The sequence below is a fragment of the Pinus tabuliformis genome, chromosome 5_2 (genome assembly GCF_031772625.1).
Source record: "Pinus tabuliformis cultivar Carrire ecotype Pingquan chromosome 5_2, CPIR1, whole genome shotgun sequence".
Classification (NCBI taxonomy): Eukaryota; Viridiplantae; Streptophyta; class Pinopsida; order Pinales; family Pinaceae; genus Pinus; species Pinus tabuliformis.
This window is the reverse complement of record NC_142306.1, coordinates 131,084,627-131,156,715: the sequence shown is the minus strand read 5'-3', so window position 1 is coordinate 131,156,715 and position 72,089 is coordinate 131,084,627. Positions and strand designations below refer to the sequence as shown.

Sequence of the window (72,089 nt, the reverse complement as noted above, 5' to 3'; positions counted from 1 at the left end):
TTAGTACCTTAAGTGGAAAAAAGAGCTCACCTTTGAGGCCAGAGTAAGAAATCAAACTCGATAAAACTCCAACACCACACTAGAATTCATGTGGCCAGAAGAAGTTGTAGTAAGGTTTGTAGGGTCGAGGATTAAAGTTAGAATTAACAGACATAGACAATAAGGGTCCAACAACTACCCTTTGGCTATTCGCGAAACTAAATTGAATGAAATTGAGCAATCAATCCAACTCTGTGAAGAAGGGCAAACACACTGACCTGCAGATGAACCCTTTTGCTGGATGGGGTTGCAAAGCCTCCACATCGGCCCAACATAGAAATGATGGAATGAGGCCTGCATACCGAAGGAGGTTACTCCAAAAACCAACTCTCTTTTCTACAGCCATTGGATTGCCAACCACGGGATTAATGGTGAAGAGGCACACAACTGTCCATTCTGCTAGTACATGTCTGGAAGAGTCCCAAAGGTCTGGGGTACAGTTTAATTAATATACGAATTCAAAACGTAGTTAAACCTAACCTCCAACAGGATTACACGCATCTGTCGCAAGTTCAAACAAGATAGAAACATTTAAGGCTACGGGTGTTAAGTTCATTAAGTGGAGAATGAATTGGGAGGGTTAAGGGGTTAGTGCATTAGGAAAGTAAATTACCATATTTATATATAGGTAATTAATTAATTTTTGATATTTTATTTTTGTCATAGGGGGATGTTGCAAGTGGTATTAGAGCCTTCAAGTTGTTGAAAATGCAACAAGATGATGGAGCTTAGTGGAAAGGAGTCGTCTTCACTAAGTGGGCCCGCAAGCTATTTTTGGTGCAAAGTCTATTTTTAGACATATGGATCATGGTCTATGAGTTGCAGGATGCTATTTGTGGATGATTGGTCATGTTGGTAAAAATAGATGGACTTATATTTTTAGAAATATGGGCGGAGTCTATTTTTATACTGCCAGGTAAAAAATAGAACAGTCAAATATTATTAGCTCTTAATAATATTTGGACTATAAACATTATCTTATCCTCTTGGATCACTTCAGTTCGAGCTACGGATGTGGCACATGCAACTGCCAGAAGGAAATACACTTTTCTTATGGGTTAGTTGAGCTATTGCATGATGGACTTCAGTTAGAACTCAAGTGATTGAGTTTGGTGGAGTTGATTGAGGAGTTGATGGAGTTGTGTTCAGTTTGACTTAGTTGAACTAGTTGTATTTATTCTAACTGCAGAATACACTAGCGATGAGTGATGTGAATTAATTATTAATTAATTCACTAATTATTAACTCATAAATCAACTAAAGAATTCATCAGTTAACTCAGTGCATGGAGAGTTCAGTGGAGACAAGTGTTAAAGGTGGAGACTACTATTAGTTGTGACTATAGCTATGCATGAGATTTGCACAATCAGTGATGGAGATTGCCAATGAGGATTGCGCAGTACAAGCCAAGGGAAAACGAGCTTGGAAAGTAATCATTCTCACTTTGGATTGCGCAGTGGAGGCAGGAAAACAGTGGAGGAGATTTGAACCTGTGACTTGATTCAGATCTGAGCTAGTTTGTGTGTAACAGGTGGAGATAGTACTGAGTACTTGTGAGGAGTATTGTACTATGTATTGTTACATGTTATCTATCATTATAATACACAGATAGTGCGGGTTTTTCAGCTGTATGCTTTCCCAATTACATACTGTGTTAATGTACGCATGCGGTTGATGTTTCATTGCTTTTAATTCTGCAAAATTGATGATCAACGAAGAGGAGGTTATGTATTATGCATGTATTCCACAAATAGTGTATAATCAGGATAATCTCTATGAATAAGTGTTATATTATTCAAAATTTCTACATGGTATCAGAGCATAGTTGATCATCAGATCTATTATTCAGAAAGTGATTACATTTTATTTCTTCAGGCAGAGTCTGTAATCGGGCCAGGTAGCCTTTGGATTCATCCTTCTTTTGGAAGGTGATATATCCAGTGAATGCCCATATAGTCAATCTCTGTACGACAAATACTTTGTTCTCACGAATTTTAGATCAGAAGCAGTTGAGTTTTGAGCTGGTGGAATTCGAATTTGCAGCAGTGTTTTCTTGGTGTCAAAGTTGAAATGTCTTTCAACGGATTGAGATTGGAGTATTCCCTTGAAGGCAGCTCGAATTATATTGCATGGAAGGATAGGATGGAGGCGGTGTTAGATGACAATGGGCTGAAGGAGTTCATAGAGGCTGAGGTCCCAAAGCCTATTGATGCTGCTCACGTTGAGGCTTGGAAAAAGAAGACAACAAAGTGTCGAAGGATTCTGTTGGAGGGCGTGAAAGATCACATTGTATCCAACCTGCATGGAAAGGCTTCTCCATACTTGATGTGGAAAGCGTTGACAGATTTATTCCAAAGCAAGAGCGACCAGAGGAAGTTTGCGCTCAAGGATAAACTCAGAAACATTAAGTGTGAGAAAGGAGACAGTATGCCCAAGTATCTCACGAAGTTCACCCAGTGCCGGGATGAGCTGGGAAGTGTGGGGGTGACTTTCGATGATGAGGACTTGGTGAGCTTGGATCTCCTTGGTCTTCCGAAGAGTTGGCATTCCTATCAGGACTCTATTAATGGTCAGGAGAAATTGCCAGGATGGGAGAGACTTTGGTTAGATCTTGTGCAAGAGGAGATAAGGCAGAATACCAGGAATGGATCTTCATCAAAGGCACTTGATGAAGAAAATTGCACTTTGGCTACCAAAGAAAAGAAGGGGAGGAACAAGAAAGCTTCTCATTCCAGTGTGAAAGGCAAGAAGCAGGACATGTCCAAGGTGAAGTGCTTTCACTGTCATCAGCACAGACATTATGCCACAAATTGTCCACAGAAGAAGAAAAATAAGCAAGCTGCTGGATCTGCAGCGAGAGAGACTTTAGCCTCACAGTTTGAGCTGGATTTTTCGTTGATCACATTCTTGGTGTCAAGTGTGATGGGATCGGTATGGTTCTTGGACAGTGGTGTGTTGATCCGGATTTAGACAGGAACGCAATAGATTACAGAGATAACCATAAATACAGAGATGAGATAACCATAAATACTGAGATGCAGCGGAAATAATACTTCATTTCATTACTGTAAAATACTGAAATATGCTTACAAATAGAAATGGAAAGAAACCAGCTAGGGCAATGGTAGCTTATCTCTGAGAAGAGATGTGGCGGCTACATGCCTCTGAACTGTTCCGAACTGTCTTACAATGAGGCTCGTAGGCCTATTTATTGTTGAGAAACAATGGAAAACCCGTCACATTCCAAAACCTAACCCTAGAAGATGAAACGCCAAATTGTGGGCCCCGTTTGGGTAAATTGGTACATCAATTTCCTGGGGTCGTAACTTTGGCATACGATCTCCGTTTGACACGTACGATAGCTCGTTAGAAAGATCTATCCGATTACTACCACTTTGGGAGGCAACATCGGTCCATGGACCCATGTTGCCCCGAATTCCCAAAAAAACGTCGTTTAGGGCCTAAAAATGGCTCCGGAAGTTCAGGACCCGAAAAACAGCTAAAAATAGTAAATTGTGCTACAATTTAGGAAACTGAAAATGCTGAAAGAGACAGTTGTGGGGGTCCAAATGGGATAGGTGGGTGGCCACCAACATCCACCTGGATCATTCCTCCCCCCTTAGGAAGCAATGGCCCCCATTGCGTTGAGTTCCTCCCTGAGATGAGGAAGCTTTTGCTGAGCTGGGTCTCTGGTGAGCTGTTCTGCAATATCTGATGTGTCCAGAAATGGTGGGAAGCATGGTCGACGACGGTCCACATTGAACACTTGGTGCAAGCCAAGGAATGGAGGAGTGCTGTGCTTCAAAGCATTGTTTCCCATAGCCTTGGTACTGGTGTAAGGACCATGTCGGAGTGGTCTGAGTTTCCGATGGGTTCTGGTAAGGTGTTCTCTCTGCAGATGTAACCAAACTTTGTTGCCCACCTGAAACTTGTGTGGTACCCCTCTGGGTGAGGAGAAGTTGTTCCTGTGTTCTGTCATGACCATATCCCTTTGCTGCTGCTGCTGCGTGGAGGAACCCTTTGCGGGGGTCATGGATGTAGCAACAATCTTCCCCTTACTTTGGGGGTGAACCAGACAAATGAATTTCCTGGTCTGTGATATGAGCTTGCTGCCTTTCTTGGTAGTGATCAAAGATGTGGTGGTAGGTGGGGCTACCTCCGGTATCCTGTATAATGAATTATTTAAAGAAATAATGACAGCACGAGGCCTTGACTCATACACAGCATGTCGCCTCCACAAGTATGGTTGGCCTAATAATACATCACAAACATCCAGAGGGGTAACATCACACAATACCTCGTCTGTGAAGGGCTTGATGCTGTAGGGAAGGCGACACTGCTGGCGAACTTTGAGATCTCGTCCTTCATGAAGCCACCCAATACTGTACGGCTGCGGGTGCGGTGTAGTCGGTAGGCCCAACCGCTTCACGACCTCTGCTGAAACGAGGTTCTTTTGGCTGCCACTGTCGACAATGAATTGTAGCGGCGAACCCTTCACCCACATATGTGAGTGGAAAAGATGCTCCCCTTCCTCTGGATTTTCGGGCTCATCTTTCTGGGTCTTGGCGGTGGCAACAGTGGCGCTGGGATCCGCATCAATGATCTGCTTCCCTTTGCCATTCCCCTTGTCAGGTTCTGGCTCAGGGTCGGAACATGCATCTAATTCGGAAGCCTTCAACTCGGCCACCAGCGACTGCTTGGTCCGACACTCACTTGTGTTATGAGTGGGACTCTTGTGGAACTCACACCACTTTCCTGTGTCCTTCTTCGACTTCGTGGTGTTGTTCTTTTCTTGCGGCTTCAACGGGTTGTCTTGGGTCACCCCGCCTTGGCTTTGTCCTTTCGGCTTCGGATTTTGACAGTGTATCGGTATGCTGTGCCAAGTGAGGAGATGTTCAAGAACACCATCTCTTCCTGGATGTACTTGTGCAGGCAGCCACGGTATTTGAGTACCAGATGCAGCTCAGAATCTGTGATACCCAACTGTGTGCAAAGGGTATGAAAAATGTTTGTGAACTCCGGCACATCTTGGTCTCGTCCCTGCCGCAGTGTGGTCCATTTGATGTATTTGTCCTCATAGCTTCCGACAGGGTAGTACTGCTCCTTGATGGCATCCCGGAAGTCATTCCAAGTGGGTGCGGCTGAAAATAGGGAGCCTGTACTTTCATCCTTCTGCTCGCAGTATGTTTCCCACCAGTCCTTGACGTGGGGGGCTGCTTTGAGAAGAGCGAAAACAATATTTTCCCGACTTGAAAATTCATGAACAGAAAAATACCCATCGAGCAGATTTAACCATTTATCTACGGCATCTGCGTCTATTTTACCCTCGAAGATGGGGATTTCAAAATTCACTTGTACCTTAAACGGTGTGGCGTTTCCAGAGTCGCTGTTGGAAGCCGATGCGTCGCCTCTGGGTAGCCGCTGAAGGATCTGCGCAAAGCTATCCATCATCGCGTTCCTTTGCCGCTCGAGCGCTTCTTCAAGCAAGATTTTGATAGGATCTCCTGCTCCCTCGCCTTTCTTCTCATCCGCCATGGGAGGCCGTCGGGATTTGCGAGGCTGGTCTTGCAAAGGTTCGACCAGTTCAAGCCCTAACTCCTTATATCCTGACCTCGTTGGGGACATGCAAAGAAAAACAGAGAAAGAGCTGACCACTCTGATACCATTGATCCTGATTTAGACAGGAACGCAATAGATTACAAAGATAACCATAAATACAGAGATGAGATAACCATAAATACTGAGATGCAGCGAAATAATACTTCATTTCATTACTGTAAAATACTGAAATATGCTTACAAATAGAAATGGAAAGAAACCAGCTAGGGCGATGGTAGCTTATCTCTGAGAAGAGATGTGGCGGCTACATGCCTCTGAACTGTTCCGAACTGTCTTACAATGAGGCTCGAAGGCCTATTTATTGTTGAGAAACAATGGAAAACCCTTCACATTCCAAAACCTAACCCTAGAAGATGAAACGCCAAATTGTGGGCCCCGTTTGGGTAAATTGGTACATCAATTTCCTGGGGTCGTAACTTTGGCATACGATCTCCGTTTGACGCATACGATAGCTCGTTAGAAAGATCTATCCGAGTACTACCACTTTGAGAGGCAATATCAGTCCATGGACCCATGGACCCATGTTGCCCCGAATTTCCAAAAAAACGTCGTTTAAGGCCTCAAAACGGCTCCAGAAGTTCAGGACCCGAAAAACAGCTAAAAATAGTAAATTGTGCTACAATTTCGGAAACTGAAAATGCTGAAAGAGACAGTTGTGGGGGTCCAAATGGGATAGGTGGGTGGCCACCAACATCCACCTGGATCATGTGTCTTTTCACATGACAAGAGATCGAGATTTGTTTTCTGATCTAGATGAGAAAGATCTTGGAGTGCACATCGAGATGGGCAATGATGGTAGATACAGTGCGAGCGGTATTGGTACCATTTCCTTTGAGAGGGAGTATGATAAACCCTTCGTATTGAAGGAAGTGATGCATGTTCCAGGATTGAATAAGAATCTTATCTCTGTGGCGATATTAGAAGACAAGGGATATGATGTTGTTTTCAGCGAGGGAAAGGCTTTCCTGTGCAGTAAGACGACTGGAGAAAACTGGAAGATAAGGGTTTGAGTCAAGAACCTTTATCAATTGCATGTAGGTGATTGCGCAATAATGGCATGCAAGGCATAAGTATTGGTGAGCGGGGATGATGGCGAGCAGTGGCACCGGAGATTGGGCCACCTTCACCATGGAGCGTTGAAGATACTACAGCAGATTTCTACTAGACTTCCTAAAGGCACTCTTGCACAGTCAGATCAGTGCAAGGGGTGTACCTTGGGAAAATTTGTGAAAGCCACCTTTCACGAGAAGGATAGTTGCGCCATGACGATCCTTGAGAGAATTCACACAGATGTGTGTGGACCTTCCTCAGTAGATTCGACAGCAAATCATAAGTACTATGTGATCTTTGTTGATGATTTCTCTCGAAAGTGCAAGATCTTCTTCATGCAGAAGAAGAATGAGACATACTCAAAGTTCTGCGAGTTCAAAGCATTGGTCGAGAAGGAATTGGGGAAGAAGGTGAAGGCTCTTAGGAGCAACAATGGTGGTGAATTCATCTCTGGCGAGTTCAAGGACTTCTGCAGTGCAAAAGGGATTGGAAGAGAGCTCATAGCTCCCCATAACCCATAGCAAAACGGGGTTGCTGAGCAGAAGAATAGAACGATTGTGGGTGTTGCATGGGCGATGTTGCATGATGAGGGAATACCCCTTCACTTGTGGGCGGAGGCATGCAATACTGTAGTATATGTGAAGAACCGTTGTCCTCACAGGATACTTGGCATGAGTACACCCGAGGAGGCTTATTCTGGTAAGAGGCCTAATATTTCCCATTTGAGGATTTTTGGTTCTAACGTTTACATGCATGTGACGAAGGATGCCAGGAAGAAGCTGGAGCCGACCGCAGAGGTTGGGATATTTGTGGGGTACACTGATATGCCCCACAACTATCGTGTGTATTTTCCAGACAGTCGCAAGACTGTTGTGCGACGGGATATCAAATTTCAGGAGGAGAAAGCCATGAAGTGTTCGCTTGAGAGGGAGCCACACTTGCATGCAGATGAGGAGCTATTAGTTCCTAAGGATGAGCTTCAGGACGTGGATCAGCCACAAGATGAAGTTCATGGAGTGGAAGAGACCACTCATGCAGCGCCAACCATCAGAGGGCGAAAGCGCACTACAGAAGCTGAGCGACTGGCTCAAGATGCAGAGAAGGTTGTAGGACCACCTACAGGACTACGTAGACAGAGACAGTCACCTGATCGGTACACCGGATACATGGCTCTTGTGAGCAAATGTGTCGTGGCTAAGCCATCGTCTTTCGAGGAAGCTATGGAGGATCCTGCATGGGCAAATGCCATGGTGGAAGAATATGATTCGATTGTCAGAAACAGTGCATGGGAGATTGTCCCAAGACCGGAAGGGAGATCAGTGGTGGGTTCGAGATGGATCTACAAAGTGAAGCAGGCAGCTGACGGGAGTGTGGAGAAGTACAAGGCAAGATTTGTTTCACGAGGCTTCTCACAGATAGATGGGATCGATTATGAGGAGACCTTTGCACCTGTCACAAGGTATTCTTCCATACGGACGATTCTTGCTCTCTCAGTGCAGATGGGGTGGCACATTCATCATATGGATGTGAAGATTGCGTTCCTCAATGGAGTCATTGAGGAGGAGGTGTACATAGAGCAGCCCGAAGGTTTCGAGATCTTCAGTAGCGAGTCACATGTGTGCAGGCTCAAGAGAGCGCTGTATGGGTTGAAACAAGCACCACGTGCTTGGTACACATGGATAGATAGTTATTTCACCGGACTTGGATTCTCCAAGAGTGAGGCGGATCCTAACCTATACCAGATTGTGGTGGAGGGTAAGTTGCTTATCATTGTACTTTATGTAGATGATTTGATTTTGACAGGTGATGAGCTGGTGATACTTTCATGCAAGGAGGATCTTGCTAGGGAGTTTGAGATGAAGGACTTGGGCCTCCTTCATTATTTCCTGGGATTGGAAATTTGGCAACGCAATGATGAACTATTTGTTTCTCAGGGTAAGTATGCTCGGGAGATACTGGAGAAGTTCAACATGCATGGCTGCAAGCCTGTTGATACTCCTCTTCCTGGGGGTTGGAGGAAGGAGGATGCTACTTCAGCGAAGGTAGTGGATGCCACTTCTTACCGATAGTTGGTGGGGTCGCTCATGTATCTGGTCAATACACGACCCGATATATGCTATGTTGTTAACCAGCTTTAACAAGCTATGGTTAAGCCAACCAAGCTCTTTTGGAAGGCAGGAAAGCATGTATTGCATTATCTCATAGGCACATCGGGATATGGATTGTGGTATAGACAGGAGGATGAGGTGAAGCTATGTCGCTTCACAGATGCAGATTGGGTAGGGAGCCCAACGGACAGAAAGAGCACATCTGGAGGGATCTTCAGTATCGGGTCGACAGTAGTTTCTTGGTACAGTAGGAAGCAGAGATCCGTGGCACTCAGTTCAGCAGAGGTCGAGTATATGGCAGCAAGTTTGGCTGCATGCGAGGCTATATGGATGAGGAAGATCCTGGTCGGGTTGTTCGGTTCACACTTGGAGCCTACAGTTATTTATTGTGATAACCAAACTTGCATTAAACTCTCGGCTAATCTAGTATTTCATGATAGATCCAAGCACATTGACATCAGGTACCACCATATTAGAGATTGTGTGTAGCAGAGAATCATGTTACTTTCATACATTCCAACAGAGGATCAGGATGCTGATATCTTGACGAAGGTGCTCACTAGGAGAAAATTCGAATACCACCGAGGTAGGATAGGGGTTGCAGATAATCCATATCTTGTTGAAAGGGAGTGTTGAAAATGCAACAAGATGATGGAGCTTAGTGGAAAGGAGTCGCCTTCACTAAGTGGGCCCGCAGGCTATTTTTGGCGCAAAGTCTATTTTTAGACTATGTCTATTTTTAGACATATGGATCATGGTCTATGAGTTGTGGGATGCTATTTATGGATGATTGGTCGTGTTGGTAAAAATAGATGGACTTCTATTTTTAGGCATATGGGCGAAGTCTATTTTTCAATTGCCAGGCTAAAAATAGAACAATCGAATATTATTAGCTCTTAATAATATTTGAACTATAAACATTATCTTCCTCTTGGAGCACTTCAGTTCGAGCTACGGATGTGGCACATGCAACTGCCAGAAGGAAATACGCTCTTCTTATGGGTTAGTTGAGCTATTGCATGATGGACTTCAGTTAGAACTCAAGTGATTGAGTTTGGTGGAGTTGATTGAGGAGTTGATGGAGTTGTGTTCAGTTTGACTTAGTTAAACTAGTTGTATTTAGTCTAACTGCAGAATACACTAGTGATGAGTGATGTGAATTAATTATTAATTAATTCACTAATTATTAACTCATAAATCAACTAAAGAATACATCAGTTAACTCACTGCATGGACAGTTCAGTGGAGACAGGTGTTAGAGGTGGAGACTACTATCAGTTGTGAGTATAGTTATGCATGATATTTGCACAACCAGTGGTGGAGATTGCCAATGAGGATTGCACAGTACAAGCCAAGCGAAAACAAGCTTGGAAAGTAATCATTCCCACTTTGGATTACGCAGTGGAGGCAGGCAAACAGTGGAGGAGATTTGAACCTGTGACTTGATTCAGATCTGAGCTAGTTTGTGTGTAACAGGTGGAGACAGTACTGAGTACTTGTGAGGAGTATTGTACTATGTATTGTTACATGTTCTCTATCATTATAATATACAGATAGTGCGGGGTTTTCAGTTGTATGCTTTCCCCATTACATACCGTGTTAATGTGCGCATGCGATTGATGTTTCATTGTTTTTAATTCCGCAAAATTGATGATCAATGTAGAGGAGGTTATGTATTATGCATGTATTCTGCAAATAGTGTATAATCAGGATAATCTCTGTGAATAAGTGTTATATTATTCAAAATTTCTACACAAGTTTCCACGCTGAGACCTCAATGGATGATCATAGTATAATAAAATTAATTGTGATGCACAGAGAAAGAACGCTGATTGTAACACCCCTCCCTTGTGTGTTAAATTATTATAAACCTAAGCTGAGGAGAGCTAGGTGTGACACCCATCCTTTGTGGGTTTAACTATTTTAAACCTGAGCTAAGGAAAGCTAGGTATGATGGGTAATATGAAAAGCAAATATGTTATTAAATAAATTAATAAAATAAAACATTTGGAGGGTGGAGCACCAAGGGAGATGAGATTCTTGCCAAATCCCATTGAGGAATGGGATAAAGATGAATATTTGATGATGAAGCTTCTAGATGTGATTCTAGATAAGCTTAGATGGATGGGAGATAAATATCCATAGAACATAAAAGCTTTGTGGAAGAGTAAGGCAAGATTTTATGAGGAAAAGCCTCGTGGGAGATAACGACGAGCTTTTCCGAAAAAGGCCTAGGCAAATGGAAAAATAAATAAAAGTGGGACGCCACTAATGGAAACTAAAACATGAAAGAGGGTATTAAATACCTAGTGCATTTCTCAATTGAGGACAGTTGATCCTTGACAAGAACCTTAGTTCGGGGGGAATCATAGGTGATTCATGGTTGGGTGGTGGTGTTCCACTCTCCAAGTGATGTTTTAGAGGGATTCTTTTGTGTAAAATGTTCTGTATGATGTTTCTTTCCCTCTCTATCTGAATTTCATTTAGTTTATGAAAGAAATTTCATGAGTTTGCTAGCCATGAATGAATGAAGGAATTGTATATAATCATTACGTATTATTAGATTTGTCTATGTTAATGGCTTTTATGAGATTCCTTATATGGATGCATGCGATAGTATGGCTCATTATTAATTGTGGTTAAGGCTTAGCTGGATAATTAAGGTACATATTATTCAGGTTAAGTGTCTGATGTTGTTCCTTTTCACTACTCATGCATAATCTATATGATAACCCCCTTTCACCTAAAGTGTATATATATAACCCTATTGGAAAAATATATTCAATAAAATAAATAGTAATTAACCAATTAGATTATAATTTTGGTGAAGTTTTGAAAGATTAAAATGTCTTGTTGCAACTATAATATTAAGATTATGTTTAATGTCTAATCAATTTGATATATCCACAATTTGTTTATGTTTTTTAAGCTAACACTAACAATTTTTTTAGATATATGAACAATTTGTTTTATTTTATAAGTTAACACTAGCAAATAAAAATGGAACTAGTAACTTATTGAAAAAAAATCTTTTAATATTACACTGACATCCATTCCATTCATAGTTAATTTTAAACCCTGTAAACTCATATAACAATAATTTAATAAAAAAAAATTATCATTCTGTTCAATTAAAAAAAAAATTAAGATATTATATATATATATATATATTATTTTTATTTCGGTAGAGGATTTTGTACATTGATTCATATTGAATTACTATTTTGTTAACCATATTAAAAAATTATATTAACTTATTCATGAAATATGTAGGCTAAAATATTAAAAAAATTATTTAAAATAAATTTTTTCTTTAATTTTGTATATTTAATTTTCTTTAAAATACATATTTTAATTATTTAATTTATTTAACTTCTTTTTATAAGATTAGTAAGACTACATCTTTATTATGTTTCATAAAATTAAACGTGCTATTTCAAATGGAGGAATACTTTAACTTGACACATGATCAAAGTATACTTAACACAACACCAAATTATATTGTACTTTAACACAACCCCTTATCACATTCTATCAAAAATCCCAGAGACAAATTTATCTAATTTTTAATATCTATATATATATAATATATATATATATATATATATATATATATATATATATATAATCAAAAAACTATAATTTTTAATATAAAAATGATTACATAATTTAATACTAAAATTTAATCTTAAATAACTTTATAAAAATTAAAAATAAACTAATTTCAAGACCTCTCTGTAAACGAACCGAAATCTTTGATATGATTAGAAAAATTAAATTAAATAATTTATTTTATAATTTATCATTAATTAAATTAAATAATCCAAAATGTAAAAATAAATAAATAATAAATATCAAATTTGCACGCCTCTGTAAAAATCTAAATTTCCACGACTCTATTAAAAAAAACACAAATCCTTAAAGTGATAAGAACTATATATATTTCAAGTCATCCAAATTTTATAAAATAAATATCCGCCTCGAAATTGTTAACCGATTGGAGAAAAGAAAACAAAAAAATCTTACAGAAAGTTATCATATAAACTAAGTAAGCTGCTTTGCTTTCCCTACCCTGCCTTTCACATTGGACTTGTCAAAGGGGATGCTTCAATGAAATTCACAAATGCTCACGGGCTCTCTCATCATAATAGTATATATCGTCCTGGGTTTAGCTTGCATCTGGTTTTCATTCCATATGAATCTTATATATCGTCCTGGGTTTCGCTTGCATCTGATTTTCGTTCAACATGAAAAGTATTCCAAGTCCATAATTGACTTCCAGTGAAATTCAAATTCAAAATGATAAGAGTTAGAAGAATGAGTCAAATTTGGCGATCAGAAATCCCTGTTATTGTTTACAATGAGTCAAATTTGGGAGGTACTTATAGCTTGCTGTCAAATTTTCCACGCTTCCTGGTTATTAAATTTGGATGACTACTGAAAGAACGAGTCGCGGCTGCCGCGTAACCCACTTAAACACGTTTTTCCCTCAACTTATAAACCAACGTGCAGAGCGCCCATCTCCGCGTGAAATTTCAACGCAGAGAAGCCAAGAATTCAAAAGTTATCCTGTGGATCCGGTCTCCGTACGCGTGTCCAAACCAGGATGCTATGATCTGTGAATTTATTTAAGAAGCCGGACGCGCAACGAATGAGTAACAGAACGAGGAGAAGGAGGTCGTGAAACGCTGAGAGTGTTTTGACTGCAATTAAAAACCCTGAGGTGTAAGCGATAAGGAGCAGAAGAGGAGTAGTTTAGCGTTGAGTTTCTTTTCCCTGCAACTCAACTCAATTCAATTCAGAAAAGAAAGAAAGAAAGAATGTATCCCTCCGTTGATGAACAGCCTAAGCATGCAGGTGGATCTCATAATTATCACAATCCTTCCCACCCAATTCATGGGTATCCGCAACCTGCAGCAGCTGTTGGTGTTCCGGCTTATGATGCACATAATAATACTAATAATTACCCTCAAATGCCTCTTCAGCAGCAGCGGGGCGGACATCCCTCCGCATGGACCACTGGACTCTGTGGCTGCGGTGAAGATTGCAGCAGTTGTAAGTTTATTTTCTTTTCTTACCTCTATCACAATTGTTATATGATTTATTGAATGGTAAGTATTTAGTTATTGAATGGTAAGTATTTACTTATTACCTGAATGAATGACTATTGCAGGTTGTCTCACATGTTGCTGCCCCTGCATCGCCTTCGGCCAGATTGCCGAAATAGCCGATAGCGGTACTACATGTAAGTAGTAATTAATTTATTCTTCCATTAGTTTAAACGAAAATATGATTCTGACAATTGGGCTATTTTCTTCTTTCTTCATGTTTTCATTTTGTCTACTTCCTTTGCAGCTTGCGGCGTTAGTGGAGCTCTGTACGGTGTGCTACTCTATTTTACGGGCTGCGCCTGCTGTTATTCGTGTTTGTACAGAAAGAAGCTGCGAGACAAATTCAATTTGGAAGAAAAGCCTTGTGGAGACTGCCTTGTTCACTTTTGTTGCGAGTGTTGTGCTCTGAGCCAGGAATACAGAGAGCTCCAGAACAGAGGCTTTGATCCCTCTCTCGGTAAGTGATCTTCTATTAGTTTCCACAGTTCATGGTGACTTGGATTTATTGTTTCTTATGTTGGAAATATGGATCTGAACACGCAGGGTGGATGGGAAATCTGGCCAAGCAGAATCAATCAGCATCCCAGGGAAGGTTTGCGACAGCGCCCCCTATGGGTCAAGCTATGAACAAATAGGTGATGATATCATTTATTTGATGCTACAGCAAATAAATGATACTATCCCAGCCATCCATGGATATGGTGTTTAAATATATAGCTAAGTTTTGAATTGTCTCAGTTGCACTCTGTGATTAATTCGAAATAAACCGAACTGGGAAATGTATGAACCTGGGTTTTGTAGACTCTTTACGATTTTATTTTGTCGATTCTTTACGATTTTATTTATAATAATAATAAGCTTGAAGGCGTGTGAATGGTTTATAACATTAAATTGTTATACAGCTTTATGTTGGTATTTTGAAGTTTTTCTGCTTTATTTTCTGTTTTAATTTGTTTAAAATTCTGTTCTGTTATCACAAGTTTGAGTTGGCAACTCTCCATAATCCACTAGTTTTATGGGGTTTTTAGCATGCTGAATTCATATATGCAGTGAGAAACCTAATTTAAACAACACAAATCAATATTTCACAAAAATAATTTCCCAATTATGATCAACAACTCCAAAACTTTTAATGGTTAAACTTGTTAACAAATCCAAACACAGGTTGCAAGAGGTTACTTCTTGCTGATGGTTGTGTATGGCCAATTATGATTTTGTATTAGATATATTATTCATAACCAATAAAAATGATGTTCTCCATAAATAAAATATTTTAATTTCCACCTTTTACATCTTTATGTAAAGAAATAAAGTAATGGGAAGTAAAAAAATAATATACTTTTTACTATTTGGGAGATATGTACTTTCTTCATTGTTTAACACAAAACTAAAGTAAAATAATATTATTGGTATTACATGATGTTTAATTCATGACCACATTTTTTCGGACACCCCGGTGAAACCACTAACCACTCCCTCGCCCCCCCCTTCCAAAAAGTTGTTTCGCTCACTTCTGATACCGCTCTCCTACCCGTTGCACTCCCTCCACTTACCTTCTGCCACATCATTGGCTCGTTAACTCCATCCAATTTAAAAGTTCCCTCCACAATTAACCCGTTAAGCAATTAATTGTTTAGTCGTTAATTCAAGGGATCTAGGCCAGGTTCAACGGAAAAACCAAATTGATTATATAAACCTCCCTTTCATAGGCTAACACGTTACCGAGTTCATGCACTATCTTTGTTATTGATTTGTTGTAGGTTTGCTCAACTAAGAATTTCATTGTTTCTATCCGTCAGCGACACTCTCTGCTCATACTTTTCATCCTATTGCCTCTGTTCTTCCCTCCAAAACTTTACTCCTCTTTGTGTATTCAAACTCATAATCTAGTCTTTGTTCCTGTTCTTAGCCTTAACCAAGATGCCTCCAAAGGATAAAGGATGAGAGGAACCGATCAATCCTCTGATCTATCCTCCCATAAATCTTCATCATGTCCCTTTCGCTGATAGAGACTATAAAATCCATGAGACTCTCTGTGAATTCAACCTTTTTGAGATGTATTTCTGGCTCAAGGATAAGTATATAGACAAGTCAGATGATATCCAGCTGTGGGAGTCTAATTTACCCCACTACATTTTTCCTCGCACCCACAACGCCCCATATTTTATTAGAAAGTGTCATGCATCATATTTTCCAAGCCAAAGGGCCATCATTACCCCCACTAGAGAATTTATGTTTACCATTACTCCTCAAGGCATAGACCAGATGATGCAAGCCCCAAGAGTAGAGAATGCTTCATTGCCAAAGAAAAATCCTCCCTATCCCTCCTCTAATTTCCCTGAAAGAGCCAAGAATATTATCACACTTGTTTCCTACCTCCTTGGCTACTACTCTGATCAGTGGGTAGATGAGGCCATCATTGGATTTATGTCCATTTTCTCTGCTGAGTCTAAGCCCTCCATTGTGTTTAACTTCAGCCAATTTCTTGTAGCAACTTATCAAATTTCCAATCGAGGAGGTATTTAAGTATGCCTCTGTGTTAGTTTACATGTTCTTATACATTCATGGGGACAACATCAACCTTTCCTTGCAAAAGCTAGATGCAGAAGGGAACCAGTAGTCAATCATCTTTTGGACTACTCTAGTGATGAAGGGATAGATGGAGTATACATATAAACAATTTACATAGATGTTTTTTCATCCAACAATCAGTCTTCTTAGTAGCAGGACAAAACAAGGGATCAGTGAGGAATTAAGAAAGGTGTTGCAGTTGTCAAACCAAGTTCAGACAGAGGATTGGTACCTCTACGAGAACTACACAGAATTCAGAATATTTGGATGTGAGCTTGCATCTTACAAGCTGCCCGAATTCCTCCCAATGAGGATTTTTGCTCTGGAGTACATAAGGCAAATGATCAATATCGATGAAATCCACTTTGTTGCTACCAAGAAGAAGTCCCAATTTAAAATCAAAACACAGATTGGCCCTTTCATTCGCAACAGCAGGGCATAAGGGTTAGAAGCATATAAGCTCTTAAAGGAAATGAAGTTCAGTCTTAGCTTTACCTGGTCATATGATCCATTAGGGATCATTTCTAAATTAAGAGTAGAAACCAAGTCTAGTCCTTACTTTCAAACTTCTAGGCTAGAGATAGAGAAGTACAAAAATCAATTACAATGGGTTGACAATACCCTACAGGAGACAAAAGAACAACATGTATCATCTTCTACAATGTAGACTCCTACCATGCAGGAGAAAACAACCAAGAGAAGCAGAGAGGAAGAGTCCCCTTTAGGGACAGAATTTTTCAGTGAAGGTTTTAAGATAATGTATAGAAAGAAGACCAAGCTTAGTTCCAAACCAAGCCTTAGCAAGGATTCGGAGCAACAGACCATTATCACCACTAATGAGCCACTTGTTTCCTCATTTGTGGGTGATCAGACCACACAGGCTCCTATCACCTCCACAACTTCACAAGAGCAGCAGAAAATTATGCAGACCATCACATTCACTTCACGGGAAACAAAGAAGAGCATAATGGACATCTTTAAGGAGATAAAAGTCAAGAATGAGGCCTTGAAGATAAATGCCTATAACTAGTTCTGGAAGCAGACTTATGGTGCTCAAAGTAGCCTATTGTCAACCTTCGATTTAGAAAAAGGAAAAACGCAAACAGAATTCCTCCAAGCACAAGTTCCCTAGCCTAAGGTAGCATTAGACTATAAGAAGACAACCTTTGACTTTGATGTAAAGGATATACATCCCATTGACCAAATGGAGATGCATGAGCAAAGTGGGAAAATGATATTTTCAATTGTTACTAAAAATTTTATGAGTTTATCAAAAATACAGGTTACCTTAGAAAAATTCCAGTCATAGCTGAAGATGGAGACAATACCTGCACTTGCCAAAGACACCAAGATTAAAACCCTAGAGGACTTGGTAATCAAACTGGGTTATGACTCTTCAAACATCAATGTTGTGACAGAACTTGTGAAGAAATTTTTTTTAGAGATAACAGCATTAAGGAAGCAGTTAAAATTTTCAGCTACAGGAGATCCTCTAGCCAAGGATATTGAAGAGACAGAGACACAAAAGGAAGATATGATGATGCTTATCATGGAGCAGAGTGCACAACTGAAGCAAAATGGAGACAGAGATGGAGAAATTGATTAAAGAAAAGGAGAAAGTTTCCAAAAAGACTGTTGTCCCTTTGGAAGCACTTCCTATCATAGCCATTCCTATAGCCATATATACTACAACAAGTACAGGAGATGTTGTAGATCAATTGGAAAATGCAGTACAAAACATGTCTCTCCATACTGAAGAGATCAAAAAGTTGCAAGATCAAGTGAAACTTCTAGAGGATCATCGCCAAAAAACTAAGACTTTTCATGCAGCAGAGCTTCAGAGAGCTCAAAATCAGATAGAGGCATGGAAGAAGTCAACAGTTGAGTCTTCTATTGGCTCTACACTGGGTCATGTTAAAGAAATCATCTGGAATAATATCATTGAAAAAATAGATGAAATCTGGCCATGTATCTAGATTATTTTTTAGCAGAAGGAACTCATGGAGAAAGCAAAACAGATCATGCCACTATCAATGCTCAACTAGGAGAAATTCTTGCTACAACAAACAACATCATAAAGTTCCTTAATTCAAAAAACAGATATGAGCTGGATGATCTAGGAGTGGATGAAAGAACATAAACTATTATGGAGGTGAAGAAAGTTCTAACAAAGGTGAACTTGGTTGTATCGCTGACAGAGAAGTGTCACACTCTAGAGGTAGCAGTTAACAGGTTTTTCACCAGGATTGATGCATTGAACAAGAAGGGTCTGCCTTCACTTTTTGTAATCATTGATAAATTAATCACCAGGGGAAACTACATGAAGAAGCTTCAGGAAATTTCGAAGGATACAACTAATTCCTCCAATATCAAAGGTTCTATGACAGGCAGAGCATTTTATGAAGCCATCAACAACATAAGTTTTATTGAACATGAGATAAAGCACATTTTCATAGTAAAATCCACTTTTGCTCGATATACTGAGGTAGATGAAATCTACTGCAAGGTAACCAAGATAGCTATTCTATATGAAGAACGGTGGGAAAAGTTGTGTTAATTTCAGGATTAAAGGATAAGTGAGCTTCACCAGTGCGGCAGCTAAATAGAGGTCACTCAACAACTTCTTTTCTGTTAATTATAAGTTAATAATAGAATGTTGCATCACTAAGCCATTTATTGTAGTATTTTTGTATTTTTTTTTTAAATGCTTCATTCTATCGAAGTATTTAGGGTTGAAACGTTGAACCAATTATCAAGAAAATTTGTACTAAGCTAGAGAATCTTTAAAATAATAAAAGATTCTGCATTTGCCTCATATGGTCTATCTCTCAGTGAGTTGTTTTAATCTTAGTTTTTCATTATGTCTTTTTCATATAAATTAATTATTTTACTGTCATCCGATTTAAAATTTAATTGAATATCAGTTTCATTTTGAATCCGTTGTGAAGTTGTAATTTAAATAAGAGATTAATTTGCAGAACTATCTGTTATTGTGAATTCCTCTTTGAACTTAAATTACACTAGATTTTTGTAATAGTTTAATTATATTCTGTTGATCAAGGAAACACTGTTTTCTTGATTTTCGGTTATAAATGATTAAATACTCAGTTTGAATATTAAATCAGTTGTACGTCTACACATTCTTCTTTTCCATCCCACTAAAATCAAAATAACCATGTGCATGTAAAGAATAACCTTTTATTTTATTAAGAATCTTTCTATGTTTAAAGCACTTGTTTATAAACAGTTCACTGGTCATCCAATCATTAAAATCAACAAAACATTATAGATGCTTTGGCATAGCCAATTGACCTTAGGTTATCTCAAAGGACAACAATACCAATGGTGTTGGTATTGATTTAATCGTTGTCAATTACCAACAAATTGAGGTCTTCTCACACAACTCTTTCTTATTCATTCGCTCAACATTTCTGCGATAAAATTAAACTCAGTTCACAAGTCCTTTTCCAATTGCATTGGAGGATAATATGTATTGTTTAATATTCAAGAAATTATAACTCCTAACCTTCCAAAACTGTAAAGAGGAACTAGATAGTAGCAAATAGGCCTTCAAATCTGAAGCATATACACACAGAACAAATACTTTGAACATTATATTTTGCAATATAAAATTCAAACACATCAAAAAATCATGCCCTTAAAAAGAAATAAAGAGGTCACACAAACAAATTCTATATTAAAATGTTCAAAACCAAACACTTTCAAGGATTTCAGCTGATATAATAATAACATTTGCCTTATCGATTCCTACCAAGAAAACCTTCCTTCCAAATTACTAGGAAAACCTTTCCACTTCTATTATTTCCAAAAAACAAAGAAATACAAACCATATTACAAATTATTGAAAATATTGAAAAAAAAGAGTAATATCCAACAAACATATGGAAATTTACCATATCTTTGTTCTCAACATAACTTGAAAATGTCAATTACAATCATCTTAGAAATTTATTTCAAAACATTGAACATATATAAGATGTTGAACAATATCTAGGAAAAAAAATGTGTTGAAGCCTAAAAGGCTAATTAAATATATCCACATGTAGTGGAGGTATGTCAACAATAGAATCTGCATTCGGAATAAGTGAAAAAACATTTCCATTTTCAATGAAATCATCAAAATCTTGAATTGTTTCTATATAGAAGCATGATGCTCCGACACAGACAGTCCATCAACAATTGTTGTATGACACAATCTAGCCAACAAATCATACACCTTCAATTGCACTTTAAAAAAACCCAACATAAGAACCTTTCCTTCAACTAAGCGTAAAGGAAGGTACATGAAAATTTCCTATGTATATCCACGAAGATCTGTTTAAGCAAAGACCATCTGTACCCCCAATCATCTTCAAAATATTCAATACTTTGCTCTTTTGAGCCTCCACCAAATTCAAAATTCTCTATCTCTTCAAGTGACCAAAATGAGACTGAACCATTATTAACAACACAAACAAGTTGATTCTTATATAAACCTAATGTCATACATTGTATGTCAATAATAGGAAGAAATGAATAGCCCCATTTGTTTGTATTCAAATCCATCCAATAGATATTGTAACCATAACTAGGGTAAGCTTTGTAATATTTATCTAGACATGCGCAATAAAACTTTTATTTAAGGTATATAGCCTCCTTTGGTGGTGTTATGCCACCGTATGGAAGCTCCTTGCTCTTCCAAACCTTCCGAACACTACTAAAAATGATAAAATGTGAATCGATGTCTTTTGAAACATGTTTCAAGGATACCCATTCATACTTTTGTGGACTACATTTTTGCAACAAAGAGAAGAATCCTCCCTCCCCAAGAGTAAGAAATCCAAGATTTCTAAACAATTTTGTAAATGGGTTGACAAAGACATAATTTTTTGTATGCAAATAACTTCCAGGCGTGCTGAAAAAAATCCTTGATTCCACTGTACATTGAATTCTATATCGAGAATGAAGAAAATGAAAAACCATGGAAGATAACTGACCGCTATTGATAAGGTGTGATCCTATCAAGCAGTCACGGGAGAAAGGAACTGGAAAATAAATAAATTTAATCTCTTTCTCACTGCATCAATTGCAGCTCATGAGAAAAAGCGTGTTTTCCAAAATAAGACACCATTCTCTACCAACCAACTTAAATTTCATCAATACCGATAAAGGAAGCCAATGAAAGATAAGCTCAATAATCTCAAATGGGAGGAATTTACTAATAGTGGGATCCATACGCAAACCAACAACTATCGCTATGAACAAAAGAAAAATTTTGTTCCTGACTGCAAAGAAAAACAAAAAAAGTATCCATGACAATAGCGACAACATTCATCGACTATTCCAATGTGAAAGTTGATTGCGAAAACAATCCACATTCACATATTAGTCATTACTTGGATGCTATAGACCTCAGCATTACAATAAAAAAAATAAAATAGTGTACCATTAACTTCATATTAGGAAAAAACACATTGTAGTACAAATTTTAAATTTTTGTAATAATAACTAAAATAACCACTGAAATTTGAAATTAATAAAACTTAAAATTGATAATTTCTAAAATCTTAAATTCATATGACAATTAAGCACTAAAATAAATAGAAATTATTACTACAATAAAATTATTACACCCTAAATTACACATGAATCATCATAACCTGATTTTCATATTCACAAATTCTTTCAAACAATGCAATGTTCAACTCTGGTTATCCATGATTGATTTTCATATTAATACAAAATTTGTCAGAATACGACGTTGAAAAATTGTTGAGCATCGTTGATCACGGTTGATATGCATTGTACAGCTTATGAAATATTGTTCATCATTGTTGAGGATGATTAACGATTAAACCCTAAAATAAACATGATTGACCATCCTTGACAATGACTCATTTTTGTATTCAGAAAATATTTTTCAAAATGTCACGTTGCACCGTGGTTGACCATTATTGGTTTTAATATTGAGACAATGTTTTTGACGATACGACATCGAATAATGGTTGACCATCATTGACTATCATGAACATTTGATCCAAGATCTTTCACTTATAGACACATTAGAATTACATGAAACAGAGTTTATTAACCATGGAACTACTTATAGACACATTAGAATTACATGAAACAAAGCTTATTAACCATGGAACTACTTATAGACACATTAGAATTACATGAAATAGAGCTTATTAACCATGGAACTACTTCTAGACACATTAGAATTACATGAAATAGAGCTTATTAACCTCCCTATGAAATTTGGGAGGTACTTATTGCTTGCTGTCAAATTTTCCATGCTTCCTGGTTATTAAATTTGGATGACTACTGAATGCCTGAGTCGCGGCCACCCCATAACCCACTTAAACAGGTTTCAACCATATAAATGAAATGTAATTTTTCTTAATTAATCAATTTAATTAAAGAGGTAGAAAGAGCATGTCTAATTAGAAGATAAATTTCAACTTTTAATTTCTGAATACAACTAAGAATATTCTAAAATTAAATGGTTGGCGAACTCTAATAGGAATCAATTCATGATAGGTATCAAAACATTTACTTCATGATACATCTCAAGTTTCTAAAATTAAAACAATTACAAAAATTAATTAAATTATAAATTTGTAAAATTATTATTATTATTAAAAACAAAGTAATACATAAGTGAAATATATATATAGATATATATATATAGATATATATATATATATATATATATATATATATATATATATATATATATATATATATATATATTTGGAGGGTTTTCACGGAGGTAGGAGAACGGAAGAGCGAAAGACCAGGGTAGAGGGTTTCTGCGGAGGATTTTCTCCATGGACGGATGCAAAGGAGGGAGCTCCACTCCCTCCTACAAAGAGGCAGTGGCCAACAAGGGCAAGAAACCTCCAGAATCAGGTAGAGGTAACACTAAGGAAGGAGGAAAAAACAGGGAAGAGGAAATAGAAAATAGCAAAGCGAAGGAGAATGATAGCACAAAGGACAAGGAGGAAAATGACAAAAAACAGGGAAAAAGAGACATGAAACAAAAGGGACCATGCAAGCCCAAAGCTGAAATCACTCCCAGAGTAATCTTAAATGACCCAGCGCTGCAGGCCCACCAGGAGCACATGCAGACGTATGCAATCATATGTAAATTCATGGGACTATGGCCCACTGAAAAGGCTTTACAAACATGGATCAGATACCACTGGAAACCTAAAGGAAGCATTAATCTCCATCTAGGATCCAAGGGATTCTTCACTGTGGTATTTACAAATATTGAAGACAAAGACAGAGTGTTTGAAGGCGGGCCCTACTTCTATGCAGCAGCAGGGCTCTACATGCGGCCGTGGATGATGAACTTCATTCCGAAGCAGGAAACCTTTACCTCAGTCCCGGTTTGGGTAAGACTATATTCTCTACCTCTGGATTACTAGCAAATAGAATCACTAACAGCCATATGCAATAAATTAGGAAGGTATGTCAAAACTTCGGAAGCCACAAGAAGGGGAAAATATACTTCCTTTGCAAGGATTTGTGTAGAGATGGATCTATTTGGAGCCCTTCCGGACGAGGTCATATTGGAAGTTTATGATGAGGAATGGGTGCAGACAGTTGACTATGAGCATATTCCATTTATATGTCGTAAATGTCATGAACACGGGCACCTTCTAAGAGACTGCCCTCTCAATAAAGCAGAGAACAAAAGCAAACCTAACACAATGAAAGAAACAGATAGCTTTCACAAAGTAGCTCACAAAGGTAAAAGCGGCAAAAAAGGGCCAAAACAACAACTAAGTGGAGGTCAAATGGGGAGGCCGAATCAGTTCCAGGTTCTTGAAGAGGAGGAAGAAACAGCAGTTGAAGATCAAGTAATGAAGGATGATTATGATAAGCAGGAGAAGGAAGAAGAACCTGTTCAGGAACAGGTAAACGAAAAACAGAAAGGGATCATAATAAGTGAATCAGAGATAGATATGGATCAGGAAATGACCCAGAGTGAGATGGAAATGGAGGACACTGAGTTACAAGAGATTCTTGACAGAGAAAACCTAGATCTAGAAGGGTTCTTGAGTAAGGGAACAACCGGTGGGGTAGAATCTCTACCACAAGAAGATTGCAATCGAATAAAGCAGTTATTCTTATGGAAAACTCAGGCAAAGGATCTGGCAGAAGAAAACAACATTGAAAGACAGGGCAACCAAGGAGTGAAAGCAGTAAAAACAACTCCAGGATTAGCTCCGAGAAACCCAGGAAAAAAAAGAGGCAGAAAAAAGCAGAACGAGCTACTAATGGAATGTGGCAAGCTCATGATAGACTCAGGTAAGATGAAAGATCTAACCAGCTACTCTTTTACCAATCTGTAATTATGAAGTTTACAACTTGGAACATCAGAGGTCTAGGAAGCAAGAGAAAACAGAGAATATTGAATAACAGAATGAAACAAGTAGCTCCGGATATAATTTTTGTCCAAGAAATGAAATGCTCTGTCCAAAAGTTGAGGCAAATCCATAGTAAGTGGCTCAGCAGATATGAATTTATAGAAGTCAAGGCTGAAAACACAGCAGGGGGTATCCTCACCCTCTGGAATCCCCAAAAAATAGGAATAATTGATGCAGAGGCATCAAGGAATTATTTATCAGTTGTTATACAACATGTAGGAGATAGGGATACTTATCTAGTAACGAATGTCTATGGCCCTCAAAGGTTAGATGACAAAATCAGGTTTATGGATTCCTTGGTGGACCTCCAGAACAGACATGTAGGGCTACCGTGGGTAATAGGAGGAGATTTCAACATGATTAGATCTCTCTCAGAGAAAAAAGGAGGGACAAGAGCACTAAACAAAGATTCCTCAGCTTTCCAAATCTTTTCAGAAAACATGAAGCTGGTGGACATTGAGACAAACAATGGTCTATGTACATGGAACAACAAAAGAGGAGGGGATTCCCAGGTAGCTTCCAAGCTAGACAGATTCATGATCTCTAAGGAGCTCATGCTTCTAGACAAGGAAATAATAGAAGGTATTCTTCCTTTTGGAGGCTCAGATCACTGGCCGATTCAAATGGAGATCAAGGGCATAGGCACCCCAAGAAACAAACCGTTCAGGTTTGAAAATATATGGCTTTCACACCCTGAATTCATCAGCAACATTGGAAAATGGTGGGCTGAAGACCTGCAGATTCAGGGATCAACTATGTTCCTGCTACATAAAAGATTAAAACACATCAAGCTGAAGCTAAAGGAATGGAACAAGAAGGAATTTGGAAATATTTTCACAAGTAAGAAAATTGTGGAGAACAAAATCCTAGATATCAATCAAGCTTTGATCAAGGATGGCTTTGATAAAGACAAAAATGATCTAGCAGAGAATTATCACCAAGAATGGGAAATGCTGTGTAAACAAGAAGAAATTTTTTGGAAACAAAAATCTAGGGTTCTGTGGCTAAAAGAAGGAGAACGCAACACTAAATTTTTCCATAGATCTACCATTGCAAATAGAACTCACAACAGAATCTCTTCGATCAAGGACGAGGATGGCCAAATTCATCAATCCCATGAGGAGATAGATGCAGTATTAGTAAAGCACTTTCGGGACATTGCCAAGGAAAACTTTTCAGGAAGAGAACCTTTCATTAAGGACTTAATTAAACATATCCCTAAACTAGTATCCAGAGAGGATAATTGTAATCTCAACAGACCTGTAACTGAAAAGGAGGTAAGTGAGGTCCTCAAGGAAATGAAAAATGGCAAGGCACCAGGTCCGGATGGATTCAATGTGGATTTCTTCAAAGCCTGCTGGAATATTGTAAAAAAGGACATTGTTGAGATAGTGGAGGATTCCAGGTGGAACAAGACCATTTTGAAAGCTCTCAATACCTCCTTTATTGCCCTTATTCCTAAGCAGGATAATGCTCAAATGCCAGAGAGATATAGACCCATCGCTTTATGCAATGTTGTCTACAAGATAATTTCCAAGGTTGTGGCTAACAGACTCAAACCCCTGCTGCCCACGCTTATTGCAAGGGAACAAACTAGGTATGTAGAAGGCAGACAAATTCTGGACAATATAATTCAAGCCCACGAGGTGATTCACTCATTAACAAGCAACAAGAGGGCAGGCATGATCATGCAACTGGACATAGCCAAAGCATATGACAAAGTGAATTGGCTATACATCAAAAAAGTGCTCACAGCGTTTGGTTTTGATCATAATTGGGTCAGATGGGTCATGGCCCTAGTAACTACTTCCAGCTTTTCAATTTTAGTGAATGGCTCTCCTTCTGAACTTTTTCTCCCTTCCAGGGGACTTAGACAGGGAGATCCGCTCTCTCCTTTTCTATTCATCCTCATGATGGAAGGGCTGGGGTGGTCCATTAAGCATGCAAGAGTTATGGGAAGAATTCAAGGACTCCAACTTTCGGAGAATGGGCAAGTTCTGACTCATCAACAGTTTGTAGATGATACCATGTTACAGGGAATTCCCACAGTTAAAGAAGCACTTGCTTACAAACAAATTTTGAAGGACTTTGCTAAAGCTACAGGCATGGAAGTCAATCTTTCCAAATCGAAAATCTTTTTCTTTAACACTCATATTGCCATCCAGAGAAATATCTCTAGAATTTTAGGCTTTCAAAGAGAATCCCTTCCCTCTAAGTATTTGGGAGTACCTCTTACAGCTAAACCCCGAAGCAAAAACATATGGGCTCCGTTAACAACCAAAATGCAAGACAAGGTAAGGAAATGGACATTCAGATCTTTAAATTTAGCTGGTAGACTAGTTCTTACTAAAGCTGTACTCCAAGCTATCCCTATCTTTATGCTATCAGCCCTCCCAGCTCCAATAGGAGTCCTACAGCAATTTAGGAATATTCAACGAGATTTTCTTTGGGGCAAAGAGGAAACAAGGAAAAAATGGGCTTTAGTCTCTTGGGAAAAGATCTGTAAACCCAAGAACCAAGGAGGCCTAGGTTTGGATAATCCAGAGATTCTAAGCAAGGCTCTAGGAGCCAAACTATGGTGGAGGTGGGTTAAGAATCCTAAAGCACAATGGGCAAGCATCTAGAAGGAAAAATATGCCAATGCCTGGCCGGAGTCTGATATCATACGTATGACAGGAACAGTGAAAGGCTCTCCCATATGGAATAAGGCCTGGGAAAACAGAGAAGTAGTCCAAAAAAATAGTTTCTGGGAAATCAGAGAGGGAGATCTGGCTCTTTTCTGGGAGGAAAAATGGCAACAAGAACCTCATCTACTGCAAGAAGAATTTTTGGGCCTCAAGCATGAGACAGACAATCAAGGACTAGTAAAGGTGAAAGACTTTTGGGAGAACACACATAATGCAGGAAAGTGGAGAACTTGGAAAAAAATAGAGGGCAAAGAGGATAGAACCCTCAACAGTAAAGCAGAGTCTCTGAAGAGGATGCTGGATTAGAGGATGATTCTAGTAACTGAAGGGCAGGACCAACTAAGATGGGGTAACAACAAAGAGGGCACCTTTAATATCAAGGAAGCCAAAGGTATTCTCCTTGAACTGGAATCCCAAGATCCAAATAAAACTTGGCAGAAGCTATGGAGGCACAAAGGCTGGATGAAGATCAAACTCTTCATGTGGTTAGTTCACCACAGGAAAATTTTAACCTGGGACAACCTTAAAAAAAGGGGTATGCTGGGACCCTCCAGATGCCAACTCTGTGAGGCCCAAGAGGAGACTATGGAACATCTTCTCAACAGCTGCATTTTCACCGACAGGATATGGGATTTTTTTACCAACATCTTCAATCAGTCTGATAGAGACAAAGAAAGTATTACTAACACTCTAAACAACTGGAGGAATAATTTTTCGGATAATGAAGTTCTCAATTCTGCCTGGGATCTCTTGCCAAGTTTCATTATATGGAATGTGTGGAAAGAAAGAAACAAAAGAATATTCAAAGAGGTAAAGACTGCCTCTCTTCGCCTGGAGGAGCTGATCGTAAAACAACTTAAGGAGACAGTTGGTACCACAGTAAGGGAGCTCCCCAAAAATCCTCCCTCAGCTGAAGAGTGGAGAATTCTCCAGCAGTTAGGCTTGCAGGGGCTTATTCCACAAGGTCTAGATAGGAAAATAAGCATGAGAGAAAAGGTGGAGGAGTTCTGGTATCCTCCCCCTAAAGGTTTTTTAAAGTACAACATTGATGGGGCTTCTAAAGGCAACCCGGGGGAGGCTGGATTTGGGGGAGTTCTTAGGGATGATACAGGTAGCATAATCTCTCTCTTCCATGGACACTTAGGAAAAGCCACCAACAACATGGCAGAACTAATGGCGTTGGAACAATGCTTAGAATTTTTGATACAGAACAATTGCCAAAATGTCATAATAGAAGCGGATTCAGAGTTAGTCATCAACGCGGCTAAGCGAATCAGTAATGGAACAGGGCCGGAAAAGGTTACAAAACACTGGAGGTTAACCCGGGTTCTCCACAAAATTCAAGTACATCTGCAGGAACTTCGTACTCTCAGATTCATTCATGTGCGGAGAAAAGCCAACAAATTGGCGGACATCCTAGCCAACCAAGGAGTCAGCTGCAAGGATAAAGCTATTTTAAGGGGGTGGAACACAATGACGCAGAGCAACCTGAGAAAACTCTGTCATAACCAGGTGGAGGAGGAAAAAGAGGTGTACAGGAGCAAAACGAAAGAATCCAACCCGTAATGGACAGTAGTCAGAGGGTTCCACAGTGTTGGACAGAGAGGTTTTGATGGAAGGTGGGATAGGGCTGGCCTTAGCAGTCAAGTTGACCGCAATCCGAAATATCCTCAGTAACGGGCGACAGAGTTTCTCAGAACGAAGGAGTATCATAGGTAACAAGCGAAAGCAGCAGTTTAAGCATCAGCATCACTCAACTTATCAGTGGCAGAAGTCAAAACCGCTACTGGAGTGGTTTTGGAGCGATCGCACAGCTTTCTTGACAAAGGTGGTTTCAGAAATTTGGCAGTGATGCCATACAGAGCATGACACGTGGAAGAGGGCCCGGTCCCAAAACCACTCTCATCGCTCCCTAAAGTTCGACGGCTTCGGGCGCGCGATATTTGGCTCAGCCGTCCGATGGAGAAGGGTAGATCAACGCTCCGGATCGAGCGAGCAGTTTGGTGGGGCCCGTGGGTTATTCTCCTTGATGGAAAGAAAGGAAATGATTGTACTTGTGGTTACAAGGGGGGAGGGCCCATAGTACCTAAGATGCCTGATGTATTAACATGGTTGATTTCAAATAGGGTGGGGTGGGTAATTTTTGGGAAACGGAAAAATAGGCTTTAGATAAGCATTTTCCTTTTTGCCTTTGACCTTATAGAGTGATAGATTTTGTACATATTGTAATTTTGGTTTGATTTAATGATAAGAAAGCACGTCTCTTGCTTTAGCAAAAAGAAATATATGTATATTTTTATAGAAGCGTGCAAAGCGCCCATCTTCGCGTGAAATTTCAACGTAGAGAAGCCAAGAATTCAAAAGTCATAGAGTGGATCTATATCCAACCCAGGATGCTATGATCTGTGAATTTATTTAAGAAGCCGGACGCGCAACAGATGAGTAACAGAACAAGGAGAAGGGGGTCATGAAACACTGAGAGTGTTTTGCCTGCAATTAAAACCCCTGTGGTCTAGGCGATAAGGAGAAGAAGAGTAGTAGTTTAGCGTTGAGTTTCTTTTTCCTGCAACTCAACTCAATTCAATTCAGAAAAGAAAGAAAGAAAGAATGTATCCCTCCGTTGATGAACAGCCTAAGCATGCAGGTGGATCTCATAATTATCAGAATCCTTCCCACTCAATTCATGGGTACCCACAACCTGCAACAGTTGTTGGTGTTCCGGCTTACGATGCATACAATAATACTAATAATTAGCCTCAAATGCCTCTTCAGCATCAGCAGGGGGGACATCCATCCACATGGACCACTGGACTCTATGGCTGCGGTGAAGATTGTTGTAGTTGTAAGTCTATTTTCATTCCTTAGCTCACTCAATTATTCAAGATTGTTGTTTGATTTATTGAATGGTCAATATTTAGTTATATGCCCTACCTATTAATTGAATGAATATTGCAGGTTGCCTTACATGTTGCTGCCCCTGCATCACCTTCGGCGAGATTGCCGAGATAGCCGATAGCGGTTCTACCTGAAGTAATTTATTTATTCTTCCATTAACTTAAATTAAAATATTAATTTTAGATTTCTGGGATTGTTAGCCTTTTTTTCCGTATTGAATAAGCCTTGGCATAGCTTTATTTTTTTAGAAAGAAAAAGCTGAATATTATTATATGAGGGATATAAAGTTCAAAATTTACATAAAAAATACTCCCATTTGAAGAGAAATCCAGATGAAATCACCATGGGAGAATTCCAGCGAATAGCTAAGAAAAATTTGACTGAAACATAGTGATCTGGGAGATCCCAAAACAAAACATGAGCACATAGAGAAAAAGGAAACATATGGATGTACAGAAACATCATGTACACCATCCATAAACAAAGATGATAAAAGAAAATAGCCACATAATGATCAGAGACCAGTCCAGGAAACCTGCAAAGAGAACAGAAATGAAACTAGAAGTCTGGCATAATAAACTCTTGGATATGATAGCTTTCTCCTTCAGTTAGAACCTGCAAAGACCAAAAACCAGTAGCATCCTGTAGACCTGTTTTAGACAGTGAATCTGCCAGATAATTTTTGTCTCTGCGAATATGGTGAATAGAACTACCAACCATGGAATCCCAGAAGAAACTGATCCTCCCCATCCAGCCAATCAAATGTGGAACTGTAATATGGATCTTACCAGAGATGTAGTCAACCATAACCTTCGAATCCCCAAAAATCGAAACATGTTGTAGATTAAGGAAGAGGCAAAATTTTAATAACCCTGCGAGAGCCATGGCCTCCGCTTTACTATTAGAACCACTCCCCCCGTTCCAGTGAATGGAGAACTGAGTGCTTTCATCTACCATGATCAGGATGCCACAGCCACATGTGCCTTGCTGTTCCGCACCGTCGAAATACGCCTTTGGGAAGGGAGAGTTTTCCAAAGATTGTTCAGTGGATTCGCCCCTTCTTTGGATAATAGCTTTCTGTGGAAGGGCTTCATAAGTAGCAACGATTTTAACAAAGATTTCTGAGCTGGCCATTTTTGAATCGTTAAAAATGATGTAGTTCCGCCATTTCCAGATGTGCCACAGGGTAGAGATTATTATCCTTCGCCAATTTAACTTCTGTACGCTGCACCAGAGGAGCATATCCATTATTGAAGCATGTGCCTTGAGTTTAATTCCATAACTGTTCTCCAGAAACTGCCAAATTTGCTGAGAACGATAGCATCTTATGAACAGGTGATCATTATTTTCCCCTTCAGATCTGCACAGAGGACATATGCCTGGACCGATCCATCCGCGCTTCCTCAAATTCTCCCAGGTTAAAATCTTATTATGAAAGGTGAGCCACGCGAAGTGTATCATTTTCGATGGACAGCCATCCTTCCAGTAAATGTGAGGAAATATCGGATTGATCGGGGATCGTTTTGATTGCAAGATGTGCTGATATACTTCTTTGACCCTTATATTATTCATCTCCTTTGAGTGGCTCCATATTAAAAAGTCAGATTCCACATTGCGAAATATTCCACAATTCCTAAGACTCACCCTTATGAGATCCCACTGATTTGCTATCGAGTGAGGCATCTGAAGTGTGTCTGCGCTTTTCCATAGTGGAATAGGCCCCTGCCATTCATCAATCAGACTATCCCAATAGAAATATCCCCTTCTGTGGAAGAAATTCAAAAGAGATTCAGGTATTTTAGACACCCCGCTGCTTCCCTTAAATTGATCTTTGCCAATAAGAATCTTGCTTCCATTTTGAAAATGCCAGATATGGTTCTTCAGAAAATAAGATTCAATCTTGCGGAGGCTATTCCAAATAGATGATCCATATGGCACCCCGATCATTCCTTTTCTGTACCAGAAAATAAAATCCTTCCTTTTTAAATATTTCGCCTGAATCATGTTACACCATGGACCAACACCATGAACAGCTCTCCACAGAGATTTGCATAAAAGGGCCCTTCCAAAAGATTGCATATCAAGTAAGCCCCAACCGCCCATGTTCTTTGGCAAAGAGATGCTGGCTAATTTTGTGAGATGAAACTTCCTCTTGTCTGCTTGGCCTCCCCAGATGAAATTGGCAGACAGTCTATTCAAGCTTTTAATAATGCTTACAGGAATAGCAAATAAATGAGCCCAGTAGACCGTGAGCTGGTTCAAAACTGATTATACAAGAACTACTCTTCCCGCCAGTGTTAGACACTTGAATTCCCATGCTGATATCCTTCTGTGGAATCTGTCAAGGATCCAACTCCAATCGGATTTTGTGTAGCCATTTGCTTTGATCTGGAAACCCAAATACTTCATACCACAGCTGATAGGTTGCGCTTTGATTCCAAATAGTTCTGATAACCATTCTATAGCTTCTTGATTATTTTCATTGTGATAAATTGCAGATTTCTCATTGTTGACTATCAAGCCCGTAGCCATCTGAAAGTTTTTTATAATTTCATAGTAACATGTCCAGGTAACCCTGCAAAGCAAGCCAAATAAAATGATATCATCAAAAAATAAATTGTGTGATATAGAAATGTTCCCGCATATTTTAAGAGGGCGACACAAGTTTTCATTGACAGCCTTATTGATGTGCAGGCTGAGGGAATTCATAGCCAAAATAAATAACAGCGGGGAGAGTGAACATCCATGACGGAGACCCCTTTCCGCCCAGAAGAAAGGGGATGGAATCCCGTTGATGATAATTGCATAGTCCACTGGCTCAACACATGCCATGATCCAGTTGATCATGTTGGAGTTCAGACCGATCCTAGCCAGTAGGCACCTGATGAAGCCCCATTCTAGGCAATCGTATGCCTTCCAGAGGTCGATTTTAAGAATAGCCGCATCACATTTCTTTTTATGAATTGCGAACAGTCCCTCCTGAGTACTAGCCACAACATCATGAATGTTCCTTCCTTTCAGAAAACCGTGCTGCTCCTTTGTTAAAAACTCAGATAACACTCCTTTGATCCTCTCAGCTATAATCTTCGAGACAATCTTATATGAAATATTACATAGCGAGATCGGTCTAAAGTCCTGAAAATTTTGTGCGTCCCCCTTCTTAGGAATAAGAGCTATGTAGGTAGAAGTGAGTTTTTGATTAATGCTGCCCGCCATTCTAGTGCCCTCGACCATCCGCAACAGATCATCTTTTATGATGTCAAAGAAATGAATGAGGAATTCTACCGTCCAGCCATCTGGACCAGGACTCTTGTCCTTTTTGAAGGATTTCAAAGTAGACAGCAGCTCAGCAGCTCATCCTCCGAAACTTGCTTGAAAATTAGATCATTTGACTCTTCATCAAACATGCAAGGGAATAGTTCAATTCCCCATAAAATGTCCTGGATGTTGCAGTTTACCGATCTTTTATACTGATTTTTGAAATATGTCACCGCCTCATCAGTAATATCCTGCTGAGAATAAAAAAACCCCCCTTTACCATCACTGATTTTCCAAATCGAGTTTTTCTCCCTTCTGGAATTAGCATAATTATGGAAGAATTTTGAATTTTTATCTCCTTCATTCATCCAAAAGGCTCTACTTTTTAACCTCCAGTAGGTTTCCTCTTGTTTCATAATCATCAATTTTTTCTTATACAACTCCTTAATTCTACATTTCATTTCAAATGATAATGAGTCGTTAGCCATGGATGTCGCCACACTGTTGAGTTCCATTTGTATTTCCCGGAGATTTTTTTTTATTTGCTTGTCTCTTATGGAATTGCCACACTTTTGTTACCTTTCGAACCGATTCCATCTTTTCCCTGAAGGTTATTAAGGCAGGTGGCGATTTTGAGGACGATAATTCATACCATGCTTTTTTTATAGCGATGTTATATTCTGGATCCTCCAAACAATTCCTGTTGAATTTAAATGAGTAGTTCTGAATCCCTTATTTCTCCATCCAAGAATGATCGGCCTGTGATCAGAGATGAAGATATTTTCTATTGTAGAAATGGCATGCCCAGAATGTCAATTACACTGGCGTGCAGGATGAATCTATCGATTCTTTTAGCAACATAAGCATTCCCAATCCTTCCATTTTCCCATGTTGGAAGTATTTTGGGCGGGAAAATGTCGATATAGTTCCTGCAAAGCAACTCATTTCTAATCTTGACCGCAATAGCATCTTGTTTTTTTATTATTTCCCCATATTTCATCCATGCTAACCGTGATATTCAGATCCCCTGGAAGCGCAGACAGTCTGGAAACGAGTCTGGAATTCTTAGCTTATTGTAATAGATTTTCTGGATTTGTCTCATTCATCATCAAAATACTAAATATGTAAATCTCAGTTACAAATTTCAAATGTAAATCTTGAAATCAATATGAAGAAAATGGATCCAGAAAATCTATTACAACAAACTATAATATCATTTTGAAAATTAGACTATTTTCCTCTTCCTTCATGATTTGATATTGTATTGTTCATCTCCAGCTTGCGCGGTTAGTGGAACTCTGTACGGTTTGCTGTTCTATTTTACGGGCTGCCCCTGCTTTTATTCATGTTTCTACAGAAAGAGACTGCGCTCCAAATTCAATTTGGCAGAAAAGACTTGTGGAGACTGCCTTGTTCACTGCTTCTGCGAGTTGTGCCCTATGTCAGGAATACAGAGAACTCAGGAACCGAGGCTTTGATCCCACTCTCGGTTGGTGATCTTCTATTTATGTCCATAGTTAATGGTAGAAGTGTAGATGGGACTTGGTTTTATTGTTTCTTAGGTTTTAAAAATGGATCTGAACACGCAGGGTGGGCGGGAAATCTGGAAAAGAAGAATCAATCAGTATTCCAGGCAACGAATGCCACAGCGCCTCCTATGAATCAAGCATATCTGACCAGTCAAGCTACAAACAAACAAATGATAATGTTCCAGCTATCCCGTGAATGTGGTGTACTGTATATATATAACTAGTTTATTAATATTTGACGTACACGCTTTTATATCTCTAATAATTCACAATAAATAGGGGAAATGTGTGGAGATGGGATTTTGTACATCTACTTATGATTTAAAAAGCGTTAAGGGTTAATTGGAGTTTTTTTTGTTGGTTGGATTGAATGATCGTTATTTTTTTTAGATTTAAAGTCTGGTTGATGGCTAGTTATATGATGAGCTGTGATGCTTTCATGAGTTTTTGTCCTAAAAGCTAGGAGTTCAATTTTTTTTTGTTAGTGATACCATGAGCTTGGTGGCTTTATCATTTCGTTGTAAGGGCTCTGAGTCCATTTCTTTTCTTGGTTTAATAAAAAAATAGATTTATACAAATCAAGAGGATTGAACAGTTTATTGCAACCTGATTCTTACCTTGTGATTAAGAGGGGCAGACTATTTATTATAAATATTAAGTTGTAAGAATTTTTTTTTTTAATCTTATTATTTATACAATATAATTTTTAAACTAAACTAAATTTATGTTTATATATATTTATCTATATATAATTTGACTATATATATAATTTGAATTAGAATTTGAGTACAATAAAAGTAGGTTTAAATTTTTTGATAGGTTCTTATTTATTAGAGGAAAGCAATATAATCATTTTATATTATATAATATATATTCATGGTGAATAGTCATTTGAAATAAAAATAGTGTTTTTTTATATAATATATATTTATGGTGAATAGTCATTTGAAAAAATAATAGTGTTTGCTAAATTATTTCAACAAAATCTATATAATTTAACAAAATAAACTATTTTAAACATTAAAGCACGAAAAACAACTATATGTAATAGATAACCTAATATCAAACAAAAAAATAAGAGTTTATTCAACAAGCCTTCCAGGAAACATCAAGATTAACTTAAAGCTAATCTATATCAATAAAATATTTTGCTTACAATCTTTTATGGCAGCAAAACAATTAATAATATTTGTATTATTTTTGAGATTTGTATTATTTTTTACTCCAACTTGTGAAAGAATTTGGATTTGAATCTCTTTTCATTAAAAAAGAATTAAATTTAAAATTTTACATGCCGATTAAAAACAATAATTTTCAAAGCATCTAAATCATTCTTTTCCAAAAATCTAAATCATTTATTTCCCTAAACCATCTAATATGTTATTAATGAATCACTGAACTTTTTTAATAAACTTATCTATTTGAAATTAATTAACATGTAATGTAATGAAGATACATGTTTATTATGTCTGGATTAAATAAAGAATTATATAAATTTTTAGAAACAATTAAAGGTTTTCATTTTTATTGAATATGGATTTAGGTAAATTAATATGTAAGGAAGATATATGTTTATTGTGAATCGATTAAACAAAAAAATAGATAATTTTTTTTTTAGGAAAATTAGATAATTTTTTAGAAAAATTCCAAGGATTCTATTTTTCTTGTATATGGATGTAGTTAGATTAACCTGTAGTGAAGATACATGTTCATTGTGTAGTGAAGATACATGTTCATTGTGTATTGATTAAACCAAGAATTAGATAAACTCCATATGGCATAAGCGATATGGAGCAGAAGAAGAGAATTAGATAAACTCCATATGGCATAAGCAATATGGAGCAGAAGAAGAGTAATTTAGTGTTGAGTAACTTTTCCCTGCAACTCAACTCAACTCAACTCAATTCAGAAAAGAAAGGAAGAATGTATCCCTCCGTTGATAGACAGCCTAAGCATGCAGGTGGATCTCATAATTATCAGAATCCTTCCCACCCAATTCATGGGTACCCGCAACCTGCAACAGTTGTTGGTGTTCCGGCTTACGATGCATACAATAATACTAATAATTACCCTCAAATGCCTCTTCAGCAGGACATCCCTCCACATGGACCACTGGACTCTGTGGCTGCGGTGAAGATTGCAGCAGTTGTAAGTCTATTTTCTTTTCTTACCTCTATCACAATTGTTATATGATTTATTGAATGGTAAGTATTTAGTTATTGAATGGTAAGTGTTTACTTATTAACTGAATGAATGACTATTGCAGGTTGTCTCACATGTTGCTGCCCCTGCATCGCCTTCGGCCAGATTGCCGAAATAGCCGATAGCGGTGCTACATGTAAGTAGTAATTAATGTATTCTTCCATTAGTTTAAACGAAAATATGATTCTGACAATTGGGCTATTTTCTTCTTTCTTCATGTTTTCATATTGTCTACTTCCTTTGCAGCTTGCGGCGTTAGTGGAGTTCTGTACGGTGTGATACTCTATTTTACGGGCTGCGGCTGCTGTTATTCGTGTTTGTACAGAAAGAAGCTGCGAGACAAATTCAATTTGGAAGAAAAGCCTTGTGGAGACTGCCTTGTTCACTTTTGTTGCGAGTTATTATTCAGTTTCCTTCAGTTTCCTTATTCAGTTTGTTGCGAGTGTTTCCTTATTCAGTTTGTTGCGAGTGTTGCGAGAGGGCGTTGGCCACCAGAAGGGGAACCAAGGATAGATGAGAACTGCAGAATTATTTCTTGAGCTGGTTAGAGGCTCAGATTGATTTATGAGATTCCACACTCGACAAGTGTCTCAAGGTCTCGAAAGGTAACCTAGGCTTGTTATATCCAACTGTGCCAAACAATTGCTTGGGGGACTCTCGACGTAATAGCAAGTTCTGTTGGTAGGGTGGAATGGTCTCATTTTGGGCACACTGATTCAATTTATTTCAAATCAATCTGAGATTCCACATTGGACTAGTGTCTTAAGGTCTGGAAGGGTAACCTAGGCTCGTTATATCCAACTGTGCCAAACAATTGCTCGGGGGAATCTCGAAGTAATTGCAAGTTCAGTTGGTAGGGTGGAATGGTCTGGGCACACTGACTCAATCTGTTTCAAGAATTGCAGATAAGTACAACTTATGCTGTTTTGAAATTTTCTAACAATCCTATTAGGTTGAAAATTATGTTGCTCAAATTTTAAAGATGAAGTTCCACCAGAAATGAACATTAGAGTATTATGAATAAAATTACATGACAGATTGCTTACGGCTGTCTAAGTTAATTTATACGCGCTTTAATATAATTCTTTATCTTAAAATGGTTGGTTTGATGAATGGATCCGATGAGTATTACCAGGGTATTGGCCTGTATTTATGTATGCGTGTTTGGTATAATGTTTCTTTTAATTTGTCAATATGGTAAATAGGAATGATGGGTTATCATAGAGATATAGACAAGATTATATTTACAGATATGGAAATAAAGAAAAGGGGTCTTGTAAGTTTGGAAAGGCTAGATGGAGCCAAACCCTCCATGACTATCCAGAACACTGTGAAGGAAATTATGTATTAATATGTGTGAAAACAACCTAAACCATGATAGCCTTTGTGGATGGTTATAAGTTGGAGACAAGATATTCAATAATGGAACGATTCTGAGCAGTCCATAGGGAGTAGAGTGATTGGTTAATTATTAGTGTTAATGGGTTCCTTAAAATAAACTTAGAACCGCATGTGGCATGCCCACTTTTAGAGTTGTTCCAGTGCTGAACTGTCATGAGCAGCCGTAGGAACAACTCTTTGTGAGGATACTAATTGAGTTTGTAGCTCGAACTAGTTCAACAACACTAATTAAGAGAGCTAAAGAGGATATAATGCTGAACTGAAAACCATTAGACTCAAGCTCAATAACAAAGTTCGAAAGAAAAATAAGTGCAATAAAACTTGTATCCATTCATTAGGAAAGAAAAAATAATGTATGCAAATTTGTAATAACATGAAAACATTAACTTAACTGAACTATAAATTATGGGTATCAAATAAATCCATGTGCAATATAACCAACTGCATTATATAATTTAATGAGAAATAGAGCAAAACCTTTGTATTATATGGGTTGTTGTCTTAAAGCAACAGAAAGATTTAAAAGCCTTGAAGGAGGTCCACAAAACAAAACCATGCAAAACAAAAATACTTAACCCTTTAATTTGACAAGTCTGCATACATCTTTAGCTGGGTATGAAACCCTCCATATCCAAGTAACATGGCATTAGGTGCCTCCTAAAGCTCTTAGGAATTCGATACCCTACATTAATTTATTTATAAATAAATAAAACTGGCTATGCGCTAATAGTAGTGATAATTGCCACAGAGACAAAGGGTCTCTGGAAGGGAAATGTTGTGACTCTGCCTTCTGCTTTGTGAACCTCCTCAGTACCTAGCATGACTAGAATAATCTTCCTCACGAATAGAAGAGACGGTGGAGAACTCATGGTACCTAACACAGAGTACAAACTTGGTGAAAGAAGAGCTATTCTTACTCGTTAAATGCTAGGGTTTTAGTCGTGGCCCTCGTCAAGCTACATGGAACCACACTACTGGAGAAATTGGAATCCTCGTGAAACCTAAGCCTTCCATTGACAAGTATTTCCTGCAATCAAAGAAAAAGTGCATTAGTAAATGCTCGAGAAAAAACAAAGGAAAGAGCCAACGTTTTAGTACCTTAAGTGGAAAAAAGAGCTCACCTCTGAAGCTAGAGTAAGAAATCAAACTCGATAAAAATCCAACGCCGCACCAGAATCCTTGTTGCCAGACGAAGTTGTAGTAGGGTTTGTAGGGTCAAGGATTAAAGTTAGAATTAAGATACATACACAATAAGGGTCCAGAAACTACCCTTTGGCTGTTCACGAAACTAAATTGAATGAAAATGAGCAAACAATCCAACTCTGTCAAGAAGGGCAAACACACTGACCTGCAGATGAACCCTTTTACCAGATGGGGTTGCAGAGCCTCCACATCGACGCAACATACAAATGACGGAATGAGGCCTACATACCGAAGGAGGTTACTCCAAAAACCAGCTCTCTTTTCTACAACCATTGGATTGCCAACCATGAGATCAATGGTGAAGAGGCGCACAACTGTCCATAAAGCTAGTACACGTCTGGAAGAGTCCCAGAGGTCTCGGGTATAGTTTAATTAATATACGAATTCAAAACGCAGTTAAACCCAACCTCCAACAGGATTACACGCATCTGTCACAAGTTAAACCAAGATGGCAACAGTTAAGGCTACGGGTGTTAAGTTCATTAAGTGGAGCAATGAACTGGGAGGGTTAAGGGGTTAGTGCATTAGGAAAGTAAATTACCATATTTATATATAGGTAATTAATTAATTTTTGATATTTTATTTTATTTTATTTTTGTCAAAGGGAGATGTTGCAAGTGGTATTAGAGCCTTCAAGTTTCCACACTGAGACCTCAATGGATGATCATGGTATAATAAAAGTAATTGTGATGCACAGAGAAAGAACGCTGATTGTAACACCCCTCCCCTATGTGTTAAATTATTGTAAACATAAGCTGAGGAGAGCTAGGTGTGATACCCCTCCTTTGTGGGTTAAACTATTTTAAACCTAAGCTAAGGAAAGCTAGGTATAATAGGTAATATGAAAAGAAAATATGTTATTAAATAAATTAATAAGATAAATCACTTGGAGGGTGGAGCACTAAGGGAGATGAGATTCTTGCCAAATCCCATTGAGGAATGGGATAAAGATGAATCTTTCATGATGAAGCTTCCAGATGTGATTCTAGATAAGCTTGGATGGATGGGAGATAAATATCCATAGAACATAAAAGCTTTGTGAAAAAGTAAGGCAAGATTTTATGAGGAAAAGCCTTGTGGGAGATAATGACGATCTTTTCTGAAAAAGGCCTAGGAAAATGGAAAAATCAATAAAAGTGGGACGCTGCTAATGGAAACTAAATCATGAAAGAGGGTATTAAATACCTAGTGCATTGATCAATTTAGGATAGTTGATCCTTGACAAGAACCTCAGTTTGGGGGGAATCATAGGTGATTCATGGTTGGGTGGTGGTGCCCCGCTATCCAAGTGATGTTTTAGAGGGATTCATTTGTGTAAAATGTTCTGTATGATGTTTCTTTCCCTCTCTATCTAAATTTCATTTAGTTTATGAAAGAAATTTCATGAGTTTTCTAGCCATGAATGAATGGAGGAATTGTATATAATCATTATGTATGATTAGATTTGTCTATGTTAATGGCTTTTATGAGATTCCTTATATGGATGCATGCAATAGTATGGCTCATTATTAATTGTGGTTAAGGCTTAACTGGATAATTATGGTACATATTATTTAGGTTAAGTGTCCGATGTTGTTCCTTTGACTACTCGTGCATAATCTATATGACAACCATATTAATATGACAAGTAAGTAGTGTGGTAGAACTATGAATTATGTATGATGAAGGATTCCATTTTATGCATGTAGCTCTGACTATATTACAACAGTAGAATCCTAGCAGGTAGTTGTTATTTTCCTAGGCGAGGGAGCTATCTTAATTAATTATATTAAGTTGCTTGTGGGCTACCCCTGCATGGGTGTGTGAGACATCTACTGAATCTAACATCTGATCATTATCATGTTAGGGAATATAGGATTCCTCTGATGTTAAGTGATACTCTTGGTTAGCTTGACATACATATATGCCTAAGTCCTAGATGTTTATGGAAATCATATGGAGAAAGGTTTCTAGTAATATTGTTTAGAATTTTCCCTACCATGCATATCTCAAGACTTACATACAATATAGTTGGTTTAGTTGTTCTTGCATGTTGGCTAAATCTTACCTTCACTAATCCTTATGTCTATGCCTAAGGTATGATTCATGACCAGGCTAGCAGGAGTAGACACAAGATAACTATTGCATATTAACCATGAAGAAGTTGTGATTTAAGCTTGAGTACTGATCCAAAGAGTATGAAAAGGGTTCATTGCCTTCCTGATGTATTTTGAGTTAAGATATTGAGTATAGTAATCGAGATTATCACTGTGTATGCAATAATTGGTTAAGTAGACAGTGATAACCCTTGAAACTTAATTGTAAATAAAGGAAGTTTGAAAATTATGGATGCTAGGGCTAATTTTTAGATGTAGGCTGAATAGGTACATTACAAATGGTGAAGTCATGGCGAATCTTTCACTGAATTATAAAATCTTGTAAGATCTTGGAAAATCTTTTACTAAATAATAAAACATTATGAAGTCTTGGCGAATGTTTTGTTAAAGTATGAAACCATATATGATAATAATAAAACATATTCATTAAACTGTAATATACTAACATACATGTTTGGAAAAAAGAAACATAATTTCACTTCCTACAAACAATGTTGCAAGTTTTAGTGGCCATGTTTGTCATGGTAGGAGAGATTAATGTTTTCTCTACCACTTTTGTCAAGCTACCACTTTGCCAAGCTATCAAATTTCTTTCTTATTCCATAGACTCCAACTACGAGATAAAAAAAAACACATCAAGTTTGTTTACCCCAACACGCCAACAAGTAGCAAGTCCCAACTATATAATATAATGAAGTAGTGGGTATCCCAAAGGCCTGAAGGGGATCTAATTCCTTCTTATTCCATAGACTCCAACTGCGAGATAAAAAAAAACACATCAAGTTTGTTTACCCCAACACGCCAACAAGTAGCAAGCCCCAACTATATAATATAATGAAGTAGTAGGTATCCCAAAGGCCTGAAGGGGATCTAATGGAAAGAAGTGACCGTTGTCAGAAGCCTTCCAATCAATATATAAATATATAAATGTAGATTTATTATTATTTTATTTGGAAATCTTCAATTAAATAATAAAATTTAATTAGGTCTCTCCCAAACTAAATTTCTTATTAGCATAATTCACTACCTTCATACCATTTTTAACAGCGTTGTAACATGTGGATTAATTTCCTTTTTGGTGCACAATCTCCGCCTTTTAGGATCATTATGACAAACTAAGAATAGCAGAGAAGATGAAAGGTTGTACAAACCAACATATTTTTCAAACAACTAATCTAAGATCAGTGCCTTAACTTTTTCATGAAGATATCATATTGAGAATGTTTGAAAATTTTCGGTAGCGACTATCTCTCTTCTGCGAGGGTGATGCGGAAAGAGTTAAGATTTCATTGTTTTGAATTTTCTTTTTGTTAAATCAGAAAAATCAATATTAATGGAGATATCGGTATTTTTTACTAAATTTTGTTAAGTGACTAAATGTAGCTTTAACCATTCACATTAAGATTTTTTTTATAATATAATTTCCTAAGCTTATTTAATATCTTCATTATCATAAAAACCAACCTATATCCATCTTAACTCCATATCTACCACTCTTAGAGGGATGAAATCTATTTATCCCTCCCTGGTAGACCTGGAATTAAGATGGATCTAAGCTGATAGAATTTCCCCTTTAAATAGTCTATGCTCACATGAATACCATGGTATTACCATTAGTCAATACCATGGGTTATCATAAACCTGGAGCTTAAAAACTACTATTAGTAATTTATAAAAATTAATAAAATTAATAATTGATTTTTATTTTATTTTTTATTTTAACCAAGTTAAAATGTTTAAATGACATTAAATTACGAGATCCATTTTTACTCTTGATCTACCAAGCCCCGAGAGGGATCAAATGTTTTTTCACTCTATGTTAGTTTGCATATCATGATATTTAATCTAGAGTAAAGATGGATCTATGCTCCTTTAATTCCCCCCTTTAAATAGGCTGCATTCCATGTGAATACCATGGGTCAATACCATGTGCCATCTTTATTTTTATTAATACTAATATTAGGGTTAATAATGTTTTTTTTGCATGGTATTAATAATAATTTGGCCCATGCCCATGGGGCTTTGGATTGACGGTGAATGAGTGCGCTGTTAGGGCACTCCTTGCGATAGGTAACTGGTTCAAATCCCCCGTGGGTACTTAGGTTAGTCTTAACTAGAAAAAAAATAATAATAATTTGGCCCATGGTATTTGGCCCATAGGCTTCACCTAAATATAACACATTTTTTGAGTGTTCGTAAATATAAGGTGGCTTATGGAGTAAATATAAAAAATGTTTTAATTATTTACCATATCTCTCGTTTAGTTATATTTTTATTAATTTACCATACCTTTTTTATAAATATGGTATTTGGCCCATAGGATTCAATTAAATAAAACCTCTTTTTTGAGCCTTCTTAAATAGAAAGAGGGTTATGGACTAAATATAGAAAGAGGTTTTATTTATTTACCATACCTATAGTTTATTTATATTTTTATTTATTTACCATACCTTTGAAGTATAAAAAGAGGTTTTATTTATTTACCATACCTTCACTTTATTTATATTTTTATTTATTCACACGCTTGCGTGTTCATAAAGATAAGGTGACAGATAAGGTGACATACGGAGTAAATATAAAAAAATGTTTTATTTATTTACCATACCTCTCGTTTATTTATATTCTTATTAATTTACCATACCTATTTTAGAAATATGGTATTTGGCCCATAGGATTCACTTAAATGAAACCTCATTTTTGAGCCTTCTTAAATAGAAAGAGGGTTATGGACTAAATATAAAAAGAGGTTTTATTTATTTACCATACCTCTAGTTTATTTGTATTTTTATTTATTTACCATACCTTTGGAGTAAGTATAAAAAGAGATTTTATTTATTTACCATACCTCCACTGTATTTATATTTTTATTTATAACTATCATAAATACATTTTCTTGAAAATGAGGGTGAATGGAAGATTGTAACTTCTAATTTCAAGGGTTAAATTTAGTTTTCTTACCCTCTCCCTTAAAATAAGGTGGGCTAACCCCTTAATTTAGCCCAAGGGCGAAAATTAGCCCCTAAAATTTTCCATGGCTACACATATAGCATGAGTTTTGAACCTAATAGTATTGATGATGAGTCATCATCAGTGTATCCCTGGCGTGGGAGTAAATTTGCCACTGTTCGGCACTCCATAACTCTGACCGCCTGAATTACTGTGTATAGTTATGTTTTGTGACGAGTTCCTAGGTAAGCTTGTGTGACAATGGTTTCAAAGTCAGTTAGCTGAACTTATTTCTATTATGCAGTGGAAATCAACTCTATTTTAGTGTGAGAAATTACTCTTAAACCCAGTCGTATGGTGAGAAAATGAGATCTGTCAATACACATTCATTCCTCATTCTACGCCTCTATGCTAATGGTGGAGGAAGCACAGGAAGCATTAAGTAGAGAGAATTTAAGGTTTTCGTTGTCCTGAGCCAACATAATAATAGTGGTAGTATTTGAAAACCCTCGGTGTTGCAAAGGATTTTCTTGTAGCGCTGTTTCCCAGTCTTTATCAATTCAGTCTTTATCTTTTGAATTTGAATTGGGGGGAGGAGAAATTTTGAAGAAACTGGCGGCAATGACCGAATTGTCACTTTCTCCTTCGGGTTCTCCATGGAAGGCAGCCATCGAAATGCAGGCTACACGTGTGGGAATCCTCCTCCAGATCAGGATGTTTATGCTTTCATTTTTTTCTCGGCCATGTCTTGCGCAGGAACAAATTCTACTATCTGCAAGAGGCCAACGCCTCTCTTTTGATTGGTCTGATTTTTGGTGGGTTGGAAAACATTTCAAATACATAAGAGGACATTAGGAAATCATTAGGAAATCGTAATTTTGGTAATGGCAATGGATTTTCTTCTCTCTACCTGTATATTGACAATTCGATGTACAATTATTAATTATTTATGTAAAATGTATGAACTATAGATGAAATTTTTTGTTACTAGGTTTGAATAGTTGTGAAAGCAAAAAGCCTTGATGATCTAAAGAAACAGGAGAGGCCTGTCCATCCATTGGTAGTTACATATATTCCGAAAGAAGGGTATATGTTCTTCTGATGCGTAAATTAAATGATAGTATGCAATAGCAAATGCTTACCAAATATTTATAAATTTCACCTTGACCATGATAACGCATACACATCAACAATGGCATATATATATATATATATATATATATATATATATATATATTATTTATATATATATATATATATTATTTATTTATTTATTTTGTTGACTATATTACCCTAAGCGTTTCTGTTCTTGTGAAGCCACATAAGGTGAGTTCGAAAAAAATAAATAACTAGGATTACATAGTTATAAAATATCGAACTATATAATGAGGAGAGCGTTTATTGAAACAATAATGAGCACACATATGCAGTGAAGAGCTTGTATATATATATACATTGAAGATCATTAGATGAAATAATGGGAACTTGGGAGAGTGTTGATTTTTTTTTCATGTAAATGGCAAAGCATAGAGAGTTGGCACTATTAATATATAGCGTAGGACATATTTTTAATTTCTTTTTATATATGCGATAACATGGAATGTGTTCAGGTTCGCAGTAAGTTTATTCCTTGGTGTGAAAATTAGAAGCATTGCAGTGCAAACACTGCATTATTTTCTTAATACCAAATAGTGCATTCATTCTCTAATAGAGCAACATTGGAATTTAGGGTTTTATGCTCTAATTCATTGCAATGTTTATTCATTGGTACAAGGTTTATTTAATTTCATTAATGCAGTAAAATGGTTTGATATGTTGGTCATGGAGATTTTGAGAAATATACAAACTCGTTGTTTTACTATTCTCCTATACAGTTAATGCAAGCTCTTTGAGACGTTGTAGCGCTTAAATTATGAAATAAGATTTCGGGTGGCAGTAACGAATGATGTATGGATGTGTTATAACCCGAATGTAATTATAACCTATTCATGTTATATGAACTTATATGAAGTATAGGAGCATTGATTTCATCAAATGATATTCAAAGACCACCAATCACAATATAATGTAATAACAATTGTGGCAAATATGGAGAAACTCACCTATGGAAATGCATTTTTCAATCTATAATTATTCATCCACGAAAAGAAGCAAGAAGTGAAATGATCTACATGTAGGAGAGTTAGTGGATTTAATAAAATTAAAATTTATTATGCCAAAAATGTTGATTGAAGTTCCTTCCTTAAGACGGTTAGCAGATATACATTTTGCATCCATGAAAACAATTGTCACACCAGTTAGTTAAGGATGAAGCTTTACTTTCCATGATTAGCGAGAGATAAACCTCCACATAGAGTAATTTCAGGAAACAAATATTATACATATGAATAGACCCATGATTATGGTGAATAAAGGAAATAAAATTATTTATCAAGGATGTGAATTCTTTTAGTCCATTTTTAAAGAATAATGCATGCAGTAGAGCATATTGGAAAGTGTGACTTGCATTTAGGACATGGACATTGCTTGGTTTCTTTTACGATAAATCTGCCACCTTAGTTAAGCAGTGAAACATTATTAGCATGCATGAATTATTAGGTGATTATGATAAGCAACAACGAGATGAAAACTATGAGAAATTCTCATATTTTAAAACAATAGATTAATCACACCTTGGAAGGGTTATAGTCAGATTAGAAGATTAACTGAGTAGGTATTAATTCCTACTGCTATATAAAAATCCTTATAACTAAATCATTAAGGCCTACTTAAGAGCACACAAAACTATATGCCATAATAAGAAAGTGGCTTAAAAGGAAGATGATAGATTGTGAAGATCAATGCCATAGTATGTTGGTGTGTGATACTTGTGGTGAGAGATGTGGGATGATGGTGTGATCACCATCCACTCTCGAATATCTCATAGCATAAGGGTTTGTAGATGCAGTGCAAAGAACAAGGTATAACCGTTAATAATTCTCATCATGCCAAAGGTTATGCACAAATTGTAGTTCACTACTCTGTTTTATCATAGCATTTTTAATGTAAATATTGTTATGGAAGAGGGCTTATCCCTGTTATGTATTGACCATAAGCCTCTGTAATATATATGGTCTATTTGGTTGAATATGTATAGTAGGTGGTTTTTTAATGTATTTAATATAGGTGGTTGAGTGTTGTCAAAATGACTAAATAATGCATGATATTATGTATTGAGAGATGGTTATCTTGAGGATGTTGACTGAGAAAGCTTGTGAGCATTTTAATTGTTGCTTATCAACATTGAAGTAATTGACATATATCATCATGGTATTGACATTATAGTTGGGCATAACTTGCTTTAATAGAGGAAGTCCATGGTTGTATCATTGTTTTATTGTTGTATGACACATATACTCATGTATTTTCATGGATTGTTGGTATATTGTTATCATAAGCCTGGTTGAGTGGTCATCAAGATAAACATGTTGTGGAAAGAATCATGCTAAAATCTACACATAATAATGAGGCATATGAATCTTCCATGTAAGCACATGGGTGTACAATATTATAGCCTTGTAACAATATTGTAGTTATCATTTGGTTGATAATAGATGTCAAGCATCCATGGAAGAAATAGTCTTGAGTTTAATTTGAGTTATACATGGATTGTTGGAATTGTCTTGCAACTCATGATGAATCTCGATATTGGTCTTGGGTTCGTTAGACAACTTATATAGAAATAATTAAAGATGTTTGCTACCCCAATGCCTATAGATGGGGAGTATGTCTGCAAAAGGGAAGAACATGATTGACATAATGATCATGTTGGTAAAGTATAGTGGGGAGTTGTTGAGTTGTTGAAGCATAAAAAGGGCAATAGTAAATCACCCGAGATGAATTATTTAAGAATGAAGTATTGATCTAATGATTATTAAACTATGAGTTAATAGTCTGCTTAAGATGAAAATATGCATGAATACATACTATACTATTGATATTGTGTTACAACCACATGAAATCTAAAAATGATTTACACTTGACAAAACTTTCTTTGATTACAAAAATGAACCATGCTCATAAAAATTCCTTGTCAACTGAGCACAATTGTTTTAATTGCTAGAAAAAGATAAAGGAATGTTTGGCATGATACTAACATGGTGGAAAAATATGTGGATAAAGTTTATGTCATGCAGGTAATACCATAATAATGGTAAGATGGGGTGTAGCACAGATGATACTATGCCCAACAGTACATACGATAACCCTATGATTACGTGTGTTACATGATTGAAATAGGACATGTACATTGGTGTGTATAATATACCTTGTGTGTAGGTATGTTGGAAGACATTAGGTAGATTTCTGGTAGGCAACTAACCTGGAGGTTTCACAGAAGAAGGAAAGTAAGAAGTGGTTCAAGCATAAGTAACCATGGTTAATTGTAGTTTGACATACATACGATTATGATGAATATATATGATGAAAATATATAATGAATATATATGGTTATGTGAACTAATCTGTTATGACATTGCAGGCATATTGATGTGGAAAATATGTTAACATATGTGTTGTATGCAGAGAAACTACAAGAAGTAGGGGTTTGACAAGAACACAAATTCTTGGAACAATGTGAGAAGAGAACCTACATTCTTTAGATAAAATAAAAAATGAGCAATAGCTACTTTAGTAATATTGAGTAACAGATCATGATATTTATCATAGTTAAATTTCTGCATCTATAACTTCTCACAGATGGTTTGAAAACAATGTTATAGGTAGCTATGGAAGGATATATGCTCGGAGCACTCCTTGTAACCAATGTACATCGAAAGATTTGCATCAAATGCCGGAGCCATGAGAGTTGTGGATTCAAAAACCAACTACCTGTGAATGAGGACATGATGCAGTGATACATCGAGGATGGTGTAAATTTTAAGGGGGGAATATGTAACACCCCTCCCTTGTGTGTTAAATTATTGTAAACCTAAGCTGAGGAAAGCTAGGTGTGATACCCTTCCTTTGTGGGTTAAACTATTTTAAACCTAAGATAAGGAAAGCTAGGTATGATATGTAATATGAAAAGAAAATATGTTATTAAATAAATTAATAAAATAAATCACTTGGAGGGTGGAGCACCAAGAGAGATGAGATTCTTGCCAAATCCCATTGAGGAATGGGATAGAGATGAATCTTTCATGATGAAGCTTCTAGATGTGATTCTAGATAAACTTGGATGGATGGGAGATAAATATCCATCGAACATAAAAGTTTTGTGAGAGATAAAAGTAAGCTTTATGAGGAAAATCCTGTGGGAGATAAAGATGATCTTTTTCGAAATAGACCTAGACAAATGGAAAAATCCATAAAAGCGAGACACCGTTAATGGTAACTAAATCATGAAAGAGGGTATTAAATACCCAGTGCATTGATCAATTGAGGACAGTTGATCCTTGGCAAGAACCTCGGATTGAGGGGAATTAGAGGTGATTCATGTTTGGGTGGTGGTGCTCCGCTCTCCAAGTGATTTTTTAGTGGGATTCATTTTCGTAAAATGTTCTGTATGATGTTTCTTTCCATATATGTCTAAATTTCATTTAGTTTATGAAAGAAATTGCATGAGCTACCTAGCCACGAATGAATGGAGTAATTGTATATACTCATTATGTACGATTACATTTGTCCTTGTTAATGGCTTTTATGAGATTCCTTATATGGATGCATGCGATAATATGGCTCATTATTAATTGTGGGTAAGGCTTAACTGGATAATTATGGTACAAATTATTTAGGTAAAGTGTCTAACGCTCTTCCTTTGACTACTCCTGCATAATCTATATGATAACCATATTAATCCAACAAGCAAGTAGGGTGGTAGAACAATCAATTATGTATAATGAAGGATTTCATTTTATGCATGTTACTCTGACTATATCACAGCTGTAGAAGCCTATTAGGTAGTTTTTATTTTCCTAGGCGAGCGAGCTATCTTAATTAGTTATATGAAGTTGCTTGTGGGCTACCCCTGCATGGGTGTGTGAGACCTCTACTGAATCTAACATGTGGTCATTATCATGTTAGGGAGTATAGGATTCCTCTGATGTTAAGTGATAATCCTAGTTAGCTTGACAAACATATATGCCTAAGACCTGCATATTTATGGAACTCATATGGAGAAAGGTTTCTAGTAATATTGTTTCAATTTTTCCCTACCATGCATATCTCAAGACTTACATACAATATAGATGGTTTATTTGTTCTTGCATGTTGCCTAAACCTTACCTTCACTAATCATTTTGTCTATGCCTGAGGTATGATTCATGACCAGGCTAGTGGGAATAGATGCAAGATAACAATTTCATATAAACCATGAAGAAGTTATGATTTAAGCTTGAGGACTGATCCGAAGAGTATGAAAAGGGTTCATTGCCTTCCTGATGTATTTAGAGTTAAGATATTGAGTATAGTAATTGAGATGATCACCGTGTATGAAATAATTGGTTAAGTAGACAGTGAAAGCCCTTAAAACTTAATTGTAAATAAAGGAAATTTTAAAATTATGGAGCCTAGGGGCTAATTTCTAGAACTAGGATGAAGAGGTACGTTACACTGACACATCATGCGACGAGGAGCAGGATCTGCCCCCTCTAGAGGGATGACCGGGCATAACCTAGAGGTGTGGGTACAGCTGGGAGAACCACATCAGAACACCAACACTGCATTACTGGAGACAATCCAACAATTATGAGCTGAGATGCTAAATTTACGAGAAGACAACGAAATATTACGATTGGAGTAGGAGAATATTATGAAAATTCTGTCGGATAGGAAGAATCAAAGAAATCCTAATCCTAGCGAGGATGAGGAAAACAAAACTGAGTCACATAGATAGCAAGAGTAGATTCAGAGTGAAGGCGAACTGGCCACAAAGGAGAGTCTGATAATGTATTTGATAAAAAAGGATTTAAGAGACAGAAAATTGAGCTTCAAGGGAATTTAAGAAGATCAAACCATCGATATATAATGGAGAGGCTGAGGAAGCAACAAAGGCATGGTTAATCAACATGAACAAATACTTTCAAATATATGAATACGATGATAATTTGAAGGCAAGATTAGAAATATATCAGTTGCAGGGTAAGGCCACCTTGTGGTGGGAAGAAATTAAAACAGTCAGGGAGATTGATGAGCAAGAAGTTACATGGGAGCACTTCCAGAAGCATTTCAAGGATAAGTACCTAACTGAGCGATTCTATGATGACAAGGCAAAAGAGTTTCATGACCTGAAACTGGGACAACAATCTATGGACGAGTTCATAGCTAAGTTTACCTCCCTGTTGAGATATGTTCCATATATTCGGGAAGAGAAGGCTAAAGTCTAGTGCTTCATCAACATTTTACCAAGATATATGAAGGAGAAGTTGGAATTTGACAATCCCAAAATGATGGATGACACAGTTAGAAAGGCTCGAATCTACTATCAACAGATGAAATAGAAAGGCGAGGGTACCAAAAATTGGACTGGTAAGAAGGGACAAAGAAATTTCCCAACTAGCAAAGGCATGAAGAATACCAGTCCCAGGTACCCAGATCAGAAATGACCGGGTGGATCTGTAAATAAAAATCAGCGAAGGTATATACCCCATAGTGAGGTAAAACCACAGGGGTTTCACTCAATGAACCTTTGACATATCGCATGCGTTCATGGCATACTAAACAATACCCCTAAATTGACTACATATTGGAAAATACCTCTAAAAATCAAATTATTGAACCCCTTAGCAATATGAACCCAATACACCTTCCCAATTTAAAAAACTCCTGCTTTCACTAGATATTGTAGCTATCCATTTTTCCATTAACATTTTTTATACCCTTTATATTTTTTCATTAACTTTTAGCTCCATTTTTTATAACTGCCAATATAAAAACCCTTTACCCCCTATATATCCCCCAACATATTAAGTCAATTTTTCCTCAATATATATCCCCCAATATGAACCCATGTGGTATGGTATTGCTCCCTCAGTGAAGCCCCTGTGCGTAAAACAAAGTGAAGCATCGAGTAAGTTGGAAACAAATTAGACTCCTAACCCTCCTGTGAGTGTTAAGGTTGGGAGAACCCCATTACTACAAGAACTGTCACCATCGAGGGAGATCAAAACCAGTTACAAATGTTCAAGAAGATTCTATTGTTGGTGATTTGGCAAGAAACATACCAGGGATTAACGTAGCATTAAAATATCAGTAGACAAAATATCAACCATCTATGGTGGAGCTAGAAGGTAAAATATCCAACCACCCTATTTCCATTTTGATAGATCCGGGTGCAAGCCTAAGCTATGTTAGCCCAAGAATAGTTGATTTATGTCATTTAACAAGTATAAAGTTCAAAAATCATTAGCTATTCCAGTTAGTGATCAGAGCTAAGAGAAGAGTCAATGCAAAAATAGATGATTGTGTAGTTGATTTGGCGAGAAAATGAATTAATGCCAGGTTAAATGTGTTGCCCTTAGGATCCTATGATGTGCTGATAGGTATGGACTGGTTAGAACAACATTGGAATTTAGTAGATTGTAAGGGAAAGACCATTAACTTCCTATCTGATAATGGAAGTAGAGTAGAAATTTACGGTATTAAAAGAAAAGTTAAATTACAACTCATCAGTTAGGGAAAAATATGTGAAAAGGCTACCAAATTTACGTAGTCTAGGTAAGATACAATAGCTCTAAAGGTAAATTTTCTATTTTGGACAGCATACCAATTGTTCAAGGATTTAAGGATGTCTTCCCAGAAGACATTCTGCAGCTGCCACCCAAAAGGAACTTGGATTTTACTATTGTATTGATCCTTGGGGTGGCTCCCGTTTCCAAGGCTCCTTTTAACTGAGTTAAAAATGCAGCTTCAAGAATTATTGGACAAGGGCTACATTAGACCCAGTGTGTCCCCTTGGGGGGCCCCAGTTTTATTTGTGAGGAAAAAGGATGGCACTATGCGGTTATGCATAGATTACAGACAACTGAATAAATTAACCGTCAAGAACAAGTATCCCTTACCCTGAATCAACGATCTATTTGACCAAGTAAAGGGTGTGGTGGTATTTTCAAAAATTGATTTACAGTCTGGCTATCACCAAATCCGTATTAAATATGAGGATATATATAAAACAACATTTCAGATGTGTTACAGTCATTACGAGTTTGTAGTTCTACCCTTTGGACTTACTAATGCTCCGGCCACATTTATGAGTATGATGAATGGGATTTTTCACCCCTTTTTAGATAAATTTGTCCTCATTTTCATTGACGATATCTTGGTGTATTCCAGGAGTTTGGAAGAGCATAAAGAACATCTACGAATAGTATTGCAGACCCTAAGAGAAAACCAAATTTACGCCAAGTTCAGCAAATGTGACTTTTTCAAGGACCAGATTCAGTACCTAGGGCATATAATTTCCTCTGCTGGTATAGTGATAGATCCGGAGAAAATCGAGATTATTATGAAATGAACTGTTCCAAAAAACGAGGTGGATATACAGTCTTTCATGGGTCTTGCTGGATATTATAGACGACCTATAAAAGGATTCTCCAAGGTAGCATATCCAATCACCTCCTTGCAAAAAAAAGGAACAAACTTTAAATGTATGAAAGAATGCCAAGAGATTTTTGAAAAGCTGAAGCAATTTCTTACCACTACACCTGTGTTAAAAATTGCAGACCCAGAAGAGGATTTTATAGTTTGTACTGATGCTTGTAAAGAAGGTGTGGGCGGAGTTCTAATGCAAAAAGATAAAGTGGTTGCTTACGAATCCCGTAAGTTAAAAGAGCATGAACATAAGTACTCCACTTATGACTTAGAGATAACTATTGTCGTGCACGCCTTAAAGGTATGACATCACTACTTGCTGGGAAAGAGATTCTTGCTCAGGATGGATCATAGCAGCTTAACAAATTTCTTTAGTCAACCCACCTTGAATGCACGCCAAGCTAGATGGACTGCGTTCTTAAGTGAATTCGACTTTGAAATCAAACACCTAAAGGGAAAGGAGAACCAGGTAGCAGATGCATTGAGCAGGAAATTGCATCATGTTTATGAAATTTTATTTAGTCAGGTGGAAATTAATTTTTCTGATCAAATCAAGGAAGCAATTCAGAAGGATCTAGAATATGAATACCTCTGGCAGCAAGCTAGAGATGTGGAGCATACCGACAAATCTGGTGAGTCAATGTTAACGCTGAATATTTGTTGATGTTTAGAGGTAGGATATATGTTCCTAACCAGTTATCAGTGAAACAACTCATATTGGATGAATTCCATAGGAGTCCGTATGCGGCTCACCCTGGCTATCAAAAATTATTTTCTGCAATTAAGAAAGGCTATTACTGGCCTGGCATGAGGAAGGACATTGCAGAGTACCTGGCCAAATGTTTGGAGTGTCAACAGGTTAAAGCTGAGCATCAACATCCTGTTGGGTTGTTGAATCCGTTGCCTGTTCCAGAGTGGAAGTGGGACACCATAACTTTGGATTTCATAACCAGTTTACCTCGATCAAAATGACAGAATGATTCAATTATGGTGGTGGTCGAAAAATTAAGCAAGGTAGCTCATTTTGTCCCTGTCAAATCCACCTACCAAACCACTCAGATAGCCAACATATTCATGAGGGAAATCTTTAGGCTACATGGCATACCTCGAGTCATAATATTTGACCGTGATGTTAAGTTCACTTATGCTTTTTGGAAAGAATTTTTCTCCAACTTGGGCACTCAGATTCACTTCATTTTTTCCTATCATGCTCAAATTGATGGGCAAACTGAACGAGTCAATCAAGTAGTAGAAGACATGTTGCGCATGTACGTCATGCAACAACCTGGGAAATGGGAGGAGTATCTTCATGTAGTATAGTTTTCCTATAATAATGGGTATCATGAATCGATAAAGATGAGTCCCTTTAAGGTACTCTATGGGAGGAGATGTACCATTCCTGCAAATTGGAATAGCCCTGAGAATAAACTAATACTAGGATCAGATATGTTGGCAGAAATGGAAAGAACGGTGAAGAAGGTTCGACAAAGCTTGAAGGCTTCACAAGATAGGCAAAATGATTATGTCAATAAGAAAAGGACCTACTAAGAACTTTAGGTAGGAGGCCATGTCTATGTGATAATCATACCTAGGAGGAGTACTCTCAGATGGGAAAAGTGCGCCAAATTGGCCCCTCGGTTCTGTGGTCCCTTCCAAATCTTAGATAGGGTAGGACTAGTTGTGTATCAACTTGCGTTACCCAGTCATATTCAGGTGCATAATGTATTTCATGTTTCACTTTTAAAGAAATATATATATATATATATATATATATATATATATATATATATATATATATGATCCTCGACACATCATAGATTGGCAAGATATTCAGGTAAAAGAATATTAAGATATGTATATATGTAAAGTAATTCTTTTATCTCTAGTATATCTATATATATATATATATATATATATATATATATATATATATATTCAGATGTGCCAAATGTGTGACAATTGGCTGATGGCAGGTCGAACCGGAAGGATAATTCTTGGTAGAGCCCCTGTGCATACTCGATCAGAGAGAAGTAACGTTGCGGAGGCGAGCTATCATCCAGGTTAAAGTGCAATGGAAGCACTTTAGCCCAAAGGAAGCCACTTGGGAGGATAAATGTTTTATGCAGGAGGCATACCCTGGACTGTTCCAAGTGAAACTGGAAGACTAAACACCATGGACGGCGTTCCACTTGAGGGGGGGGAGATGTAAGACCCCTGGATATGAGAGCAAAAAAAATTGAAGTTACTGTTGTTAATATTTTACTTTTGTTTTTTAATAATTTTGAAAAGAATAAGAAACAAATAGTTATAATAATTAGTAATGAATTTCTTTTATGTAATTCAGGAAATGGTTAGAGTCACAATAGAATGATGATATCATGATTTCATGATATGCTAAATAAGTTTGGGAAACATTTTGATGTAGTTATTATTCAGTTTCATTCTTCTAAAAGTCCTAGAGATAAAAGGGATATGGAGGGACTAAGAGGGGGTTGGCTACCAGAAGGGGAACCACCTGAAGAAGAAGGATACATGAGAACTGCAAAATTATTTTTAGAGTTGGTTGGGGGCCAGTGGAAATTTTTCCAATCAAATTGATTTCTGAGATTCCAGACTGGACTAGTGTCTTGAGGTCTAGAAGGGTAACCTAGGCTGGTTATATCCAACTGTGCTAAACAATTTCTCGGGGGGTGGGGGGGTGGGCGGGGGGGGGGGGATATGGACACAATAGCTAGTTCTGTTGGTAGGGTGGATGGTCTCATTTTGGGCACACTAACTCAATCCATTTCAATAATTGCATATAAGTAGAAGTTAAGTTGTTTTGAAGTTTTATTTTTAACAATCCTGTTAAGTTGAAAATTATGTTTCTCGAATCTTAAAGATGAAATTCTACCAGAATTAAACAATGGACATATTATGAATAAAATTACATGACATATTTCTTGTTGTTGTGATAGTTAGTTTATACCCACTTTAATATAATTCTTTATCTTAAATTGTTGGTTTGAAGAATGGATGTGATGAGTATTACCAAGGTATTGGCCTATATTTATGTATGCATGTTTGGTATAATGTTGCTTTTAATATGTCGATATGGTAAATAGGCATGATGGGTTATCATAGAGATATCGACAAGAGTATATTTACACATATGGAAATAAAGAAAAGGGGTCTTGTAAGTTTGGGAAGGCCGGATGGAGCCAAACCCTCCATGACTATCCAGAACGTTGTGAACGAAATTATGTATTAATCTGTGTGAAAACAACCTAAACCCTGATAGACTCTATGGATGGTTATAAGATGGAGACAAGATGTTCAATAATGGAAGGATTCCCAGTAGGACATAGGGAGTAGAGTGGTGGTTAATTACTAGTGTTAATGTGTTCCTGAAAAGAAACTTAGAACTCCATGTGGCATGCCTACTTATAGGGTCGTTCCAGTGCTGAACTATCACCAGCAGCTATAGGAACAACTCTTCGTGAAGAAACTAAATGAGTTAGTATCTTGAACTGGTTCAAAAATACTAATTAAGAGAGCTAAAGAGGATATAATGCTAAACTAAAAACCATTAGACTCAAGCCCAATAACAAAGTTTGAAAGAAAAGTAAGTGCAAGAAAACTTGTATCTATTCACTGGGAAAGAACAAATAATGTCTTCACATTTGTATTAACATGAAAAAATTAACAGAACCAAACTATAAATTATGGGTACCAAAGAAATCCATGTGCAATATAACCAACTTCCTTATATAAATTAATGAGAAACAGAACAAAACCCTTGTATTTAATGGGTCGTTGTCTTAAAGCAACAGAAAGATTTAAAAGCCTCGAAGGAGGTCCACAAAACAAAATTGTGCAAAACAAAAATACATAAGTTTGTGTGCATATTTATCTAGGTATGAAACCCTCCATATCCAAGTAAAATGGTATTAAGTGCCTCCCAAATCTTTCAGGAATTCGATACCCTACATTAATTTATTTATAAATAAACAAAACTGGCTATGCGTTAATAGTAGTGACAATTGCCACAGAGACAGAGGGTATCTGGAAGGGAAACGGTGTGAATCCACCTTCTGCTCTATGAACCTCGTCAATACCTAGCATGACAAGAATAATCTTGCTGATGAATAGAAAAGACAATAGAGAACTCATGGTACCTAACACAAAGTACAAACTTGGTGAAAGAAGAACTTTTCTTACCCGTTAAATGCTAAGGTTTCAGTCATGGCCCTCATCGAGCTACATGGAACCACACGACTAGAGAAATTGGAACCCTAGAAAAAACTAAGCCTTACATTGACAAGTATTGCCTGCAATCAAAGAAAAAGTGCATTAGTAAATGCTGGAGGAAAATCGAAGGAAAGAGCTAATGTTTTAGTACCTTAAGTGGAAAAAAGAGCTCACCTCTGACACCAGAGTAAAAAATCAAACTGGAAGAAACCCCAACGTTGCACCAGAATCCTTGTGACCAGATGAAGCTGTGGTAGGGTCTCCAGGGTCGAGGTTTAATGTTAGAATTAATGGACAAACACAATAAGGGTCCAGCAACTACCCTGTGGTTGTTTGTGAAAGTATGGAATAGAAATTAGCAATCAATCCAACTCTGTGAAGAAGGGTAGACGCACTGACTTGTAGATGAATAGTTTTTTTGGACGGGTTTGCAAAGCCTCTCCATCAACATTGTAGACAAATGATGGAATGAGCCGCGCATACCGAAGGCAGTTACTCCAAAAACCACCTCTCTTTTCTAGATTCGTTGGATTTTCAACCTCCAGATCAACGGTGAAGAGGCACACAACTGTCCACTGTGCTGGTACACATCTGGAAGAGTCCCCGAGGTCCAGGGTATAGTTTAATTAATATACAAATTCAAAACATAGTTAAACCCAACCTCCAATAGGATTACATGCATTTGTCACAAGTGTAACCAAGATGGCATCCTTTAAGGCTACGGGTGTTAAGTTGATTAAGTGGAGTAGTCAGACTGGGAGGGTTAAGGGGTTACTACATTAGGAAAGTAAATAACCATATTACTATATAGGTAATTAATTAATTATTGATATTTTATTTTTTCATATGTAGCTGTTACATAAATAAAATATTTCGATGTTCATATTTCAATGTTTATTCAAAAGATCTTACTTTCTAACTTCAATCTTAGTAGCTCCTAGATTATTCATTAATTCCTAAAGGGTAAGCTCAATATAATCCCAAAGTTATAAAGTGTTAGGAAGTATTTTAATTACTAATTCCATAGCATTTGATATTTATAACTCCTTTAGAATGAAACTATCACCAATCCTTTTCTTAAACAAACCAAAATTTCTTCACAACACTTTAAACTATCTAACACATAAAACAAGTTTCATAAATGAAAAGAAACTACATGAGTATATTCGTAAAGATAGTAGACAAGAGGGCTAGCAATTCTCATTTAAACTATTGAAGTGATCACCATGTAATTCGAACAACTATGCAAATATGACAAACCCGCTTAAGAAATAAAACAAACCAACTGAGTAAATAATACAAAAACAAGGTATATGACAAATGATCCTGCCTTGAGCATGCCCAACTCAAGCCTTAATTAGTGCCTTCTATCTTTTAACTACTTAGTACAAAAAAATGGAAACAAACAATTATCAACAGATGGCATAGCAAGACACAAATATCAAAGTAGAACTCTGCAGATCACCCAAAACATAGCAGCTTCGTATTAAGTCTTGGAGATCAAATGATAGCAACAACAGTGGATTTTTCACTTTTGGCACTCTTCTTCTTATATATATTTCCCAAATGTCTAAAATAAACACACTAGAGATTCGGTCTCATCTTGGCTAATTGATTAAGGACAAATAGAGTAAATAATTACAGTCAAGCTTTAGTTCTTAGACATGATTCAACTGATTCAAACTAACTTTATCCTTGAGAGACACAACTGGGGGCAGTTTGACGAGCCTCTAGATCCTAATTTTAACACACTAATCTCTACAACCTATAAATGACCGAGAATAAGTATCTTGACCATAACAATATTTGCTTCCTCAATTGTAATATCCCAAGGCAAGTGCTAATTGTCAAGATCCCAAAATACTTCATACAATGTCAAGTAACTACTTTCTTTAAATAAATTAGAGTTTGTTCAAAGATTATTCATGAGAGAATCTAATAGTGTTATCATCTCGAAACCATCATGGACTAGTAAATAAGATCTCCTTTAGACTGAAACTACTTCCTTTGTAACCTGTGCTCATAATTGAAACTGTAGGCTCACCTTGTTGGCACTCAAACATGCTTACAAATGTGCTCAGTTGACAACTAACCATGACCAAGGCCCACGATCTTTGTCAAAAATCTCTATAAATATAATTCTTTTGATATGTCAATGGGAAACTAACTGTAGCATTTTACCAATAAGGTTCAATATCTTGACACTCTTATAATGCCAAGTACATCCATCAAGGCTTGTGGTCTTGAATCAAAATGACAGTCCATAAAAATATTCAAGTGACACCATGTCGATACGTAACTAAGGCATATCAAACCATACATAGTCTTATAGTGAAAACACTTTGATTCAGAATCAATAGCCTAAGTCATTTTATTTAAACCATATATATATATATATATATAATATGATCTTATGCAAGCCAAACACACCCATAGGTCACTTTTTAATCAAATCCCTTAGTTATTTATTCATAAATAGAAAAGACAAGGTTTGAAAATAAATACAAATATACCTATATTGGAATAGGTAGGACAAGTTAGGAGTAAAGAATGATAAGTTTTTTAAGCCAAAACTGTATAGTTTAATGGAAAAAATGTTATCATAAGAGCAACCCATCATCTCCCCCCAACCTATCTAGTTGCATGTCCCCAAGCAACCTTATTCTAATTTTGGAATACCAGCATGGAGGTCCCCTAGTTATAGGCTAGGCAACCGAATTCTCGAGGAGAATAATAACCCAGGGTCTTATCCATAGTATTCCAATTTGATCATTTTTTTCCTTCATCCTAGTGAGTAACAACTCTCTAGAATCATGTCAGACATCACAAGAGAGTGAAGTGAAATCAGAGTCCTACCTTACAAGGTCCATATTTCTGAACTGAATATGTGTAGAAAGAGGCTTGGTTCAATGCTAAACAAATTAAGGGGTAACACATAGGATGCTTCTCACAAAGGATTGTAGGTAAACCCTCCTATATATATTGAGCCACATTGAGGGTGTCCACAAAATAAGTTTGGGTCATTTCAAGGTACTCGGTAACGTCATATCATTGATTAGTTCTGATGGTAGGAGAGTCTCATGCACCTCCCTCAGTCTCATCAAATCATTAACTACCAACCATGGAAACATGTACTATTCTCTCACTATCAAGCAAGCCCTTTCCTCTCTTCTCCCATAAAATTCAGAAGCTCTTTTCCACTTGATAGGATTGGCTATGTAAGACATAAAATCATGGAGTTGAATGTCCCCAATGAAAGGGTTGGGGTTCCATCTAGAATTGTCTATCAAAATGAAATTAAACAAATAGAGTTCACATAACAAGTTCTGATCTAAAGCTTCCAAATTCTGGTAGAATTCCAAAAAGGTTTCAGGTTGAGTAATTTCATGAGGTTGAACATCTTGTATCTATTTCAGCTAGAAAGAGTCCCAAAGGTGATATAGAAAGACAGAGTGGATTCTATAAGGGACTTGGCCTATAAATATTTCTACCCCCAACTCATATCTTACTTCCTTTATTATGCTAATGATGTTTCCACTTATTTATTTGACCCCTCCATTTTTGTTCTTGGCTAAGGTACATGGAAAACCAATGTTGTTTCATCTTTTCAATAACTTGTTTATGGATTTCCTTGTTAGTGATACCTAGATCGAATAACTCATCCTTGGTTTGCCACTATGACATATCTGATTTTAATTGAAGAAATGCATAGATGTTTGTTAGAACATCATCTAGAATCACATTTATGGCTTGCTAGAATTCTTTTCTATACCCATCTGCTAAGGTTTCGACCTTGGTTTCATAATTTTCTTCTTATTCTATGGTTTCTAACAAGGTTCCTAAATTGCTTAGTTTGGGATCCCATTTCTTTAATTTAGCCCTTAGTTTCCCATTTTCTAAGATCAATTTATTATTTTATTTAAGTAGCACTTGGTAACTAGATCTACAAAACCTTAATGGTTTAGGGTCAATACCCTTACCTTTATTCTGCTTACATTTCTCTAACTGGTCACTGCTTGCTCCAACTTTGAAGACCATTGATGCCCCTTCCATAACATTCTCCTTTGCAACATTTTCTTCTATGATGTTATCTTCTGCAACGTTCTCCTCTAAGGTGTCAACACTCTTTTCAAGGGTATTATATTTTGTAACATTTTCCTTTAGGGTCTCAACATTCTTTTCCAAGATATTATCCTCCATAGGACTTTCTTCCAAAATATATTCCTCAAGTTCTATTGCTTCAATATTACTGGGATATTTAATTTTAACTGTGGACTGATCCCTCATAGATGTTAGGGTTTCATGGTTCAACAGAGAGACCTCAAACCTCGAGACCTGTTCTTTCCTTATCTAAGAAATTTGAGATGAATATTGTCATTTAGTTGCTGAAGAAGTTGCAGACTTAGAAGGTTCTTTCTTAGTCGAAACCCTAGCTCAGGTTTTCCTTTTGAAAATTTAAAGGAAAGATTCAAATGAGATATCTAGCCTATGGAGTTCTACCATTACGTTCATCTTAATCAAACCTTGGTGGTGCAAGCTATGTTTAGGGTCCTTCATCCTCTAAACCAAGGTGGTCATTCTCGTAAAAAAAATCAACAAGAAATGAGGCATGTCAAGCGATTTTTGAATAGGTAAATGCAATAAAATTCATAAATGATAATGGTACACCATACTAAACCTCCCTTCACAGGTGACAATTTCATAACAGTTAAGACTACATCTTGCTAGAGAGGAAGAAAGGCTTCTCGATTGATGCCCTCTTCAAATCTGGGAGAGGGGATGGTTCATGGAGGTGCGGTACCCAACAATTTCCATCACGTTTAAATTTTTTAGACCAATATTCTCCCTCCTGGGAGAGTTGAGTAACTTTTGAAACCATATCCTCATTGACTTGAATGATAAGTTTCTTCAATGTGTCTTTTGTCCTATCAAAAGTGTTTTCAAATTCAAGCACAATTTTGCTAATCATAACCTAGAAATCATCCCAAAAATTCATCCCAACCCGTATTTTCAAAGATTCTCCAAACTTTGGGCTTAATCCCAATACTATGAATGTTCAGATCTGCCCTATTCACCGATTTGACCATACGTTTTCCCATTCAAACCCTTATGAATGTCCTTATTCAAGCCCTTTACAACTATCCTTCTTTGAACCCTTACTATTGTCACTATTTAGACCTTTTTGGTTGTCCCCATTCATAAAATTTTTGCAATTATATTTTCCACTGAGCCAAATCCTTTCAAATTTCTTTGGTTATAGAACCATGATTTTGCATCGGGTATGAAATTCTATGAGTTAATTTGTTATGATGTTAGTCATTCCTTCAACCAGCCGTGGGTGACATGGGCTAAGTGTGGTGATAATGGGCTACTCTTGATAGTTAACTTAAATCACCCTTTATATAATATGTTCAGTCTAGTGACATAAGAACAACAAAGATATAGTTTTATATACATGTTGATATTTACAGGTTTATAACACATATATGTGTAGAAAAATTATCATTAGGCAAGGTCAAGGCTTAGGTATATAGGTTGGTCGAAAGGTTTTATAAGGATTTAATCACGGGTTTTGCAAAAGGTATAATAGATGGCTTGGATAAACAAAAGAAAGAGATGTCAATGGGGGCTTTTAATTTTATATTTTTCTATCGAAACAAAAAGGATGATTGGGAATGATAAAAGGGATAGCCTTAAGAGTATGAGACACTCAAAATATTTTTCATAGAGATGTACAAATTACGATAACATGGCTTGAAGTCTTAAGTGAGTATGGTGAGGAATTCAAATATTTCTGGTATTACAAAACCTTAGAATTTATACTTAAAAATAAAAACCAAAATATTGAGAAAGACGTCACCCAATGGTCGACTAAATTTCAATAAGATTATGATTTCACTTATTCTTATGATCAGGGTGTTGAAATAAATATGACCATTTCTCCTTAAAAGAAAGATAACCATTATATCATCAGGTGTCATCTCAAAAAAAGGTGTGCATATTCATATATATATATATATATATATAGAGAGAGAGAGAGAGAGAGAGAGAGAGAGAGAGAGAGAGATTTATATATTTATTTATTTTCCTCTTTTTTTTTAGATGATGCAAGCTAGTCTTCCTAGTTTTCCAATGACATCTTGTTCCATCATGCCTCCAAAGATGTTTTCATGATAGGAAGGTTCTCTTTTTCCTAGTAGCATGGTAAAAACTTGGTTTTCTAATGCTACTAGGTGTTGGAGGTGCCCGAGACCAAGTTTTTAGCGCTAAATATTTTTTTTCTTTTTTTCACTACTACTCATAGTTATAAAATGGTAGACTAAGGTGTACTAGCTAGCCTTTCTACAACTTCAATACCAATTTTCTTTTTAAATTCTTTGACAAATTATTCGACAACATCTCATTCCTCATTGTCATTGCAGTCAGGTAGAAGAGGAAGTCACAATGATTATGATTCATCACAGTATTCCACAATTGACAGGGATCTGTTGGAGGCCGCGAAGTACGCTTCGCTTTGGGCCACTAAGGATGCCACTAGGATCCGCGACAGGAAAATATTTTGGGTGTTCATGGAGATGAGCGTTAGAATAGGGATCAACCACAAGCCACAGTTCTCGCCCATTGTTTACAACAACCTTCAATGTTTTGCGCAATTTAAAGCAGACATCCATAGCATTTACATCTCAGAGCGCAAGGACCCAACCAAACAATGGAGAAAGCTACCATTTGCTGCCATAGAAGACGTCATCTTTAACGTACTAGAGACATGGCCGCCAGAGTGGTGTGCTCTAGACATCGCGGAGATAGAGAAGTCGGCGGCACGGAGGAAGAAAGACGAGGCCAAGCTACGCATTGCACAGTTGGTAGAAAAGAGAAGGAAGGAGGTAGTGGCAGCAGAAGCGTGGGCAGCACGGGATGCTGCACAGACAGAAATTGAGCAAGAAAAGGATACAGCAGCAGTAGCGCAGGAGGCAGCCGTGAAGGCACGCGAGGGCCAAACATTGCCTTCGCATGGGCAAGAAGCAGAGGAAGAAGAGGGCGGCACAGACCCACAAACCGCATCAACACAGTTGAAGCGACAACACCTAACAGAGCAGACAGGGTCACGCAAGAAGGTCAAGGATTCAAAGTTGTCTATTGACCCAATCACCCTAACCGAGGGTGATATGCACTACATTGGTGAGATAGTGCATGATGTCACCTCCGAAGCCCTCCAAAATTTCATGCAGGAGAACCAGATTGTGTTGGGGGTCCTCAGAGTGTAGCTGCAGGAGTTTCACATGTGCCCTCCCCAGGGTGGTACCTTTTTGACCACCCTCACAGTCGAAACAACAACAACAGATCAGATGTTGCACGCAGGGGTGACGAATAGCATAATGTTGCCAGAAGGGGCACTAGTGACAACAAATGAGGCCGACATGCCTACAATTAGCGCGCTGAAGTGTCTCGGTATGAATATGGCTGTACTCCCACGAGAGACCTTATACGTTCTGCATGATGGGATAACTGTAGAGTTGCGAGCTAGGGAGAGCCACACACTGCAGGTCCTCAATGAGCAAAAATCCAATATGGAATAGTTGAGCTTGTAGCATGATGAAGTGGTGTCGTAGAATCGATAGCTGGTGCAGATAATAGATGACACTTGTCAAAGTGTCTCGGAACTGGCCATCGCAGCATACACACTGTGATAACTCAGAAGTTTTCCCTAGAAATTATAAAAAGAAGGAATCATCCGAGGTAACCACAAACCAATCTTTTAGACTCAGGTTCTAGCCAACTTAAGTCCAGAGAGGACTCTCTCTTCATGATTTAACTTTGTTATTATTAGATTTTACGCTAGTTCTTTGTGTTCATGAGGATTTTGATTTTAGATTTAAGGTTGGGTGGTGGAATTCTTAGAACAGATGGATAGAGCTAGGTCTTCAAGCCATTGGGCTATGGAGTCAATCAAAGGATAGCATAACTAGACCAGATCATTAAAGGGAATGTTCACAGGGTAGGCTAGCAAAGCAAAAGGCAAATCTTCAGGTCTAATGGACGGGGTGGTTCTAACCAGGGTGAAAGGGCAATGAAGAATCCTTAGACTGAGATCAGAATGAAAGAAGCAGGTGATCATGAGCAAAGGGAAATTAAGAATCCTTTGCTATAGACCTGGGGAAGAAACTACAGAAGCAAGGGAGCAGTTAAGAATTCCCTAACTAAGATAGTTTAGTAGAAAACATTTAAAATGTAAACAGTCAAGGCAAAGTGCATTCAAGCAATTTCTGAAATATCATTCCATGTTATACATTTAGATAAACAAACAAGATTATGGAGACGCATAAGAGAAATAACAGTAAACAAAAGAGAATACTTATTTGTATATCGCTTTACACAAGAATCTTGTAAAATATCTGAGTTTTATTCTTTGATCCAACAAGCCAATCTAGTCATTGATACAATAGGACTTAGAATTGAGAGAGAAAGTCTATAGAAATGTCTTGGAATCCACCCCAAATACTTAGAAATATGCAGTATTTATACAAAAAATAATTACAAAATATCCCATAACAGTTTGAGATTTAATTCAGGAAATAAAAATATCTTCAAGCATGAAGATATAGAACGATGGAAAACTGCATCATGTTGTCCCTTTTATTGTGGTAGTGTTGGTTTTTGTAGTTCAGTTGTAGCCCTTTAAGCTGGCTGATATTTGTACGCTGGAATCTTCTTCAGTTTGATCTTTCACTGATACTCTTTGACCCTGTTACTCTTTGACCCTGCTGATTTGTCTTTTACCTGTTTCACCTGGCTGCCTTCAGATTTACTGTGGTAATTTTCTACTGTAAAACTTTTCAAAGTAAATCTGTCATTTTTTCCCACCATTCATCCTCAGGTAACTTTACTTTCAGCATTCTTCTGTAAATTTCGTCTGCCTCTGTGTATTTAGCAAAATTGGGCTTGGTGACAAATAGATGTTTCACCTCATGTTCTAGGAAAAATAGATTTTCCAAAGTATCATACAATACTTTTCCAGTTGGCAGGGCTTTTATACCTGAAGTACTGACTTGTTCCTTAGCCAATTTCCTAAGTCAGTCAATGTAGTCCAATTGAGTCATGAGTTTATCATGGATGGTCGTAGGATTGGGAAGACCTCTATCCCACAAAATTTGAAATTTGGCCATGAACCTGTCAATGGCCACCTACATGTTGTGGCACATTTATTCTAAATTGAGCATAAGGTTTCTTTTGGAAAGAACCTTTTTAACCTCTAGGATGACTTCGGTCCTATCCTCTATACCAAGTTCATTAATTTCACATCTTTTCATACTGTTCAAGAAGTGGATGAGTCGATTTGCATCCTCAGGTTGGTACCCTAAATCTTCCCTTACTTTCTGGATAGCCTCAGTGGCTACTTTCGCCAATTCAGCTTGCTCAAATATAACTTGAATTGATGGCCAAATATCATTGACAGAGTCAATGATATTGGCCCAGAGCATTTCTTTGGTTTGTCCTAGTGGCTTCTGCAATGTTAAATCTTTTTCTAGGACTTTGATTTTCTCACCCATCCTTAGGGTTTTCTGTGTTTCCTCTCTTTGTTGAATTTGGGAAAGCTTACAGTTAGTTTCTAAGCTTGCCACTTTCTCCTTTAGCCTTTTCTTCTCTATTGCCTGGATTGGCATCTCCTACCTGCCTTTCACTAGCTCTGTTGTTTTCTCTGTTGATGTGCCTTCTGCTGTAGATTCAATTGTGATTGGTAGTGTTGTGGCAGGTGGAGTTCTAGGTGCCAATGATGTTGCCAAAGTAGAAGGAATCGTTGTTGTCACTGTTGGAATGGTAGTTGTGGAAGTTGTTGCCATGTCACTTTGTTTGGACTGAATCAAAATGTCCAACTCATTCTCAGTCTCTTTTAGTTGGTCATTTAGCTTTAGGACCAAGTCCATGAGCTCTTCATGTCCTTTTTGTGCCTCCAAGACTTTTGTTGTTTGTGGGTGATGCAACTGGGGAATCTTGAGCTATTTCTTCAGAGCAGCTATATCATCATTCTTTTTCTTTATTAATTTTTTAGTGGCCTTTACATCTTTGGGATCATGTCCCAACTCAATGACTAAGTCCTCTAAGGACTTGATTATGGTATCTTTGGCCTGTGAAGAGGCCTTCTCCAATTGGAACTGTGCTAATATATTATTCAGGGAGTTTTGCAATTGGTGGGCAGCGATGGCTTTCCTTGTCAAGGTGGAGTAAATCATCTCCCCTGTCTGCTTGTGTAGCTCAATTTGGTCAATAGGATGAATGTCCTTTGCCAGTACTTCGAAGTCTATCTTTTTGAAGTCTATTGTTGTTCTTGGTTGTTGAGTAGTGGGCTTCATGAATGTCATTTGCATCTTCCCCTCTTTTACATCATAGGCTAACATAAGCCTTGTCTGATTGGTAGGGGTCATCTTTAAGTACTGTGCATAAGTTTGGGCTTTCAGCCTCTCATTCCTGGCCTTTATCTCTTTATACCTTTCTTTGATGTCTTGGTCCTTGTCTGCTGGCATCCTGAAAGAGGATACCTCCACACTCTGCTGTCTTTCCAGTATCTGGGTATGTGATGTGGATGGTTCTAGGATGCCTCTAGAGGGAGTGGCATGCTTTCTCCCTTCTCTTTTAGTGCTTGTGACATCAGCTGTCTCTTCTGTATATTCCTGTTCTAAAACAGGATTTACCCTTTGTCTTTTTGCCTGGCTTGTCTCTGCATATGCCTGTGATGTTGCTCTTCCTGAGGGAGTGGCCTCTTCCCTATTTCTCTTGAGGCTTTTCTCCTCATTTAGAGGAGTCTGTAAGACTGGAGGATTACTCATGGTGGTATCTGGTCTATCTAAATTTTCTAAATTTTTTGGTTCTTCTGGTGCTTCTGACCCTTCTCATGCTTCTGATTCTTGTTGCACCTGTGATTCTTCTTGGGCTTGTGATTCTTCTTGGACTTGTGATTCTTCTTGGACTTGAGATCCTCCTGGCACCTGTAGGAAAGAACCCTCATCAAGTTGTTTCTCTAGATCAATTAGAGTGCTTTCAAAAACAACTTCAGTGTTATCCCTGTCCACTAAAGTATTCTCCACCCATTCGAATTGATTTGCATATTTTTCTATTGCAAGGATTCGGTTGTGAATGTAGGGAGCCATCTTGTTTTTCTGTCTTCTGTTGCAGATGAAGTCCAAGGGATCATATCTCCACATGAAGCTCTGTTTCAGATTTAGTCTTTGAAGAATTTGGTCTGCCTCCCTTCCAACTTGTCTACTATTTCACATAAAGGGGTCTAACTGGTTTTTGATCCTAAGCTAAGCCTTCTTTTTGGCTCTGACAAAATGCACCTCATCTGAATTGATTATCTTCCTGTAGTACTCCAGAGCAAATAACCTCATTGGGAGGTATCTGGGTAGTTTATATGGCGCCAACTCACAGCCATAAATTCTAATTTTAGTGTGGTTTTTGTACAAGTACCAATCCCCCACTTTGTGTTGTTTTGAGAGTTGTAGGATCCTCCTTATATTTGAACTGATTCTTGGAGGAGGGCTTCGTAGCAGCATTGTCATAATGGGATGTAAAAATAGGTCTATGAAGTCTATATATGAATATGGGGAGTCATATTTATGGGTCAATGGAATCTAGAAAATCACTGACCTAGGGTGACCTTTTGTATCAAGCTTCTGGAGAGTAAAGGGGAACTTATCTTCTTGATAGTATAGAAAAAGGTGATACAAAAGAGAGGAATACTTGAAAACTCTCTCATTACCCATCCTAAGAATCTAGTCATGCATCCTATCGGTTATAAACTTGGCATAATATTAAATGATAGTAGGAGGCTATCCTGGAGGGAAGATGGACATGAAAGCTAGGATGATTTCATCTATATACTCACTGGTGGTGTAACCTAGGATACTAGATATCATTGCTACAATATCTTGAAAATATGGTGTACAAATATGGAGGAGGATCTTTTGGAATATGCTTTTCTACTACAATGAAGGTTTGGAGCATCTCAACAAGTTTTGAAGTGGTGATCTTGAGGAATCGGTCCAATAGGTCTCCAATTGAAATAGGGGTTAGGTTTTTCCCTGGTTGTAGTTGCAGCATTTCATTAATTGATTCTGTAGTGATGGAAAAAAGTACAGTATGGTTTGGGAACATCGCTGCACTTTGGCTGGGGATATAGTTTGCATGGCAGTAATGGGCAATTTCTGGGAAAATATGAAATTCAAGGAATTGGTATTTGGGTGAATTGGACTCCAAAAGACCAATTTTATCAGCATGGTTGAGGTATTGGTCTTTGTATCGATAGTATAATTTTAGAGGGGATTCATGGAAAGAGGTGTCCTTGATTTGGAAGTGTTTATCAACTAGAGGGAGGTGGTCTATGTCTAGGTGAGGAGTGGAAATAGGTCTCACATCCATGGCAATTGGGTAAGCCATTATCAGTTCTTCTAGATTTTGAGAATGGGGGAGGTGATTTTCAGTTTTTTAGGGCAAAGGTGGTTGAGTACAGTGTAAGGGAAAGTTACTTGAGTTTCTTTAATTAATTCATACTTTAAATAAAAAACTCAGTAACTCGTTCTTGAAATTTGAGAAGTTTTCAAGTGGATTATGGCTTAAATACCTGGAATTAGGGAGAACTAGCTCTGAACAGGTCGGTTGGCGATTGTGAACGGTTAAAAAGGTTTTGAATAGGATGGAAGGCAGTCTAGGAGATTTGTGGTGTCTTCAGGGTGCAATTGTACGTGGGTTGATAGCTTCGACGTCCCCAGGTGTGTGCCTGGAGGTTTTTAGTTGAAGAAAACAATAAAAACGAATGATTTGGGGCTTTTTGGCTTTATGCGGGAAAGTCAAAATTGGCGGGTACAGGTGAAAAGTGGTCATTTGTCGCGTAGCGAGTGAATAGTAGTTATTTTGGTGCGTATTGGGAATGCGGTAAGTGGTTTTCTTAACACAATTTTTGGGCGCTTGGTGGTTTTGGGGGGAGGTTGCCCGATTCCACTCATTGAGAGACACGTAGTCCCAGGGGCCCAACAGAAAACAACCCTTTTCGGGTGGGTAACCTTTAGACATCGGACCCTTCCAAAATGGATGAGGACTGTTAGATGTGAGGGGGAACGATCGTGTGGTGATCGGGTAGTGAA

At 37.4% G+C, this 72,089-nt stretch overlaps 1 protein-coding gene, 3 long non-coding RNA genes and 2 pseudogenes across 6 annotated transcripts in view; 3 read left to right on the top strand and 3 right to left on the bottom strand.

The window, feature by feature from the left end:
* Positions 1-479, bottom strand: part of LOC149157858 (uncharacterized) — a 1,017-nt gene extending 538 nt beyond the window's left edge. The window contains exon 1 of the long non-coding RNA XR_016262018.1: positions 258-479. This is a non-coding gene — a long non-coding RNA (uncharacterized LOC149157858). The remainder of the gene's footprint in view (positions 1-257) is intronic.
* Positions 480-13,330: 12,851 nt separating this feature from the next.
* Positions 13,331-14,818, top strand: LOC149157857 (protein PLANT CADMIUM RESISTANCE 7-like). Its single transcript, XM_089437667.1, has 4 exons — positions 13,331-13,871; positions 13,990-14,061; positions 14,172-14,384; positions 14,471-14,818. The coding sequence occupies exons 1-4, from the start codon at positions 13,637-13,639 to the stop codon at positions 14,560-14,562; spliced, it is 612 nt and encodes a 203-aa protein (XP_089293793.1). The 5' UTR covers positions 13,331-13,636; the 3' UTR covers positions 14,563-14,818.
* Positions 14,819-30,386: 15,568 nt separating this feature from the next.
* On the top strand, positions 30,387-35,532 carry LOC149157856 (protein PLANT CADMIUM RESISTANCE 7-like; annotated as a pseudogene).
* A 1,644-nt stretch (positions 35,533-37,176) lies between these two features.
* Positions 37,177-38,049, top strand: LOC149157855 (cell number regulator 7-like; annotated as a pseudogene). Its single transcript, XR_016261221.1, has 3 exons — positions 37,177-37,456; positions 37,575-37,646; positions 37,757-38,049. The product of XR_016261221.1 is annotated as a cell number regulator 7-like (transcript).
* A 1,417-nt stretch (positions 38,050-39,466) lies between these two features.
* On the bottom strand, positions 39,467-40,515 carry LOC149157854 (uncharacterized). 2 transcript variants are annotated; one of them, XR_016262011.1, is made up of 3 exons: positions 40,260-40,480; positions 40,033-40,089; positions 39,467-39,938 (listed from the first exon to the last, which is right to left on the bottom strand). It is a non-coding gene; the product is annotated as an uncharacterized LOC149157854 (long non-coding RNA). The 2 variants fall into 2 exon arrangements; XR_016262010.1 differs by having other exon boundaries at positions 40,033-40,515.
* Positions 40,516-58,487: 17,972 nt separating this feature from the next.
* On the bottom strand, positions 58,488-59,420 carry LOC149157853 (uncharacterized). Its single transcript, XR_016261099.1, has 3 exons — positions 59,128-59,420; positions 58,924-59,033; positions 58,488-58,820 (listed from the first exon to the last, which is right to left on the bottom strand). It is a non-coding gene; the product is annotated as an uncharacterized LOC149157853 (long non-coding RNA).
* Positions 59,421-72,089: the final 12,669 nt, after the last annotated feature.

Excerpts from the sequence above, each read along its gene's own strand:
- LOC149157857 (XM_089437667.1), top strand. The coding sequence starts at position 13,637 with ATGTATCCCTCCGTTGATGAACAGCCTAAGCATGCAGGTGGATCTCAT. Across the intron at positions 13,872-13,989 it reads CGGTGAAGATTGCAGCAGTT|GTTGTCTCACATGTTGCTGC; the intron begins GTAAGTTTATTT and ends TGACTATTGCAG. Across the intron at positions 14,385-14,470 it reads AGGCTTTGATCCCTCTCTCG|GGTGGATGGGAAATCTGGCC; the intron begins GTAAGTGATCTT and ends CTGAACACGCAG.